The following is a 72,089-nucleotide window of genomic DNA, read 5'->3' on the forward strand; positions in this document are numbered from 1 at the left end:
CATTCCCCTCGCTAAGCTTCCTTCCGCTAAGGAGACGGCACAAATCATCATTGAGAATGTGTTCAGAATTCATGGCCTCCCGTTAGACGCCGTTTCAGACAGAGGCCCGCAATTCACGTCACAGTTTTGGAGGGAGTTCTGTCGTTTGATTGGTGTTTCCGTCAGTCTCTCTTCCGGTTTTCATCCCCAGTCTAACGGTCAAGCAGAAAGGGCCAATCAGACGATTGGTCGCATATTACGCAGCCTTTCTTTTCGAACCCCTGCGTCTTGGGCAGAACAGCTCCCCTGGGCAGAATACGCTCACAACTCGCTTCCTTCGTCTGCTACCGGGCTATCTCCGTTTCAGAGTAGTCTTGGGTACCAGCCTCCTCTGTTCTCATCCCAGCTCGCCGAGTCCAGCGTTCCCTCTGCTCAGGCTTTTGTCCAACGTTGTGAGCGCACCTGGAGGAGGGTCAGGTCTGCACTTTGCCGTTACAGGGCGCAGACTGTGAGAGCCACCAATAAACGTAGGATTAAGAGTCCTAGGTATTGTCGCGGTCAGAGAGTGTGGCTTTCCACTCGCAACCTTCCCCTTAGGACAGCTTCTCGCAAGTTGACTCCGCGGTTCATTGGTCCGTTCCGTGTCTCTCAGGTCGTCAATCCTGTCGCTGTGCGACTGCTTCTTCCGCGACATCTTCGTCGCGTCCACCCTGTCTTCCATGTCTCCTGTGTCAAGCCTTTTCTTCGAGCCCCCGTTTGTCTTCCCTCCCCCCCCGTCCTTGTCGTGGGCGCACCTATTTACAAGGTACGGAAGATCATGGACATGCGTTCTCGGGGACGTGGTCACCAGTACTTAGTGGATTGGGAGGGTTACGGTCCTGAGGAGAGGAATTGGGTTCCATCTCGGGACGTGCTGGACCGTTCGTTGATTGATGATTTCCTCCGTTGCCGCCAGGGTTCCTCCTCGAGTGCGCCAGGAGGCGCTCGGTGAGTGGGGGGGTACTGTCATGTTTTGTCATTGGTTATCATGTCTTGTCTCTGTGCTTCCCTTCTATTCGTTTCCCTCTGCTGGTCTTATTAGGTTCTTTCCCTCTTTCTATCCCTCTCTCTCCCCCTCCCTCTCTCCCTCTCTCGCTCTCTCTCTCTATCGTTCCGTTCCTGCTCCCAGCTGTTCCTCATTTTCCTAACTACCTCATTTACTCTTTTCACACCTGTCCCCTATTTTGCCCTCTGATTAGAGTCCCTATTTCTCCCTCTGTTTTCTGCTTCTGTCCTTGTCGGATCCTTGCTTGATGTTCGCTGTTCTGTGTCCTTGTTCCGCCCTGTCGTGTTTTACCTTCTTCAGATGCTGCGTGTGAGCAGGTGTCAATGTCAGCTACGGCCGGTGCCTTCCCGAAGTGACCTGCAGTCTGTGGTCGCGTCTCCAGTCATTCCTCTCTACTGACGAGTGGATTTCAGTTTTCCTGTTTTTGCATTTGCCTAGATAATATCCAGGATTATCGCTTTTGTTTAAAACTGGAATAAAGACTCTGTTTCCGTTAAGTCGCTTTTGGGTCCTCATTCACCTGCATAACAGTTAAAGTCTAAGTGTCACAATTTCTAACGAAGGTAGTTCCTCTCCCTGTTCAGGCGGCGCTCGGCGGTCGGCGTCGCTGGTCTACTAACCATCACCGATCCTTTTTTCCTTTTCTGTTTGTTTTGTATTTGGTTCTTCCACACCTGGTTTCATTTGCCTTAATTTCTGTGTGTATATATTTACCCTGTTGCCTGCCTAGGTTTGTGCTGGATTGTTTTATTTTGTGATGTTGCTCAGTGAGGTTGGGCCCGATTTTTTGTTTCACGCATTTAATAAGAGTGTGTTATTTAGGAGCTTGTTTGTTCCTCTTTGCGTGAGTAACGGGTGTCTGTTGTTGAGAGCGTTTGACTTTTGGATTGTGCCATACCTGTATTTGGTGGACTTGCCTATTAAAAGTACGCATCTCAGAAAAAGGAAAAAAAGAAGAAAAAAAAGTTCATTAAAAACGTTATTTTGATTAATTTCCACAAGATATAGTCGTGACAAAAATATAGGGTTGCTCCCCAAGCCGGTTGGTCATTTGTTTGGTTGCCAATACAGCTAACACAATCACTTCAAACTGAAGTTGGAAAGACAGCAAACTAGCTGTTTTACCTGTTTTCTATTGATAGTTCTTTGAATATATGCATAAAAACTATGTTGATTCATGATTGACTGGCTTAGAAAAGCTGCCTCTCAGTCTGTCTCATCTCAACTCCGTTCGCATCTCAACACGTTCATTACTATGGGACAGCTAGATATCGAATTTTAATATTGAAACAATGTTGCAAATGTCGGAGAGACAGACAGCAAGGTTTATACAAATCTCTAAATGTTAGTATGTATAGATAGATTTTTTTTAATCCCTTTTGTGATATCCAATTGTGATCTTGTCTCATCTCTGAAACTCAGGAGAGGGTTCAGGAGAGGTGAAGGTCGAGTCATGCGTCCTCCGAAACATGACCCACGAAACCAAGCTCCTTAACACCCGCCTGCTTTACCTGAAAGCAAGCCGCACCAATGTGTCGGAGGAAACATCGTCAGCCTGCAGGCGCCCGGCCACCACAAGGAGTCGCTAGAGCGCAATGAGCCAAGTAAACCCCCCCCCGGCCAAACCCTCCCCTAACCTGTGTGCCGCCCTATGGGACTCCCGGTCACGGCCGGTTGTGACGCAGCCTGGGATCGAACCCGGGTCTGTAGTGACGCCTCAAGCACTGCACTCAAGCAGTGCCTTAGATCGCTGCACCACTCGAGAGAAATGTTAGTCTAAAAGAAATGTGAGATAATGTTTAGATGCTTTTTATAGTGAAGATCAAATTGGTAAATTGCCTGGCTGGGCTGATGAGACAGTGGATTACACAGTCAGATGGAACAGAGTAAATAGCCATTTAACATCATAGATTTAGCCGGTGGTAACTTGCTGGAATGCAGTTTTAAGCTATCAGTATTCAACCCACCCTTTGTATAACTTAATGTACGGGACGAGCTACTAAGCCTACATTGATTATTAAGCAAGCACTGTTTTGGTACTTGTTATATATTCTAATCCACAGATATCACACACTCTTTTGAAATCATTAAGAGCATGCTGAAATTTTATCCTCAATCGAAGAATCAAAAATATTTTTATAAATCAGTGGGCAATCAGTGGGCATAATCATTTTGGGCATATTTTTGGTCATATTTTCTAAAGCGTCTTAAAAAAACATACATGATGCATTTGATTGTATTTCCCACACTACATTGAACATTTTAAGTCATTATTAGGCTTAATATGCCACATACTAATTCAATTATGGCCAATTCAAATGACAGAAAAGGTGGACAGGTGTGTGTAACGATGGGGAGCAGGTGTGCTCTCTGACACGTGGCTCCAGCCGCAGGACGACGCAGGCCAGGGGGACAGCCCCGAGAGTAAGGAGCGGGCCAGTTCAGTTGGCAGAGATGGAAATCTCGGATGATGTTGGGGTCCAGGATGTTGGCTCCCGGGACCCAACAGCGCCCCTCTGGGCTGTACCCCTCCCAGTCCACCAGGTACTGGAGCCAACCCCCACGACGTTGGGAGTCCAGAAGAGACCTGATGGAATAGATTATTAAGGTCTCTCCTGGACTCCCGACATTGTGGGGGTCGGCTCCAGTACCTGGTCGACTGGGAGGGGTGCGGCCCAGAGGAGTGCTGTTGGGTCCCGTCCGGACCGTCCCAGGCCCATCGATGTCCATGGGAGGTGGAGGGGTGTCACAGGGGACGACACCAGCCAGGGGACCAGGAACCACCAGTCTGAGTAGGGAAACATAAAGAGGGTGAGATCTGATAGTGGATATGTTACCTCATTGACCCTCTGGAGGACCTTAAGGGCCCCAGAAACCGGGGGTGGAGAGACAGATGTGATCACAAGGATGGAACACAGGAGCCTCACCAATATGTGTGAAATGCTTGATAATGTATGTGATATCAACAGAGAAGTGTATTTTCTGGGAGATTTAAATATTGACTGGCTATCATCAAGCTGCCCCAAAAAAATCTAACTGTAACCAATGCCAAGTATATTTTCTGCTCTGGGGTGTGTAATGAGGAGCAACCAGATGCTGCACTTGACACATTTATGAAACTACTTATTCCAGTTACTAATAAGCACACACCCATGAAGAAAATGACTTTAAATCTTAAATCCCCTTGGATTGATGAGGAATTGAAAAATTGAGAGAGGGATGAGGCAAAAGGTATGGCAATTAAGTCTGATTGCGCAACTGATTGGCAAACGTACTGCAAATTAAGAAATCATGTGGCTAAACTAAATAAAATATAAACTACACTATGAAACAAAGATACATTATAAAAAGAATGATAGTAAAAAGCGTTGGGGCACCTTAAATTAAACTCTGGGGAAAAAAGCCAACTTGGCTCCATCATTCATTGAATCAGATGGCTCATTCATCACAAAACCAACTGATATTGCCAACTACTTTAATGACTTTTTCATTGGCAAGATAAGCAAACTCAGGGATGACATGCCAGCAACACTACACATACAAGTATATCTGACCAAATTATGAAAGACAAGATTTGTACTTTTGAATTCCGTAAAGTCAGTGTGGGAGAGGTGAAAAAATGGTCTATTAACATTGACAAGCCACCGGGGTCTGACAATCTGAGGATAATAGGAGACGATATTGCAGCTCCTTTTTGCCACATCTTCAATTTAAGCCTACTAGAGAGCGTGTGCCCTCAAGCCTGGAGGGAAGCTAAAGTCATTCCGTTATCCAAGAATAGTAAAGTCCCCTTTGCTGGCTCAAATAGCCGACCAATCAGCCTGTTACCAACCCTTAGTAAACTTCTGGGGAAAATCGTGTTTGACCAAATTCAATGCTTTTTCACAGTATACAAATTGACAACAGAATTTCAGCATGCTTATAAGGAAGGACATTCAACAAGCACAGCACTTACACAAATGATTGATAATTGGCTGAGAGAAATTGATGATAAAATGATTGTGGGGGCTGTCTTGTTAGTCGTCAGTGCAGCTTTTGACATTATTGATCATAGTCTGCTGCTGGAAAAACTTGTGTTATAGCTTTACACCCCCTGCTATATTGTGGATAAAGAGTTACTTGTCTAACATAACACAGAGGGTGTTCTTCAATGGAAGCCTATCAAATATAATCCAGTCAGAATCAGGAATTCCCCAGGGTAGCTGTTTAGGCCACCTGCTTTTAATTTTTTAATTTTTACTAATGACATGACACTGACTGAGTAAAGCCACAGTTTCTATGTATGTGGATGACTCAACACTCTACATGTCAGTTGCTACAGCGACTGAAATGACTGCAACACTCAACAAAAGAGCTGCAGTTAGTTTCAGAGTGGGTGGCAAGGAATAAGTTAGCCCTAAATATTTCTAAAACTAAAAGCATTGTATTTCGAACAAAACACTCACTAAACCCTAAACATCAACTAATCTAGTAATAAATCATGTGGAAATTGAGCACGTTGAGATGACTAAACTGCTTGGAGTAACACTAGATTGTAAACTGTCATGGTCAAAACATATTGACGCAGTAGTAGCTAAGATGGTGAGAAGTCTGTCCATAATAAAGCGATGCTCTGTCTTCTTAATACTATTAACAAGGGAGGTCCTACAGGCCCTAGTTTTGTCGCACCTTGACTACTGTTCAGTTGTGTGGTCAGGTACCAGAAAAAAAGGACTCCGGAAAGTTGCAATTGGCTCAGAACAAGGCAGCACGGTTGGCCCTTGGATGTAGACAGAACTAATAATGTCAATCGCTCCTGGCTCAAAGTGGAGGAGAGATTGACTTCATCACTGCTTGTATTTATGAGAGGCATTGACATGTTGAATGCACCGAGCTGTCTGTCTAAACTACTGGCACACAGCTCAGACACCCATGCATACAAGACATGCCACAAGAGGTCTCTTCACAGTCCCCAAGTCCAGAACAGACTATGGGAGGCACACAGTATAACATAGAGCCATGACTACATGGAACTCTATTTCACATCAAGTAACTGACGCAAGCAACAAAATTTGATTTAAAAAACAGATAAAAACACCTTATGGAACAGCGGGGACTGAAGCAGCACAAACATTGACACACACACACACATGGATTTAGTACTGTAGATATGTGGTAGGGGCCTGGGGGCCCACAGTGTTATGTGAAATCTGTGAATGTATTGTAATGTTGAAAAATTGTATAAACTGCCTTAATTTTCCTGGACCCCAGGAAGAGTAGCCGCTGCATTGGCAGCAGCTAATGTGGATTCATAATAAATACAAATGCTGCGATGGCGGTCCGCTTGAGCCTTCTGGTGGCAGACGGCACATTGGAACTTCACCTGGGCAGGGTTCCAAACCTCATCTGTTTGTAAGAACTACTTGTCCACCCAGGGGCTTTGGTCTGGCTCAGAGTCCATGGAACCAGGGCCGATATCCCAGGATGCACTGGAAAGGGGCGACGACGTGAGTTCTGGGTATACCCAGGGAAGGAACCTCCCCAGCTCCTGGTTGGTCCTCTCCACCTGCCCGTGGGACTGAGGCCAGATCATATCACTTACACCTTACCTGCCACCCTAGACCCACTTCAGTTTGCATACCTCCCCAACAGGGCCACAGACGATGCAATTGCTATCACACTGCACACTTCCCTATCCCATCTGGACAATAGGAATACCTATGTAAGAATGCTGTTCATTGACTACAGCTCAACCTTCAACACCATAGTACCCTCCAAGCTCATCATTAAGCTTGAGGCCCTGGGTCTCAACACCACCCTGTGCAATTGGGTGCTGGACTTTCTGACCGGCCGCTCCCCCAGGTGGTGAAGGTAGGAAACACATCTCCACTTCGCTGATCCTAAACACTGGGGCCCCACAAGGGTGAATGCTCAGCCCCCTCCTGTACTCCCTGTTCACCCATGACTGCGTGGTCATGCACGCCTCCAACTCAAATCATCAAGTTTGTGGACGACACAACAGTATTGGGCTTGATTATCAACAACGACGAGACAGCCTACAGGGAGGAGGTTAGGTCACTCGGAGTGTGGTGTCAGGAAATCAACCTCTCACTCAACGTCAACAAAACAAAGGAGATGATCATGGACTTCAGGAAACAGCAGAGGGAGCACATTGATGTGACAGTGGAGAAGGTGAAACGTTAAGTTCCTCGGCATACACATCAGGGACAAACTGAAATGGTCCACCCCCGCAACAGCACCTCTTTAACCTCAAGAGGCTGAAGAAATTTGGCTTGTCAACCACCTGAGCCACTGCCTGTTCACACCGCACTGCCATCCAGAAGGCGGGGTCAGTACAGATGAATCAAAGCTGGGACTGAGAGACTAAAAAACAGCTTCTTTCTCGAGCCATCAAACTGTTAAACAGCATTCACTAACAGAGGCTGCTGCCTACATACAGACTCAAATCATTGGCCTCTTTAATACATGGATAACTAGTCACTTTAAGTAATGCCACATAATAATGTTTACATATCTTACATTACTCATCTCATATGTATATAGTGTATTTTATACCATCTATTGCATCTTGCCTATGCCGCTCGGCCATCGCTCATCCATATATTTATATGTACATATTCCTATTACATCCCTTTACATTTGTGTGTATAAGGTATTTGTTGTGGAACTGTTAGATTACTTATTAGATATTACTGCACTGTTGGAACTAGAAGAACAAGCATTTCGCTACACTCGCATTAACATCTGCTAACCATGTGTATGTGACCAATAAAATTTGATTTGATACCTGTATGTGAGGCTGGCCGTGGTCCCAAACTTCGGAGACGATGTCCTCCAGAAGGTCATAGTATCCGGAAGACCTGCTGGAACAGTGCATTAATGACCTGGTGAGCGGTAGGGAGACCAGAGAGAGGAATAAAATGGCAGGATTTGGTGAAACCTTCAGATGGAGGAAGTATCGAAATCTATGGACACATGGGACCAAGGCCGCTGAGGCAAGGGAAGGGGAAGGAGTTTCCCTGCTGAAGTGTGCTGGGGAGATTTGGTTTGGGCACACACGGAGCAGGAGTTGACATAACGGGCGATGTCCTGCGCAAAAGTGGGCCACCAGTATTTAGCAGAGATGGATTGAATGGTGCAGGTGATAACTGGATGTCTAGTGGCAAGGGATGTGGACTTCCAGGTCAAAAGCTGATCCTTTACCTCTGTGGGGACGCAGGTGCGCTCTGGAGGGCTGGTAGTAGGCACAGGTTCCCTCTCCAGAGCCAGGTGGATGTCCACGTCTGTGTCCCAAAGCACGGGGGCAATATTTCGGGAGGGCAGAATGATGGGCGCAGTCAGGACAGGAACCTCTCCCGAATCGTAGAGACGGGACAGGGAATCGGCTTTGATGGCCTTTGAACATAGGAGATATGACAGGGTGAAGTTAAATCTAGTGAAGAAAAGGGCCCACCTTGCTTGGCATGGGTTCAGCTGTCCATATGTACTCCAGGTTCCGATGGTCAGTGAGGATAAGAAATGGGTCTTTGGTCACCTCCAGCTAGTGTTTCCACTCCTCTAATGCCAACTTCACTGCCTGGAGCTTCCGATCGCCGAAGTCAAAGTTCCTCTCTGCAGAAAACAGTTTCTTAGAATGGTATGTACATGGATACAATTTCTGTGGGTTACCTTGGCACCTCCACCACGAAGGGCAGTATAAGATCTCGGTGGTTCAGCAATGGGGCGGAGGTGAAACACCCCTTTATTAGGCAGAAGGCCTCATCAGCTGCAGGACTCCACACCAACTTACGGGGACCACCCTTGAGAGGAGATGGAGCTGAAGTTTTTAATGAAGTGGCAGTTGAAGTTGGTAAACCCCAAAAAGCTTTGTCGTCCCTTATGGTGGTTGGGACTGGCCATGACCTGACTGCCTCGACTTTCCTCTCCTCCATCACCACTCCCTGTGGGCTGATCTGGTATCCCAGGAAGGAGACGGCGATCTGATGGAACTGGCACTTCTCCGCTTTGACTTACAGGCAGGCGGTTCTCCAGGAGGCATCACAGGACTATCCGGACGTGGACGATGCTATGCTCCAAGGTGGCCGAGTAGACCACGATGTCGTCGATATACATGACCACCTAGCGCCCGAGCATGTCCCGGAACACTTAATTCACAAATGACTGGAACACAGACGGCGCATTGGCTAATCCACAAGGCATCACCAAGTTCTTGTAGTGCCCAGATATCGTACTGAAGGCCATTTTCTATTCATTCCCCTCCTGCATGCGGATCAGATTGATCAGTTTAGTAAAGAAAACTGGCCCCGCAGAGCTCCTCTATGGCCTTGGATTCAAACCACCGACAAATGGTAGACACGGCTGCGTAGAAGCGCAGAGTCTGCAAGCAGGTCGATGGTACTGTCCCAGGGGTGATGAAGAGGGAGACAGGGGGCTCGGGTCTTGGAGAAAAACCCCTGGAGATCCTGGTAAGCCTCTGGGAGGTCGGGCTGGAGGGCTACCACAGGACTCTCAACTGACGTTGAACCACAGGGTAAGGGAAAGCAGGTCTTCCGACATCCTCGACCAGGAGATCCTCGACATTGGGACCACGGGAAGCCCAGGATGACTTTGTGTACTGGTGTGTTGATGATGAGGAAGGGAAGGCTTTCTTGGTGCTGGGGTCCCACTGTGAGGGTGAGTGGTGCTGTGATGTGCATGATTGTGCCGGATCCCAGCGGTCAATTATCCAAGGCTTGGACAGGAAAAGGAGAGGAGAGCGGGTGCGAGGTGATGTTCAGGGAGGAGGCGAGGGCCTCCTGGAGCTATAGCGACAACACATGAGAAACAGCCAGCAAAATGGAAACCAGGAAGGATTTGGTGGAAAGAAATGATACCTCTAAATACCTCTAACCCTAGGAAGCTCTTTGCCACCTTCTCCTCCCTCCTGAATCCTCCTCCCCCTCCCCCCCCCTCCTCCCTCTCTGCAGATGACTTCGTCAACCATTTTGAAAAGAAAAAAAAAAAAGAAGAAAAGAAGGTCGACGACATCCGATCCTTGTTTGCTAAGTCTAACGACACCGCTGGTTCTGCTCACACTGCCCTACCCTGTGCTCTGACCTCTTTCTCCCCTCTCTCTCCAGATGAAATCTCGCGTCTTGTAACGGCCGGCCGCCCAACAACCTGCCCGCTCGACCCTATCCCCTCCTCTCTTCTCCAGACCATTTCCGGAGACCTTCTCCCTTACCTCACCTCGCTCATCAACTTATCCCTGACCGCTGGCTACGTCCCTTCCGTCTTCAAGAGAGCGAGAGTTGCACCCCTTCTGAAAAAACCTACACTCGATCCCTCCGATGTCAACAACTACAGACCAGTATCCCTTCTTTCTTTTCTCTCCAAAACTCTTGAACGTGCCGTCCTTGGTCAGCTCTCCTGCTATCTCTCTCAGAATGACCTTCTTGATCCAAATCAGTCAGGTTTCAAGACTAGTCATTCAACTGAGACTGCTCTTCTCTGTATCACGGAGGCGCTCCGCACCGCTAAAGCTAACTCTCTCTCCTCTGCTCTCATCCTTCTAGACCTATCGGCTGCCTTCGATACTGTGAACCATCAGATCCTCCTCTCCACCCTCTCCGAGTTGGGCATCTCCGGCGCGGCCCACGCTTGGATTGCGTCCTACCTGACAGGTCGCTCCTACCAGGTGGCATGGCGAGAATCTGTCTCCTCACCACGCGCTCTCACCACTGTTGTCCCCCAGGGCTCTGTTCTAGGCCCTCTCCTATTCTCGCTATACACCAAGTCACTTGGCTCTGTCATAACCTCACATGGTCTCTCCTATCATTGCTATGCAGACGACACACAATTAATCTTCTCCTTTCCCCCTTCTGATGACCAGGTGGCGAATCGCATCTCTGCATGTCTGGCAGACATATCAGTGTGGATGACGGATCACCACCTCAAGCTGAACTTCGGCAAGACGGAGCTGCTCTTCCTCCCGGGGAAGGACTGCCCGTTCCATGATCGCGCCATCACGGTTGACAACTCCATTGTGTCCTCCTCCCAGAGCGCTAAGAACCTTGGCGTGATCCTGGACAACACCCTGTCGTTCTCAACTAACATCAAGGCGGTGGCCCGTTCCTGTAGGTTCATGCTCTACAACATCCGCAGAGTACGACCTTGCCTCACACAGGAAGCGGCGCAGGTCCTAATCCAGGCACTTGTCATCTCCCGTCTGGATTACTGCAACTCGCTGTTGGCTGGGCTCCCTGCCTGTGCCATTAAACCCCTACAACTCATCCAGAACGCCGCAGCCCGTCTAGTGTTCAACCTTCCCAAGTTCTCTCACGTCACCCCGCTCCTCCGCTCTCTCCACTGGCTTCCAGTTGAAGCTCGCATCCACTACAAGACCATGGTGCTTGCCTACGGAGCTGTGAGGGGAACGGCACCTCAGTACCTCCAGGCTCTGATCAGGCCCTACACCCAAATAAGGGCACTGCGTTCATCCACCTCTGGCCTGCTCGCCTCCCTACCACTGAGGAAGTACAGTTCCCGCTCAGCCCAGTCAAAACTGTTCGCTGCTCTGGCTCCCCAATGGTGGAACAAACTCCCTCACGACGCCAGGACAGCGGAGTCAATCACCACCTTCCGGAGACACCTGAAATGTTATGCAGGTGAATGAGGACCCAAAAGCGACTTGGCGAAAACAGAGTCTTTAATCCAGTAAAATAAAAATACAATCAAAAAACACAATTTCCACTCGTAATGACGAGAACCGACTGGAGACTCGCTCTTGAACTGCAGGTTGCCTCAGGAAGGCACTTGAACTCAGCAGACTCAGACACCTGCTCACCACGCAGCATCTGAGGAAAACACGACACGACAGGGCGATACACAAACACAGCACGGTGAATAATAGACAAGGATCCGACAGGGCAGGAACGGAAAACAAGGAGAGAAATAGGGACTCTAATCAGGGAAAAGGATCGGGAACAGGTGTGGGAAGACTAAATGATTGATTAGGGGAATAGGAACAGCTGGGAGCAGGAACGGAACGATAGAGAGAAGAGAGAGCGAGAGAGTGAGAGAGGGAGGGGGAGAGAGAGGGATAGAAAGAGGGAAAGAACCTAATAAGACCAGCAGAGGGAAACGAATAGAAGGGGAAGCACAGGGACAAGACATGATAATCAATGACAAAACATGACAGTACCCCCCCACTCACCGAGCGCCTCCTGGCGCACTCGAGGAGGAACACTGGCGGCAACGGAGGAAATCATAGATCACACGGTCCAGCACGTCCCGAGAAAGAACCCAACTCCTCTCCTCAGGACCGTAACGAAAAACGATAAAAAGGGAAACTAGGGTACTACTCTAAAAAAAAAAATGAGACACGGGTAGAGAACTGAAAACTTTAGAGCAAACAGGACCAAACAGGCCAGGAGAGTAACAACTAGGGACAGACTGAGACACAGCAAGGGCAGGAACAAGAACAGGAGAGATGCGATGGCAGGGAACAGACTGAGACCCAGCAAGACCAGGAGCAGAAGCAGAAAAATACGCACAAGGGTGGACCCCATCGTCAGTATCGGAGCGCTGGGACAGAATGGCTCCCACGCCCACCCCCGACGCGTCAACCTCAACAATAAACTGTTTAGTGACGTCAGGTGCAACAAGGATAGGAGCGGATGCAAAACGCTTTTTGAAGAGAACAGGACAACAATCATACGACCGGTGAGGAGGAAGGGAGTTGGTTCTGGACCGACTGAAGACCGTGCGCAGACCATGATACTCCTCCGGCACTCCTGTCAAATCACCAGGTTCCTCCTGAGAAGAGGGGACAGAACAAACAGGAGAAATAGCAGACATTAAACACTTCACATGACAAGAAACGTTCCAGGAAAGGATAGAATTACTAGACCAATCAAAAGAAGGATTATGACACACTAGCCAGGGATGACCCAAAACAACAGGTGTAAAAGGTGAACAAAAAATCAAAAAGGAAATGGTCTCACTATGGTTACCAGATACAGTGAGGGTTAAAGGTAGTGTTTCATATAATATACTGGGGAGAGGACTACCATCCAAGGCAAACATGACCGTGGGCTCCCCTAACTGTCTGAGAGGAATGTCATGTTCCCGCGCCCAGGCTTCGTCCATAAAACAGCCCTCTGCCCCAGAGTCTATTAATGCACTGCAGGAAGCTGCCGATCCGGTCCAGCGTAGATGGACCGGTAAAGTAGTACATGTACTTGACGGAGAGGACCGTCTAGTAGCGCTTATCAGTCGCCCTCCGCTTACTGATGAGCTCTGGCCTTTAACTGGACATGAAATGACAAAATGACCAGCGGAACCGCAATAGAGACAGAGGCGGTTGGTGATTCTCCGTTCCCTCTCCTTAGTCGAGATGCGAATACCCCCCAGCTGCATGGGCTCAACACCTGAGTCAGTGGGGAAAAACGGTAGTGTCGGAGAGAGGGGAGACACAGTTAACGCGAGCTCTCTTCTATGAGCTCGGTGACGAAGATCTACCCGTCGTTCAATGCGAATAGCGAGTTCAATCAAAGAATCCACGCTGGATGGAACCTCCCGAGAGAGAATCTCATCCTTAACCTTCGCGTGGAGTCCCTCCAGAAAACGAGCGAGCAACGCCTGCTCGTTCCAGTTACTGGAGGCAGCAAGAGTGCGAAACTCTATAGAGTAATCCGTTATGGATCGATTACCTTGACATAGGGAAGACAGGGACCAGGAAGCTTCTTTCCCAAAAACTGAGCGATCAAAAACCCTTATCATCTCCTCTTTAAAGTTCAGATAATTGTTAGTACACTCAGCGCTTGCCTCCCAGATAGCTGTGCCCCACTGCCGAGCCCGACCAGTAAGGAGTGATATGACGTAGGCAATCCGAGCTCTCTCTCTTGAGTATGTGTTGGGTTGGAGAGAGAACACGATATCACACTGGGTGAGAAAGGAGCGGCACTCAGTGGGCTGCCCAGAATAACAAGGTGGGTTATTAACCCTAGGTTCCGGAGGCTCGGAAGAACCGGAAGTAGCTGGTGACACGAGACGAAGACTCTGATACTGTCTTGAGAGGTCGGAGACCTGAGCGGCCAGGGTCTCAACGGCATGCCGAGCGGCAGACAATTCCTGCTCGTGTCTGCCGAGCATCGCTCCCTGGAACTCGAGAGTAGAGTAGAGAGAATCCATAGTCGCTGGGTCCATTCTTGGTCGGATCCTTCTGTTATGCAGGTGAATGAGGACCCAAAAGCGACTTGGCGAAAACAGAGTCTTTAATCCAGTAAAATAAAAATACAATCAAAAAACACAATTTCCACTCGTAATGACGAGAACCGACTGGAGACTCGCTCTTGAACTGCAGGTTGCCTCTGGAAGGCACTTGAACTCAGCAGACTCAGACACCTGCTCACCACGCAGCATCTGAGGAAAACACGACACGACAGGGCGATACACAAACACAGCACAGTGAATAATAGACAAGGATCCGACAGGGCAGGAACGGAAAACAAGGAGAGAAATAGGGACTCTAATCAGGGAAAAGGATCGGGAACAGGTGTGGGAAGACTAAATGATTGATTAGGGGAATAGGAACAGCTGGGAGCAGGAACGGAACGATAGAGAGAAGAGAGAGCGAGAGAGTGAGAGAGGGAGGGGGAGAGAGAGAGGGATAGAAAGAGGGAAAGAACCTAATAAGACCAGCAGAGGGAAACGAATAGAAGGGGAAGCACAGGGACAAGACATGATAATCAATGACAAAACATGACATGAAACCCCACCTCTTTAAGGAATACCTAGGATAGGATAAAGTAATCCTTCTCACCCCCCCCCCCCCCCTTAAAATATTTAGATGCACTATTGTAAAGTGGTTGTTCCACTGGATGTCATAAGGTGAATGCACCAATTTGTAAGTCGCTCTGGATAAGAGCGTCTGCTAAATGACTTAAATGTAAATGTAAATGATGATGAAATACCCACGCCTACCCCAGGAGACGGATGATCACGGGACCGCCCATCTCTCCCTGTGGACAGCGGGTTGGGAGGTACCGGACACCGCTGAAGCCCATTCTGGCCGCAATAGGAACATAGCCCCAGCTGTCTCCTGCGACGCCGCTCTGCCGCGGAGAGGTGTGTGGCCCCTACCTCCATGGGTTCAGGCTCTGCCTCAGGACGGCCAAAGGAGGAGGGCGAGGGGATGTCCAGACAGATGGCCATCGCGATGAGCACATCCAACGAAAGGTTGTCATCCTGACATGCCAACTCCATCTGGACCTCCTTGCTGAGTCCACTTTGGAATATGGTGCGGAGCGCCATCTCATTCCATCCGCTGGAGGCTGCCATGGAAGGTGAGAGCATATTCAGCAGCAGTCTGGCCACCCTGCTGGAGTACAATTAGTCGCTCACATCCCTCTCTGCCCTCCAATGGATGGTCGAAGAACCCCCTGAACAGAGCTATGAACTTCGTGGGAACCCAGCTCTTCCGCTCCTGTCTCCCAGACGGCTGTAGCCCACTCCAACGCCCACCCGGTCAGCAGGGAAATGACCGCGACAATCTTGGACCTCAGTGGTAGGGGCTCCCATCTGATGGGTGAAATAGAGGGAGCACTGGAGTAGGAAGCCACGGTATTTGGATAGAGTCCCATCATACTAGCATCGCTGACCTGGACGGATTGCTGGGTAGGCTGGGATGACTCGTGGTAGGAGGCCCTCCACTAGTTGGAGGTGAATCCTCTCGGGTGGTGTCGAGGTGGTGGAGGACGAAGAGGACGAAGAGGACCGCACCCAGTTGCACCAGCTGATCATGGTGTTGGCGGAGTAGGTGTCCCTGTTCGTCGACCGTCTGGGAGATATCCTTTTCTTCTGCTGCTTCCAGATGGTGTGGCAGTATTCTGTGACGTATACGTTTGGAGTCAGGAAGCAGGTGCAGAAGGTGAGTTTAATGATAAGAAAGGCAGATAAACAAACCAGGAGACCGTGACCTGTCCGTTCCAAATTAAATGTTGATTCCCCATACCTGCTTCTCATCTCCAGCGTTGGTTCTTACACTGCCTGACTACTGAGGGCTAAATAAAGGGAAAGTAATCAAGGTGATGATGAGGTTCAGGTTTGCATAATGATGAAGCCAGGACCGGTGGTTAGTAGACCGAGCGCTGGAGAGGGTGTAGGCGTGACAGGATGGCAGCATTTTATTAAATTGACCACACTGGTTAACTGACAGGCAACTCTGTCCCTTCCCTTTGTATCATAAAATGTAACAATTATTTCACCTATCTGCTGGACTAACACAGATTCAACCACAAAGACCAGTAGGTTTTCCAATGCTGCGCTGAGGGCAGCTATTGTTAAAAGTCACCTTGTCCAAGAGAGATTTACAAGGTTATCAAAACATCACGCCAGGGTAAGCCTACACAAAGCAAAGCCCTTATGTGCGTTTCTAAAATCCCCCATGGGAAAAATGAATGGTGGAAAAATTATAGGAACCATTTCCCTGTTTGACTGCTAGGTTTTATGGATATTATCACTCATACTGTGGTACTCTATAGTGTGTAGGCCAGTGACACAAAATCACAGTTTACTCAATTTTAAATTTAGGCTGTAACACAACAAAATGTGGAAAAAGTTGAGGGGTGTGAATACTTTCTGAAGGCACTGCATGTCTTTTGCTACAATGTAACAAGCTGTATATATTGGAGTGCATGCAGCCTTCCCAAATGTAGGCAACTGGTAACTGTCACAATAAAGGAAACACTTGACTAAATTAAGGATATAAATAATATGTCATGGTGTGGGGTGAATTTTCCTGGCATGGTTTAGGTCCACTTGCAGTATTTATGTCAAGGATCATTGAAGCTGTTCTGGCAGCTCGTGGTGGCCAAACACTCTTTAAGACACTATGTTGGTGTTTCAAAATATATACAGTACCAATCAAATGTTTGGACACACCTACTCATTCAAGGGTTTTTCTTTATTTTCACTATTTTCTATATTGTAGAATAATAGTGAAGACATCACAACTATGAAATAACACATGGAATCATGTAGTAACCAAAAAAGTGTTAAACAGAGGCCACTATAAAATGTGCAGTTTTGTCACACAACACAATGTCTAAGATGTCTCAAGTTTTGAGGGAGCGTGCAATTGGCATGCTGACTGCAGGAATGTCCACCAGAGCTGATCCCAGAGAATCTAATGTTCATTTCTCTAACATAAGCTGCCTCCAACGTTGTTTTAGAGAATCTGGCAGTACATCCAACCGGCCACACCAACACAGACCACATGTAACCACGCCAGCCCAGGACCTCCACATCCGGGTTCTTCACCCGCAGGATCATCTGAGACCAGCAACCAAGCAAGTATTTCTGTCTGTAATAAAACTCTTTTGTAGGGGAAAGACTCATTTTGAGTGGCTGGACTTGGCTCCCCACTCGGTGGGCCTATGACATAGATTAGGGCCAAATTAATTTATGTAATTTGACTGATTTCCTTATATTTCAAGTCAAATTGTATTTGTCACAGGCTCAGAATACAACAACCTTACTGTGAAATACTTACTCACAAGCCCTTAACCAGCAATGCAGTTTAAGAAATAGAGTTAAGAAAATATTTACTAAATAAACTAAAGTAAAAAATGTAATCAAAAAGTAACACAAGAAAACTACATAACAATAACGAGGCTATATACAGGGGCTACCGGTACCGAGTCAATGTGTGGGGGTACAGGTTAGTCGAGGTCATTTGTAAAGTGACTATCCGTAGATAATAAACAGAGAGTAGCAGCAGCGTAAAAACAAAGGGGTGTTGGGGGGGGGGTCATTGACTAATTGTTCAGCAGTCTGATGGCTTGGGGGTTGAAGCTGTTATAGGGAGCCTTTTGGACCTAGACTTGACACTCAGGTACCGCTTGCCGTGAGGTAGCAAAGAAAACATTCTATGACTTGGGTGACTGGAGTCTTTGACCATTTTTGGGGCCTTCCTTTGACACCACCTAGTATATAGGTCCTGGATGGCAGGAAGCTGGGCCCCAGTGATGTACTGGGCCGTAGACACTACCCTTTCAGATGCTGAGCAGTTGCCATACCAGGCGGTGATGCAACCAGTCAGGTTCGTGCAGCTGTAGAACTTTTTGAGGATCTTGGGGACCTATACCAAATCTTTTCAGTCTCCTGAGGGGGAAAAGGTGTTGTTGTGACTTAAAAACTGTCTTGGTGTGTTTGGAACTTGAAACTCGACCCGCTCCACTAACAGCCCTGTCGATGTTAATGGGGCCTGTTTGGCCCTCCTTTTCCTGTAGTCCACGAACAGCTCCTTTGTCTTGCTCACGTTGAGGGAGAGGTTGTTGCCCTGGCAACACACTGCCAGGTCTCTGACCTCCTCCCTATAGGCTGCCTCATCGTTGTCGGTGATCAGGCCTACCTATCACTGTTGTGTCGTCAGCAAACTTAATGATGGTGTTGGAGTCCTGCTTGACCATGCGGTCGTGGGTGGACAGGGAGTACAGGAGGGGACTAAGCACTCACCCCTGAGGGATTAGCGTGACATGTGTGTTGTTGCCTATCCTTACCACCTGAGGGCAGCTAGTCAGGAAGTCCAGGATCCAGTTGTAGAAGGAGGTGTTTAGTCCCAGGGTCCTTAGCTTAGTGATGAGCTTTGTGGGCACTACTGAAGTCAGAAGTTTACATACACTTAGGTTGGAGTCATTAAAACGCGTTTTTCAACCACACCACAAATTTCTTGTTAACAATCTATAGTTTTGGCAAGTCGGTTAGGACATCTACATTGTGCATGACACGAGTAATTTTTCCAACAATTGTTCACAGACAGATTATTTCACTTATGATTCACTGTATCACAATTCCAGTGGGTCAGAAGTTTACATACACTAAGTTGACTGTGCCTTTAAACTGCTTGGAAAATTCCAGAAAATTATGTAATGGCTTTAGAAGCTTCTGAAAGGCTAACTGACATAATTTGAGTCAATTGGGGGTTTACCTGTGGATGTATTTCAAGGACTACTTTCAAACTCAGTGCCTCTTTGCTTGACATCATGAGAAAATCAAAAGAAATCAGCCAAGACCTCTGAAAAAAATAAAATACATTGTAGACCTCCAAGTCTGCTTCATCATTAGGAGCAATTTCCAAACGCCTGAAGGTACCACAGTCATCTGTACAAACACCATGGGACCACGCAGCCATCATACCGCTCAGGAGATGCATTCTGTCTCCTAGAGATTAACGTACTTTGGTAGAGGGAGGCTTGCAAGCCGAAAACACCATCCCAACAGTGAAGCACGGGGGTGGCAGCATCATGTTGTGATGTTGTTAAACAACATTTTTTTTTTTAAGAAAGACAAAAGTTAAGACTGTAGATTCTCTCACTGGCTTCTTCAGTCTTCAAGCCACATGTGTCACCAGTCACTGATGCCATGGGGTTTGGGTGTGCCTTTTGCGCCACCAAGGAGGACAATGACCCCAAGCATACTTCCAAAGTAAGACAACAAAGTCAAGGTATTGGATTGGCCATCACAAAGACCTGATCTCAATCCTATAGAAACTGTTGGCAGACCTGAAAAGCGTGAATACTTATTTTCCACCATAATTTGCAAATAAATTCATAAAAAATCCTACAATGTGATTTTCTGGATTTTTTTTCTCATTTTGTCTGTCATAGTTAAAGTGTACCTATGATGAAAATTACAGGCCTCTCTCATCTTTTTAAGTGGGAGAACTTGCACAATTGGTGGCTGACAATTTTTTTTTGCCCCACTGTATGTATGTATATGTATGTATGTATGTATGTATGTATGTATGTATGTATGTATGTTTGTATGTATGTATGTATGTATGTATGTATGTATGTATGTATGTATGTATGTATGTATGTATGTATGTATGTATGTATGTATGTATGTATGTATGTATGTATGTATGTATGTATGTATGTATGTATGTATGTATGTATGTATGTATGTATGTATGTATGTATGTATGTATGTATGTATGTATGTATGTATGTATGTATGTATATAATATCCCATTGCTAAATATGAAAAGACATCTGCTCAGTGTTACTTTTCATTTGCTATTCTATTTTTGTTGGCAATGGTAAGTAATCACATACAATTTAATGTATGTTTAACTTACGGCCTAGATTCAATCAGATCAAGCACTAACCAACAATATCCAACACACCCATAGCTGATGTTTTGGAGGTGTCTGAGATACAACTGCGTTGGAGCTGTCAATTTGGTGAGCAGTTGCTCTTGATCATTTTCATGAAGCCACACCTGTCCCACACCGCCAAAACAACCTCTATGCAAATGTCAGCTAAAGTAGGTATGATTAAATAGAGCACAAAGATTGCTTAATTTGATTATTATTATGAGGCCTATAATACATTATAAATCGGCCTAGGCTACATAATGAATGTTAAGTGGCCTACTGAACAGGATCCCACCACGAAAGACCAGCTATGTTAGCCTGATGAGAAGGTGCCTTAAATTGTTGAGTTTGTCAATTGACCAATGATTGGAAATTATGAAAGCATGTCTTAATAATGAAATGAGCAGTAGGCAAGCTGTAAACCCATGTCCCTATCAATTTAAGAAGTTCTAAGAAAGAATGTGTTCCATGTGCCGGCCTAGGCTACACTAAACTGCCCCCTCTTTTATGTTATTATTCAGCCAAGGACTCGCTAGATGGCACCAGAGGATTGACGTTGCGCAATTTGAGCTGCGTGTAGCGGATAAGCACCAAGCAGAACCGTGTACCGCGCGAGCCTAATGGGAAATTTCAAGCAAACTAAATAAAGAGGAAGGTGTAATTAACATGTCGCAGTATTAATTGCATCTGCAAGTGAACGAATGAAGTAAATGTAGTTATATATATATATAGATGTATATATATATATTCATTCGTTCACTTGCAGATGCAATATAATTAGGCGTTGCTTCTGTAAGGGTCGAGATAGATCAGAGGCCGGTGCATTTTATGCAAAACATTGAAATGGCATTGTGGGCTCCTGCACACATTCCTTTGGAATATTTAGTTTTATTCAAATATAACATGTTACTGGTGTATGCAAAGATGCTCAGTAAACAAACCAAGGCTATGTAAACAATTTATAACAATTCAAAAAGAATGACACTCTGCAATAACAGTAAATGTTCATAGGCCTACAAATGTGTCATGTAGGCTAGGATATGCAATTTCCACAAGTTCCCAAAAGAAAGCCCCTATGGAAGAAGGCATGTTAGACCAAGCTCTGCAGTTCTCATATTGATATGTCTTCTTTCGTAGGGAGTCTTTGAGGCAGCCTGCAGCCAAATCCATCCAAATGTATCAATCAGGTGTTAATGGTAGATTGGCACTAACGAGTCATCTAACCATAAAGGTATTAGCAGCATCGCCGTACAGGCGAAGGAGGAAAGCTATGCTTCTTCGCCTTAAATAAACGCTCTTTGCTGTTGAACGCATATATTTGCTTTATCATGTCATTACCGTTAGTAGCCTAGGCCTACCTATCGATATCAAGACTAATGAAATTCCATTAGATCCGGTCACATTAACACTTTCAAACCATCGATAATATGCCTTCCACCCTTTCACATCAAAACGTTATTGGACTTGTGAAGCATCGAGTGTTTGTGTCGTTAGAAAGGCTGATAAGTAATGATTGGCTCAGATTATCATCATATGATCGCATGTAAACAAAATTGAAAAAATAAGGGACATCCACGTGTATTCAATGTTTATACATTATGCAATACAATATGGCATTTTGCTTTGAATTATTGGGCTCCCGAGTAGTGGTCTAAGACACTGCATCTCAGTGCAAGAGGCGTCACTGCAGTACCTGGTTCGAATCCAGGCTGCATTTACATCCGGCCGTGATTGGGAGTCCCATTGCGGGGCGCATAATTGGCCCAGCGTCGTCCGGATTTGGCCCGGGGTAGGCCGTCATTGTAAATAAGAATTTGTTCTTAAATGACTTGCCTAGTTAAATAAAGGTTAAAAATGTTGGGATTATATTATCCCCCAAAATGTTTCATCCGGTCAAGATAAACATGATGTTGTGATGTAACGTAAGTACTACGATCATACCAGATGCATTGTTATTTACTTTTTTCCCAAACAAGCACGTAGAGTAGTTCGTCGTCAGACCATTTGTGTCGAAAGAGAAGCAACGCCCCACTGGGCATACTGGTTGAATAAACGTTGTTTCCACGTCGTGGAACCAAGGTGGAATAGACGTTGAATTGACGACTGTGCTCAGTGGGGCTGCTCTCTGATCAACTTTCAAATATTACCATTGCACTATAATTAATCTACAATACTGACGATGGATCAGCTCCTATAGATATTATCAGCTTTGGATGCAAATATTGAAGCGACTTACTCTCAATGCTTAGGCCTACCCTATAATAATGCACTAAATCAAGATTTGGCGCATCATTCCGCACATGTTATTCCATATCGTGAAATATATTGAGGCAAGAAGTACAGACAATAGCCTAGAATTAGCCAAATATAATTCAATTGAATGAACATAAAATTGATTTCAATGTGATTTAAATATAGGCCCACGAAGCCTATAGCGTAGCCTATATTTTGCAGTCATCTCGGTTTTCATTTGAAGCACGCATCGTTATTCGTTTGTTTGTAACAAATGCAAAGACACAAGCAACATAGGCTAGCCTATTTGTAGTCGACTGCGTTCTGAACTTATCCGCAGTCCCAGACAGACCGACGAACCTCTTGATTAAGTGTTAAACGGAGATTGCGTATAAAGTGACGGCAAAAAAGCATCTAACGACTCCCTTAGAAGTTCTACGAGTGGTCTGAGGCCGTCAATAAATAACGAGCGTTATTTTGTGCAACTTGAGTAACGATGGTTTTGGGAAAAGCTCGCCTACTATACATCATAAGATTATTCTAAAGAGGATCTTAACGCTACGAAGGCTCGGAGAGCCATGCCCTTGTCTGGGTTGTGACCACAGAGTTAAATAGAGGTCTCTCAAATCTAGATTATATTTAGTTAATTCTAGGCTACTGCCTGTACATTTTGCCTCAATATATTTCATGATATCTAACAACGTGCGGAATGATTTGCCAAATCTTTTTAAGTTCATTATTATAGGGTAGGCCTAAGCATTTAAAATAAGCCGCCCCTATAGGGGCTGATCCATCATCAGTTGTGGAATAAGAACTTGTTTTAGCATGTACAGCGCCAATGAGGACTTTCACCATTTTGAAGTAGTCAACGTGATTCTATCCTGGTCATCAGGAGGAATAAAGCCAATGAATTATAGTAATGAGCTAACATTGGCAGTAAATCACAAACATGTTCAAACAACACACTACAGATGGCAGTATGCCCCCTTCCAGTTTGTTTGCCAGTTCATAAAAGTAGTAGAAGAAGAAAATGGACTACTTCAAAATGGAGGAGTCCTCAATGGGCTGCCAATAACGCTGCCCATGCGCTCACGGACGCCATAATAAGGACCGATACAATGATGCCATGTCTATCTAAGTCTATGGTTGTGATCAATAGAGGGCAGTTGTTGGCCCTATTCTTTTGAACCCATGTTCGAATGGATTCATTGACACTAATCGACAAGTCCACAGGGCTCAATGGTGTTGTGGTCCATTTGACCTGTGGAATGTAGGCCTACATTTAGCCTACAAAAGACCGCACGCTGTTGAGAGAGCAGAAACGAAATAGGCCTTTTGCCTATATTTTCCCTATAGCCGAGGCTCACCACCCATTTTTTCATATTAAATATTTTTTATCTAGTCAGTAAATATGAACGAATGCACAGAAATGGCATAGCTGTCGTGAAACGGTAACTTGCATTAATCTGGTTTTAGCATTTGGTTGGCATAATACAATGCGCCATGGCCATGAACTGATAAACATTTCAATCTTGTTATTGTTCTAAATTTCAAAATGGTATTAACCAATTCGATGCCTCTCTTCTTGCGAAACTCAAAATGAACCAAATTCGTCATCATGGCGTGATTTACCACGAAAAGACCTTTGATGAGAATACAATTTTAAAAAGATTGTGGGAAATAGCCAGAAAGACCATGTTCTATGCAGCTTTAAATAAAAATACATTAGATCTCGACATTGAAAAAAGCTTTTTAATATCAACCCCATTATTTAAAAATGTGCAAGTCTTTGTTCATGTGATATCAAGTGATGAAATATTACCTACACATCACCATCTGCGTGTTTAACCCCCAGGTTTATCCAGATGAATTAAAAGTGAATGTGACAAACGCGGGGGGGGACAATAAACAAAACCAAAACAAAACATCGAATTTGTACATCCCACAGTTTGATTATCAGAGAATTGTGTGATTGGTCGATTAATTCAAGCTACAGAAGAAATACGATCAATACCATTAACTTTTTTCTTTAAAAAAAACAAAAGTAAATGAGAAGAACACAAGTCCCTGGATATAATTTGCATAAAATGAAACAAAGCTACGGAGAACAAGCCATATGGTTATCATAAAACATGTATATACACGTAGCATTGACGGTATAGGCTATGGCAATCCCCCTGAAATAAAAAATACTATCTCTCCCCCTTTCTGACTAGCCTGTATTCCATAAGCCTTTTCGATGCCATTTATATATCTATTGTACTTTGTCATCTATAAAAGTCATTATAGAATAAATTACAATCTCAATAACAAAATTATAAAATTAACGTATTTGATCATTATTCCCATGTCGCAATGATACCAAAACAAAAGAAAGGTGGCAAGGATCAAATAAAATCCTCACCCTATGATAAATAATAAAATAATAATAATATATTATTCTTATTATTATTTTCATGATATGTGATGTCAGGTGACTTGTTTTTGACAAAGGGTCCACGTTGTTTTTAAAAGTTGATATAAAATGTAGAACACTTAAATATCTATTTCCTTTTGTAAAGGAATTATACATCTTTTAAATAAAATATATTTCAGCGAGCATATCGCCTTCTTTTGCCAATCTGTGGGCTGATGAATTATTTAGTTGCCAATCAATTAGACCATAATAATTACTTAAAGCATATATTTGATTCAAAAATATAATGTCAGGTGGACATTATTGAAAGCCAATGTCAGGACAACATGTGAAGTCAATTCTGCCAATCCAATTGAACTCACATCAATGAAATCCCTCTGAATTGAACATAAAATGCTTCTCAAACACATTACACTGCAAACAACAAGCATAATTTCAGCTACAAATAACTTTAAATAAAAATACAAGGTAGGCTATTGAAACCTAAAAATTGTGTCAAAACCATTTGGAATAAAAAAATAAACAGCTAAAACCTGTTTTTGTTTTGAAAACACCGAAAGAAAAAAAGTGCCCCAGTGAGAAGGAACTAAGCCGTGACTGTTTAGTTATACAATATTTACAAAATTGATCACAATGTTCTGTGAAACTTGGTGATATATCTTGCTCTAGAAAAGTGCCAGGTTTCCATCGCCACGTAGCCCTTCCGTGACCTGACTGCTAGCTGCTGGCCGCGTGGCGTGGAGCGGAGCTCAGTGTTGGCAGCCTTTTGTGTTTGATCCACACGTGCTGATATCATTGAGAGAACGAGAAGGGTGATGTGCTCCTGTGTGCTTCCAAACGAAATATTAAAACCATACGACTTATGTGGTATCAATTATTCAAGGAGCTCCTTCGAACTGCTCTTGACAACAACAACAATAATAATAATAATAGGGATATAACAGGTAACAGGCTAAAATAATAACGCTTTCGCACATAATCATTTGCCTAAACGCCTCAAAGCAATGTTGAATGTCAAAACTAACTGGAAAAAGATGACTGACGGATGATCAACCCTCACACATTGCTCAGCCGATGCTCAACCCCCAGCTGCTTGTCTGGGACAGAGAAATGGCGTTTAGGCTATGTTTTGTCGAATGCAGCTCTCATGACTTTTCTTGTCGGACCCACACGTCCAGAACAAAACCATGATGATTACGCAGCGCCATGTGTTGAATACACCACAAAAGGCGAGAATGTAAACCATTTTAGCTATGAATCCCGAGGCTAGTTTTTAACGATAATTTCCTTTACGCCAAATATTTGTCACAATAGGGCTACACCTTGAAACTGCGTTGAGTCACAGTGCTAGGCATATCCTCGAACATGTGTTCGCTTAGCTCTTGAAGAAAACAATTTCCACTCCATCGCTAATGATATTCGGGTTTTGAATGGTATTCAATGCAGATATTGTGTAAGTAGCCTACTCATGCCATAGGCTAGGCTATTATACATAAAACACCCACTATCGCTCATAGTCCAGTGAATTATATATCATTTTCAAGACAAACAAAATCAGGAAAAGTCTAATAGTGGTCCGTTATTGTTCATTGAACCGGTGTTTGGACTCCATGATGTGGCGGTGTGTCCCCATACACATCCTCGGTTCCAGGAAGCGGTCCACCGGGAGGAGTCATCCGTTTCTCTTTCTGTCTCCTGTTACAAAACCAAACCCTCACCACCTCTTTCTCCAGCTGTAGACCGTCCGCCAGGGAAGTAATTTCCGCCGCTGCGGGTTTAGGACACTTCAAGAAATGGGTCTCCAACGCCCCTTTTACGCTTACCTCGATAGAGGTCCGTTTTTTCCTTTTCCTCCCTTGTGCAGCGATTTTGTCCAAGCTGGTTGGGCTGCCCGAGGTGGAATCCGCTTCTTCCAACCACTTGTTCAACAAAGGCTTGAGTTTACACATGTTTTTGAAGCTGAGCTGCAGGGCCTCGAACCTGCAAATAGTGGTTTGGGAAAACACATTTCCATACAGCGTTCCCAAGGCGAGTCCGACGTCAGCTTGAGTGAAGCCCAGCTTGATCCTCCGCTGCTTAAACTGCTTGGCGAACTGCTCCAAGTCGTCGGAGGTCGGTGTATCCTCGTCCGAATGGTCGTGGTGACTCTGTTGCTGGTGCTGGGACGCCTGGTGGCCGTGGTCGCTGAGATGCGGGCTGTGGTGGTCTTCGTGTGCATCTCTTAGGTTGTGGTGGTGCATTCCCTGTCCGCTGCCTGGAATCAGGCCGTTGACGCCGAATCCGGGCTGTGAATAAATAAGGCTCTGGCCATTGGATGTTGCCATGCTGGGTATGTGGGCTGCGGTAGTTCTCCACGCTCGGGCGTCGTGGTGGTTCCCATGTGACTGGTGCACCAGGTGGGGCGGTCGCGGCTGGTGCTGGTGCTGCAGGTTATTGGAACTGTGCATCTCGTCTCTGGTGCCCTGCACCGCGGGTTTGATGTCCTGCTCGCCGAGCGGACTGGTTGACCACGGAGCTCCCTCTCCGTGCGACAGTGCCGTTATCCACTGGTGCGCGTGGCTGAGCGGGTGACTGTTGCTCTGCAATGAGTAGTCACTCTGCAACAGGGTCTGCGCGTCCCTGTACGCCGATGCTTGCTGCATGCTCCCGGGCTCCGAGTGCACAATGGATGCGCTGGAGGTGAGGATATTGTAATGATTAGACGCTGTGGTCGCCATGACTCTCGGAGCCGGACTGATCGCTCTTATTAAAGGAACCTTGCATTTGACAGTTACTGTTTTGCCACAGGCGTCTCCCAGGCACTCTGCCAAGTGGACACAGCGGCGCGCACCTGCACTCCGCCTCGTCCCGCTGTTCATTGGACAGAAATGGCTGATGGACGTGGTTGCTACTGGCAACAGCCCACCCATTGGACGTTAGAGAGTCTCAACAAACACTACCTATTTCTAGAGAACTGCGAGTTCTGCTGCGGCACCTCTGAAACGTGAGAGACCGAGTGCGGCATGGAAAACGGAGAGAGGGGATAGGCACTGGCCGAGATTTCAAATGGAACTGTAAGGAATTTACTCAAATTAATACGATAATGTTTTAAACCAATATATGAATATCGTGATTGCAGATCATTCGAGTGATGCATGCTTCAAATGCTTTTGTGAAATGTCCATTTGAGTACGGTTATAGATTTTCTCCTATTTATTTGGAGTAAATTGTGTTAGTATTTATTGTATTTACATAACTCTTTATTTTTAGACATGAAATGTTATTAATACTTATAATAACTGTGTGGGCATTTTCATATTTTGGTCGTTCAGTGATTGTGGCGAAAACTTTTTTTTCTTCAAGGATAAAGTTTTGTTTGAGGTAGTAGGCGGATAGTTGCAGGTACATGTGTTATGTATTTATTGTGTTACTAGGCTTATACTATGAGATAGGATATGGATTCATTGATATTGAATAGCCGAATGAGAGTAACTGAGACTTATTGCGAGGATCAGTGCTGGTTGCATGATGGAAATGATTGTAGTGCATAATTATTATTTTTTGGCCAAAAATACAGGGAATGAAAACATGTTTTACTATGAACCTGTATAGATACATGCTTTGTGCCATTGACAGTACTTTGCGTGTGCATGTGTTACGTGATCTGTTTGTATACAATGTCGGTGATGTAATGCCATTTCCCTCTGCATTACACGTGCTCTACAATACTGGGATGTAATTGTATGACAATACAAATATAAGGCTAAGCACAATAAACTTTTAGAATCAAACTAGTCTTGGCGCCATATGAAGGTGTAAACCTTAAAATATAAACGTTCAGTAATAGGTTACTTATGACTCAAATTGTTTACATCAGAAGCTAGACATAGTCTTGTATTAAACGCCATTTGTGATAATAGACTGTTTAATAGTTCGAGTATGCATTTAAAACCGGAGTGCATAATGTACAACTATGGGCACGCTGTTCATTGGCTATGATGTCATTGTTGTTTAGGACTGTGTGTGTGTGTGTGTGTGTGTGTGTGTGTGTGTGTGTGTGTGTGTGTGTGTGTGTGTGTGTGTGTGTGTGTGTGTGTGTGTGTGTGTGTGTGTGTGTGTGTGTGTGTGTGTGTGTGTGTGTGTGTGTGTGTGTGTGTGTGTGTGTGTGTGTGTGTGTGTGTGTGTGTGTGTGTGTGTGAAACGCTTCCACCTCAGACCTATGAAAATCGGGTCTGAAATAGTACGAGTTTTCAGATATTCGTTTGGGCACTATTTTATTTGGTTTAGGCTTAGTAGAAAAATTCGTTGATGTAATTTGTAAATACCAAGTTGAACATGTTTGCATTATGAAGACCTACACGAATATAAAACATCTACAAATAGAACAAAAAAGTTGGACCACCACAACAATGTCAAACAATGACGTTAAGAGATTATAAAAGTTGTGCGTGACAAGGCAGATACATAAAAGGCCTGTGGAACAGAGACAGGAACAGAACATTTTTTTGCAACAACATTTCAAATATTTCAATTAGCATCTGCTTAGGTGTTTCCAGCTGTAGGCCTAACTAACTAACTATAGCCAAAGTTTGCATACCATGATTAAATTGCGCCTACTCAACAAACGTTCCACAGTGGCTTAGAAGTGAACGTAACGCGTTAAGCACAGTGCTGAATTCGGTTATATAGGCAAGACTAGTGTTGTGTTGCCTAAGTATACTTTTCAAATCGAACCCATTAAAAGTATGATCTTTGGACAATTAGCTTTCAATATGCTACTTAATTGATTAAAATATAGGGAAAATAAGTAAGAAATACATTATATAATAGTACAAGGAAATCAATATTTTATGTCTGAATAACCTATACACATATTGTCTATACAGGGTTGGGGAGTATCTGATTACATGTAGCCTAATCATGTAATCTGATTACAAAAAACAAACTGTAATCAGTTATGTTAACAGCAAAAATATTGTAATCAGATTACAGATACTTTTAAAAAAGCTATTACTTACTGTGTTTTTTTAAAGGAGAAGGGATGTTTGCGAAAAAAATACCCGATGACACATTTCTGTTTTCCAATGACATTCAATTTATCTTCGAAAAAAGGCGCAAGTTTAAGTTTGTTCCACCTGAGCGAGCTCTGACCACAAGTCAGAGACTACGATGGTGACACACCAAATACTTTCGATGGGAAAGGGAAAGTAACTGTAAGTAATCCGATTGTTACTGCGTTTGGGTCATCCAAAAGTTATATTACTGGATTACAATTTTGGACCTGTAATGGATTACATTTAGAAAGTAACCTACCCAACCCTGTGTCTATAGGCCTAGTCATAGCCTCAATTTATGATTTGAGATTGTAGGCCTAGCAGGCCTAGTAGTCTACAACAGGGCTCTCCAAACCTGTTCCTGTAGAGCCACCGTCCTGTAGGTTTTCAATTCAACTCCAGATATAAATAACCTGATCCAGTTTATCAACCAGCTAATTACTAGTCAGTAATACAAAACAAAAAAACTTTTTTTCTCTCACTTAGGCCAATATACGGCTAAAATGTTTCTTAGAGTGGGAGTCGACTGGCTGATGTTTAGTCAGTGAAGCATCAAGGACAGAAGTGCATACAAGCGGCTTAGTGAGATCATGCCTCGATCCGTGGCGTGGTGCGCAGGTGTCAAACCCGCCACAGCTGCTGTCCTCTCTCTCTCCTCCTCTCTGTGCGGCTCAGGGATAGGATATGACATTGTCCAAAGAGAGACATTCTTGTCGAACCACTGCTGGTTGCCATAGAGAGGAGTAAATGAAACAACAGAGCTCACGTCACAGCTACTTTCGCCCCCTCTTCTTGAATATCTAAAGGCCTATTTAAAGGGGCCCTCTGGCGGGACAAAGGCTGGAGGGAGAAAAGGAGGGAGTGGGTGTTAGTGGGAACGTTGAAGGAGAAGGGATGAGAGGGAGGGAGGGAGGAGTGAGAGAGTTTCTGTGTATGCCTGGTAGAGTAGTTATGATAGGCCTACAAACGACATAAGGGGTTAAAACTGGCCCCACTTCTCCATTCTCAAACTTTTTTCAAGCACATTTTCCGTCACAAATATTAGGCCAAACTACCCGCTTGAGTCTTCTTTAATAGTAGCCTAACCTATCAGTCTAGTGTGCAGGCCAAATAGAATAGCCCTCTGAAATATCCCGAGTAAATATGTTCATATTTTGGCGCATGGAATTGACCGCCAGAACAAATAGGCCTACAACGTGTTCAAAAACAGTATGAATATTTTTTTTTGGGGGGGACTAAAATAGATTGAAATCTAATATGAATTCAATCGAATATTTAAAAAAGATAACGATCAAAAGGTACCCTATACAAGCTTAACAAACCGTCAATGCACATAATAAAGGCATATAGGCCTATTAAAATAGGTACCATTATTGGATAATCGAGACAATCTTTCATTTAGCGTGGAACAGTTTACTGGTAATCCATTTTCTGATTAGTTCAATACACAAAAAAAGGTTCTGGATAAAACCAAAAAGGGTTATTTATATCGCTTGCTTCATATATGGCACACCTGAAGGTTCTAGATTCTAAGGTTCTTCTTCACTGAACCAAACTTGGTTCCATATAGAACCCTTGGACTCCATATAGGGTTCTATATGGAACCAATTTCGGTTATATATAGAACCTTAAGGGATGCCATATATGAAGCAAGCATAGAACCCTTTCCGGTTTTATCCAGAACTTTTTTTTCATAAGAGTGTAGATTAACAATCCGGGTTGACTGAATGGCATTATCCACAGATTTGTGCATCCATCCATTATACCAATAGTTTGACCTGAGTATTCTCTTGACTTGTCGCAGCAAATAATCCTTATTAATATATGAATATAAACATAATCAAATAGACTGTGCATATCACACAGTGCAAATATGAAAGGATTAAAGTCCAAGCACAAAAGTTTCAAGGCATGGTTCAGTAATTAATTTGTTTTATATCATCATTGTGGCGTAACACTGAAACCATCCAAATCAAAAGAACATTTGTGGTAATTAGGGCTGTAATTCAAGGAATTACCACATCGCCACACAGGCTTAAATAGTCGTGTTGGGAGAAATGCAAAGCACATTATTTTAATGGTGTAATATGCAAACTATGGGTCGTTCAATTACATGGCTTAACAACGCATAAATGATGCGAGTCTTGTTATTTGGACTGCGGGGTCCGTGGTAATTCATTCGGAGGGGGCAGTGTTCTTTCCCATACAGTAGAATATATTCCTGTGCTCCAAGAGCTGCTGCCAAACATTTAAGGGAATAAAAATTAACGATGGAGAATCTGAGCGTTAAATTAACAGTAATTATATGACCCGCATGCTGTAAAGTTTCAATTTTTAACGGTCTAATTAGGTAACTGTCTCCCCATACATCAACTCGTATCCCTCTGCGAATTTTTCACAAGAACTCGTTTGTGTTCAAATGCTGTGGGGGAAAATAATTACATTTCATAAATTGTTCATGTAATCAAAAATCTAATGATGAGTTAGTTAAATATATGATGTTTTTAAAATCTTCAATTGTTCCATACACACTCCATTGATTCACGTTTAGAGAGTAGGCCTATTAACGTACACAACCGCTCTTTAAACCAGGAAGACCCATAATCTCACTTGATCTAGCCTACTATCTCACTCTTTCAGCAAGCAATATTACAAATGGTCATCCGGGAGAAAAAAACGTATGGGTAGGTATTCTTTTATATTTTTTTGTCACTGGAAAACCCTAATTTTATAATAATTAGGATGAAGACAGACCTGTTGGCCTCCCTCACTTTGCATTATGTAGATGTGATGTTACCATATTAACATCCAGGACATGCCTGTGACCACTTCCTGTCCCCTCCTCCAATTGTACTGAACTGGAGGAAATACAATGCTTATAATTCTCATGCCATAGGTTAGAAATGAATAGAAAGGATTTAGACTTAGACACAGTCATAATTTAACATGGAGGTAACAGGTAGTCTGATATGTAAAACCACTGAAACATGTCCTTGAAAACCTTAGCTATATTCAGACCAATATCCCACTGCATTAGACCGTGGCTACCTTTCAGTGGTCAGGTTATGTCACCATATAGAGAAGAATTAACTGCATATACTTACTAGATTTTTGCAAGGTAATTACATACCGGTACATTATTCAACAAGTAGTATAGGCTACTTGTGTAAGGATTGGTGTGTGTTAAGTTGACCCATTTTTCCCCCCTATAGCTCTTACATATAGTCCATGCTGTAATTGGTGTATGTATCAAAGGAAATTGGATTGACAGGTTGCGTGAGAATTAATAGTGTGTGTGTGTGTGTGTGTGTGTGTGTGTGTGTGTGTGTGTGTGTGTGTGTGTGTGTGTGTGTGTGTGTGTGTGTGTGTGTGTGTGTGTGTGTGTGTGTGTGTGTGTGTGTGTGTGTGTGTGTGTGGGATCGAGAGGGAGAGAGCGAAAGAAAGAAAGACAGAAAGAAAGGAGTGACGAAAAGAGAAAGAGCGGAGGGGGAGGGAGAGCATGGAGAGTATTAATTGTGTGTATTGTGAAGGGTTTGGCAAAGTATGGCTCTGGAGGTGCTGGGGAGCGAGCCCTCCACATGTCGGTGTGATCAGAGCCAAGCTCTCAGGCTCCTGTATTCCAATGCAATTAGGCCCCTCAAAGGCCTGCTTAAAGCTGCACCCCTCAGCAAGCAGAGCCCCAGTGGTTCGACTCTATTGTGGTGGGAGGTGTATTCTGTCCCTCTTTAAACCTGGATGAGACCACCCCAGTGAAGAGAAAAAGGGAGGATTATCCAATGTATACTTCTCTGGAAGTCCACTGGTGAGCTGATCTTTAGACTAACCACCCCCGAAAATAAGATGGGTTGGTCCTAGAGTTATGGATGTAGTTTTGATCTTGTTCATTTCAACTTTTAAAACTTAAAAAAACAACATGTTAGTAGGTATTGTTAGTTGGTAAATTGTTAGATCGTAGCTTAGTAGTTCAGAAGTTGTAGTTTCCTCCTACCATAACTGTCAAGTAAGTCAACAAGTGGTGTATATGCCTACATTCTCCTCCACATTGGCAGCGGTATTACAACTATCTCAACAGCATGCTGTTTTAAAATAAAGCGTGCCACGCTTCCAGTGAGATCTCTTGGCTCCATTTCATCATGTCTTATTCCCCAGAAAGCATTTAACGCAGATTTACAACCTAACACTTCTCCCGAAAATACACACACAAAAAAACCTGGCACATAAAACACATGCATCGCTCCTCAAAAGCATCAACAGATTAGGGAGGTAATCCACACGACCATGTCTTTGATTCTAGGGTTGGCAGACAGTAATGCCAAGCATAATGCCCTGAATTATTTCATACCCTCCCAGCACGCCAACCTGGCACAAAGCATTTCCTTGAAGAATTCTCCACACACATCTGGTATGATTCTCTCTTCCCTGTCAATGCATTATTACCCTGTTAGGTGATCCTATCAAAACGAAAAGGGAGAGATGGAATCAGAGGTTGTCCCTATAGGGTGTCTGAACTCCAGGGTGAGGAGCCTCCCTTCGGGTCCCTCCCTTCTTTCTCTGCATGGACACGTGTGTGTGAGACAGACCGAGTGTGTCTATGTATCTATGTATGTGTGAGAGAGTGATGGTATATCTTTGTACGTGTGTGTCTGCGTGTGTGCGTGCGTGCGTGCGTGTGTGCGAGATCTCGCGGTCCCATCGCTCATGTGCGGCTCGATTAGCCCCACGTGCCTCGTTCGTCAGACGTGGAGTCGGAGCAGATGGTTGGTGATGCTGTGTTACCATGCTGCTGCGCTATGTAACGCTATTCTAATTGAAACATCAATATAGCCGTGTCAATACGGCAGAGGTACTTCACAGCGGTACCATGGTAATCTGGGAGAAAGATCTTATGTTCACAAACAACATCTTGGGAAATAAACTTTTTGATCATGTTGTTTTGTTTTGATAAATGTTTTGATACTCTTGTTAAAATCAAACGGGCTAGGCCTACCGTCATGTTACTGTTATCAAGTGTGTAGATGGTTGTGTTAGTCCTCGCCTTATAAAACAATGTATCTCACTCTTCTATGCCCAATGTGTGATTGTATTGTCTTATACAAGTACCTATAAAACCGTGTCCCTCCATTACAAGTGGAAATTTGGGTCCTGAAAACATTGAGGACATGAGCCAACCAATTATTTGTTTCTTTGTCAGTGTGCATTTAAAAAAAAATGTGATAAAAGGCCGAGAGCGTTCAAATTGCTATTATCTGGATTATCATGTGGTTATTTGAGATCAGTGGAGGACAGGGAGAAATTAGACAGCTGATCTGTCATTTGTTGTTTGTCCAACCCAATGAGGAATGACACAGTCAGTTAATGAGAATGTAATTCATTTTCCTGAGCTGAATTCACACTTCCATGAAGTAAAAACAAAAACACAAATGTAGCTTTTATAAACCTTTACAACTTTGGCAGCAAGAGTCAAAACAGGAGGTGGTTATTGAAAATTGTGCAGAATTATTTATTTTCTAAACAAAAACGTTTTTGTGTAAGAGTGTGAGAATGTTTTTTTATTCAATAAACCTCATCCTCTTTATTAAGGCTAATGTAGAAAATGTCTTTCTCTCGCTCTCACATTTAGGCAAATGTAAACACACAGATCCCATAGTTCTCTTTACAGTCTCTGTTGGACCAGGTCTGAGAGATGATGTTTCAACTGTGCCCCTTGCCCTCACTGGCCGGTGCCCCTGCTCTGCCCCTGCCCACGGTCTGCCCTGCGTGCCGTTGCTCTGCTGGTTTGGAGAAGATCCGTAAGGGGCATCTCTCGGACGTCCACGGCGACATCATGCAATAGCTGTGTCCTTTTTTGAGGTGGTGAGGACCTGGTGACTCCGCCCACACTGTCAGGGAGTTTATGCATCATCCCAGGAGGCTCTACCCCCACCACTGGTCCTGACCCCAGGAAGTTCTGCAGGGCAATGTCTGCCCATCTTAACTGGAAGAGACAAACAAACTGCAAACTCAAACATGATGGCAGAAATAACACACACAAAACACAATGTGCTGTATTGGAGGATCATTAACCCAGCCCATGCAGACAACTAACAAATAGACAGAAGACAGCGAACGCAGAATAAATACTGTATTGTCTCTGGTAGTCAGTCACCTGTGGAGACTGATTCCCTGTAATGGACTTATAGAGAAACCAGTTGGTCTTCACTTTATCCCTGAGAGTGTTCCACATGAGCTTTAGGTGGGAGTGGAGGTCTGCTCCGTCAGTATCATCCAGATCCAGAACATTGAAGGACTGCACCGGATGATGAACCAGTTCGGAATTCTAAAAGAGAAAAAAATAGACACATCCCAAACATGAGACATGGTGGTAAATAAATGAAAGAAATTCAGAATCCAGGGAGATCTTACTGATATACTTCGATAGAATGAAGTGTTATTCAAACACTCACATAAACTCTAAGTGCACTGAAGCATTTCAGTTCCTTCTAACGTCATTTGTGAAAATAAAAGCCCAGAGGGGGTAAGAACAACTGCAAAACTATAAAAATCACAGAGAGCGAATAACCTAGAGAACTACAGTAAATGCCATCATACCTTGTTTTTGGAATAGTAGAAAATATGAGTCCAATATACAGTGGTGTAAAGAACTTAATAATTAAGTAAAAATACTTTAAAGTAAGTAAAGTACTTTTTGGGGGGTGTCTGTACTTTACAGTGTATATTTTTGACAACTTTTACTTCACTACATTCCTAAAGAAAATGATGTGCTTTTTACTCCATACATTTACCTTGACACCCAAAAGTACTCGTTACATTTTGGACAGAAAAATGGTCCAATTCACACACTTATCAAGAGAACATTCCTGGTCATCCTTACTGCCTCTGATCTGGTGGACTCACTAAACACATGTTTCGTTTGTAAATGATTTCAGAGTGTTAGAGTGTGCAACTGGCTGTAAATCTGTAAATAAATAAATAACTAGAAAATGGTGCAGTCTGCTTTGCTTAATATAAGGAATTTAAAATGATTTATACTTGTACCTTTGATACTTAAGCATATTTGAGCAATTACATTTACTTTGATACTTAAGTATATTTAAAACCAAATACTCTTAGACTTTTACTCAAGTAGTATGTTAATGGGTGACTTTCACTTGAGTCATTTTCTATTACGGAATCTTTTACTTTTACTCAAGTATGACAATTAGGTACTTTTCCACCACTGCCAAAATAGTCTAAATAGACTGTGTGAGCACAGGGGGGAAATCGGACTGAACATAAAATCATAGGGATGTTTGAACTCTAAAGTCAAGCACATCACTCCCATCTGAAATATTAGTTTAAAGATCATCTCTTCTGATTTAAAAATGAATATCTGTCGGCAAAGGTTGGTGAATGTGATATTTGGGTAAAACAAATATGTTGTCAAGGTGGAGGATTTGAACCGGAAAGTTCATAGTGGGTCTGTAGTCGGGAGGCACTGAATCTGCGGATTCCGCTGCTTCACATTTAGCCAAATATGTTCATTCAACTAGAAATGGTTATTTTTACCTAAACAAAACACTGTGGAGCTACTTACACACAGTGCTTTAAACATGCAATGTTTTCACCATACATATTTGAAATACATACATTGTGCATTTATACAATCATTATTATTCACCATGTTCTCACCTGGAATTTCAACTCACAACCTCATGGTTCATGGAATGCTGTGAACCAAGAGGTGGGGAGTTCAAATCCCAGGTGAGGACATGTTGAATACTAGTTACTGAATAAATGAACATGCACAATGCAATTGTTGTATGTAAGTTGAAAACATTGTACGTTAAAAGCACTGTGTGTGCCTCCCGAGTGGCGCAGTGGTCTAAGGCACTGACTTGCAGTGCTTGCTGTATCACTAGAGGTCCAGGCTCTGTCGCAGCCGACCGCAACTGGGAGACCCATGTAGCGGCACACAATTGTCCGGGTTAGGGGAGGGTTTGGCTGGCAGGAATGTCCTTGTTCCATTGCGCTCTAGCGATTCCTGTAACAGGCCGGGGTGCAGTGCATGCTGACATGGTCAACAGGTGTACGGTTTTTCCTCCGACACATTGGTGCTTCTGGGTTAAGCGGGCAGCTTGGCTGGGTTGTGTTTTTGGAGGATGCACGGCTCTCGACCTTCGCCTCTCCTGAGTCTGTGAGGGAATTGCAGTTATGGGACAAGACTGTAACTACCAATATTAATACCATGAAATTGGGGTGAATAAAGGGTAAACAAGATAGGTAAAAAAGCACTGTGTGTAACTAACTGTACTGAACTAAATTATAAATGCAACATGTAAAGTGAAAGCTGAAATAGAAGATCCCAGAAATGATCCAAATGCACAAAAATCTTATTTCTCTAAAATGTTGTTCACAATTTTGCTTACATCCCTGTTTAGTGCAAACAAAATGCCACAGAAGTCTCAAGTTTTGAGGAGGCATGTCGACTACAGGAATGTCCACCAGAGCTGTTGCCAGATAATTTAATGTCAATTTCTCTACCATAAGCCACTTCCAACATCGTTTTAAAGAATTTAGCAGTATGTCCAGCTGGCCTCACAACCTCAGACCACGCGCAACCACGCCAGCTCAGGACTTCCACATCCGGCTTCTTCACCTGCAGGATTGTCTGAGACCAGTCACCCGGACAGCTGATGAAATTGTGGGTTTGCAGAACCGATGAATTTCTGGCATGCTGGAGAAGGGTGTTTTTCACAGATGAATCCCAGTTTCAACTGTCCGGGCAGATGGCAGACAGCGTAGCACGTATGGCGTCGTGTCAGCAAGCAGTTTGTTGATGTCAACATTGTGAAGAGAGTGCCCCATGGTGGCAGTGGGGTTATGGTATGGGCAGGCATAATCTATGGACTACAAACACAATTGCATTTGATCAATGGCAATTTGAATGCACAGAGACACTGTGACGAGATCCTGAGGCCCATTGTCTTGCCATTCATCCGCCACCATCACCTAATGTCTCAGCATCTGCATCTCAAGGATCTGTACACAATTCCTGGAAGCTGAAAACGTCCCAGTTCTTCCATGGCCTGCATACTCACCAGACATGTCAGCCATTGAGCACGTTGGGGATGCTCTGGAACGACCTGTACGACAGCGTGTTCCAGTTCCCACCAATATCCAGCAACTTCACACAGCCATTGAAGAGGAGTGGGACAACATTCCACAGGCCACAATCAACAGCCTGATCAACTTCATGCTAAGGAGATGTGTCGCACTGAATTAGGTAAATGGTGGTAACACCAGATACGGACTTGTTTTCTGATCCGTGCCCCTACCTTTTTTAAAGGTATCTGTGACCAACAGATGCATACAGTATCTGTATTCCCAGTCATGTGAAATCCATGGATTAGGGCCTAATTCATTTATTTCCTTTATGTAAACTGTAATTTAGTAAAATCTTTGAAATTGATGCATTTTGCATTAATATTTTTGTTCAGTTTAGTTCCACAGGAATTTTTTTTGGTAAAATTCCACACAAACAAACATCTAGTTGAATGAACATTAGAGACAAATGGAGTAAACACATACTTTTATGTTGGCAGACATTTTGCCAAAGTTTTCTCATGTTGGAGCTAAGTTTGGGCCAACCAAAACTTACTGCTCACTTACATTCATGTAACTGAATAATATTTAGTTGAAACACCTAGATTCTACCTTTGACTGGGTTCTCAAGATAAGTAAGGCTCCAAAAAAACCTCTCTACATACTTTCTTTCACTCTCCCTTCAAATCCCCCCCCCCCTTCCATTAGAGGAAGCTGACAGAGATGTTTCTTAGAACCGTCCCTCCCCCACTGTCACCATGGGACAGTAGAGGTCCCCTCCCTAACGGATCAAACAAAGGACATCATTTGTAGGCCAAGTCCTTTTCTGAGCCCCCTCTCCTCAGCTCCGCATACCAATCCAATACAGCCCAAGGAGAAAACGTCAGCGCTAGCGTTTGGGCCGGGGGTTAGAAGGTCTGTTTACTCTCCGTCAAGCATCGATTTATCCTTTTCTCCAATTTATTTCTCCTCCACGCCTCTGCGATCCACTCAGTTCTGCCTCTAGGGGGGAACAACCCCAGGAAATACATTGTCTTCCCAAGTGAACAGGCCCACAACGTAGCCAAACACTGACACAGCTCATCTAGAACACAGATAGACAACATGGGCCATCTACACTGACTGACTATCTACGACGTACACTACCATTCAAAAGTTTGGGGTCACATAGAAATGTCCTTGTTTATTTGTCCACTAAAATAACATCAAATTGATCAGAAATACAGTGTAGACATTGTTAATGTTGTAAATGACTATTGTAGCTGGAAACTCCACATTTTTAAAAATGGAATATCTACATAGGAGTACAGAGGCCCATTATCAGCAACCATCACTCCTGTGTTCCAATGGCATATTGTGATAGCTAATCCAAGTTTATAATTTAAAAAAAGGCTAATTGATCATTAGAAAACCCTTTTGCAATCATGTTGGCACAGCTGAAAAATGTTGTTCTGATTAAAGAAGCAATGAAACTGGCCTTCTTTAGACTAGTTGAGTATCTGGAGCATCAAGTTCGATTATAGGCTCAAAATAGCTTTCTTCTGAAAGTCGTCAGTCTATTCTTGTTCTGAGAAATGAAGGCTAGTCCATGCGAGAAATTGCCTAGAAACTAAAGATCTCGTACAACACTGTGTACTACTCCTATCACAGAACAGCGCAAACTGACTTTAACCAGAAAAGAAAGAGGAATGGGAGGCCCCGGTGCAAGAGGACAAGTACATTAGATTGTCTAGTTTGAGAAACAGACGCCTCACAAGCCCTCGACTGGCAGCTTCATTAAATAGTAGCTGAAAAACACTAATCTCAACATCAACTGTGAACAGTTGACTTAAACCTAAGGTTGTCTGTCTCCCACTGTGACGACCTCCCTACAGAAAGGCATGAAAGCGGTAAAGACACCTGGTAAAGCGCTGGGCGGTTAACCGAAAAGTTGCTGGTTTTGAATCCCTCAAGGGCCCTCGAGCAAGGCAGTTAACCCCCAACAACAACTGCTCCCTGGGCGCCGATGACGTCGATTAAGGCACTTCCCTGCACCTCTCTGATTCAGAGGGGTTGAGTTGAATGCATTCAATTGTACAACTGACTAGGTATCCCCTTTCAAGTACATTGCCTTTGAATAATAAACAGTGCAATCAACTGGCCTAATACTATAATGTATACTTAGTAAATTATGGTAATCATGAACCACCAACATACAAAACAACATTCAAAGTGAGGTCACACACACACACACACACACACACACACACACACACACACACACACACACACACACACACACACACACACACACACACACACACACACACACACACACACACACACACACACACACACACACACACACACACACACACACCTGAAGTTGATCAATGCAGATTTGTCCAGGGGAAATTGAAATCCATAGGAAATTAGGTGACGCCAGTGATTTATTGTAATAGTAAATCAATGTGTGTGATGTGTGTGTGTATAGTTAACATACTTGTAGAATAGGGTGCACAAGTGTATGTGTGTGTGTGTGTGTGTGTATGTGCGAGAGGGATTGTGTGTATGTGCCAATGTGTGCAAATGTGTGTGTGTGTGCCCGTGGTGCAGTATACCTTGCGTTGGCGCGGGACGGGGATGTCATCAGTGCCCACCTTCCTGTCTCTCTCTAGCTCAAAGGCCCTCTGGATCAGGTCCTGAGGTGGGTACCTGTCCCGAACATACAACCCCGCCCGAGGGACATGGTGGTATGCCCCCATGGACAAAAAACTCTGCAGGGGCTCTTCTAAGAGAGGGAGGGGAAAAGAACATCATTATGTTATATGTGTGCTTATATTTGTGTGTGTGAGTGTGTGAGTGAGAGAGATAGTATGTTTGTGTGCGTGCCTATAAAATAAACACACAAACATACATGCAAGAACGTAAGACTATAGGGTACAGGGTATGAGACTGATTGTCTGTATGCATATGAACGCGACAGACGCTAAAGATTGTGTGAATTCAGTTAAAGATTCGGCCCTTGCTGTTCTCAGGTCCACCGTTTTATCCTGGCTTGTTTTGTCCAGATTTAATTGTTTTTTTTATTGGGAAAAAAAGAAGACAACAAGGCGTTCCGACACAGCGGAGGCAGCGTCTAATGGAGAGAGTGTAACTGTGAATGGAGACATTCATCTGGAGACGTGGCCCATGAATCGCTCTGCACAATGCCCAGCGCCAGGATGCTCAGATCACCATTGCTCACACACACACACACACACACACACACACACACACACACACACACACACACACACACACACACACACACACACACACACACACACACACACACACACACACACACACACACACACACACACACACACACACACACACACACACACACACACACACACACACACACACACACACACACACACACACACACACACAAACGCGCACACACAAGCGTGCACACAGGCAGACAGACACACGCCTGACGCAGTGCACACACGGATGCTCAGATCACCACTGTTCGGGGGAGGAGGGTAATCACACCTCCACAGAGACAGAGAGAGCAGGGAGAGGAGAGGGGGAGGAGGAGAAGACAGACAGAGACAGGAGGAGGAGGAGGAGAGGAGCTGGAGGGAAGGAGAAGAGGAAGGCAGACTAGAAGAGGAGGAGGAGGGGGAGAAGGAGAGAAGAGGCTTGAGAGACAGGGGAGGATTAGATAAGAAGAGAGGGGAGAGTGGTGAAATTGATGTTTCCTACCATTTGATTTGGGTGAGAGAACCCAGGAGGCACATCAGATAGAGAGCCAGTGCCTATACGAATACACACACACACACACTCACACACCCAACCAAGAATAACATAACGGACTGAAGCCTTACAGACACACACAAAAAAAACATATAGTAACCTATTTTATAAACAGGCAAAGAAGAACAAACATATTTAAACAGCTTACAAATGCAGTAAACCAATAAACAGTAAAGCATGCCCCCCCCCTACTATAAAGAAGCATCAGGGACAAACAACTCAATTAAACACACCGTCCCTGTTCAATTACTGCCACATAATCACAGCAATTGACTTTCACTTACAGCACACAACATGCACACGAGTGAAACACACCAGAAACACACAGACAGCACAATCACAAAGACACCTAGCTGGTTTCATCCTACACATTGATGTGCGCAACAAAATACCTGTTGTCTTGATGCAGCAGCATACTGTGCAGAGGGAAAACACACACAAAGTATGGCTATATTGAGTGGCACTGACTAATAGTTAACTATACCTAATGATGGCTGTAATGATGACCTACTGTAGCATCTTCAACACCAGAAATCTCATCAAGATGGAAACCCCACAAATTCACTGCAAAATTGCAATTCTATGATATCGTTGGTGATGGGAATTGACCATATCTCTCTCTCCCTCCCTCCCTCCCTCCCTCCCTCCCTCCCTCCCTCCCTCCCTCCCTCCCTCCCTCCCTCCCTCCCTCCCTCCCTCCCTCCCTCCCTCCACTGGTTCATCTGAGATTGGATATCTGAGTATCTGTGCCTTTGTGTGTGTGTTCATAAAAGTATGTTTTCAGTCTGCATGTGTTTTTGCGCAGGCAGATCGCTCAAGAGTCTATTCATGTCCTGGGAACGTCAGAAAATACCTTCAGAATCAGCCACTAGGGGCATTAGTGAGGGCTATTATCATCAAAGAGGCTTGGGTTTTGCTAGGGTATTGTGAATGAGGGTAGCGGATAGGCACAATCCCATGACTGGATTGGAAGGTTGCATGTTTGATCCCATTGCGGGACACTCGTTTTTAATTTTTTTGATTTAACCTTATCCCAACCCTTAACCCTTACCTTAACCATTCGGAATGACTGCCTAAACGTAACATTTTAACCCTATCAAAAACCTTAACCTTCTAAATTTGACGTTTTGAGAAACGTGGATAAAAGTCTAATTCTGCAGTGAGACGGAGAGCTCGTTGTGTTTGCGTTCCCAGTTCAAAGTGTGTCTTCACACGGAGAGCAGATGGACTAACAGCGTGAACTACAACTAGATCCAGGAATGAAGAGCTGGATAGAGAGAGTGAGGAGGGAAGGAGGGAGGAAGGGAGAGAGGAGGAACCAAAGAGGAGGTGGGCTATGAAACGGCTTACGTGTCTCTGTCACAGCACCAGCTCCTACCTCTTAAACACGGCCCCTGGCCTGCCCGGCCTGGTGTGTGTGCCTGTACAGTATGTGTGTGTGTGTGTGTGTGTGTGTGTGTGTGTGTGTGTGTGTGTGTGTGTGTGTGTGTGTGTGTGTGTGTGTGTGTGTGTGTGTGTGTGTGTGTGTGTGTGTGTGTGTGTGTGTGTGTGTGTGTGTGTGTGAGGGCACAGGGGAGCTGACACACACTGAGGAGGGGGGCACCAGGGTTCTGCCGGGGTCACTCAGTAATTACACATCAGACTTCCCCTGGTCACCACCTGCCGCCGCTGCCAAGAGAAATGACTGCAGTTATCACAGAGGGGAGGAAGGAGGGGAGAGGTTGAAGAGACGAATAAGCGGGACAGAGACATACTGTAGAACTGACTTCACTACAGTTGCTGTACAGCAGTGGGGAAATGGGAGTGGACTCACAGTTTTGGTACGAGGAGAGGGAGACTTTCCTGATGGGTGATATAGAGAGGAGACAGACGGACGGAAGAAAGAAAGAACGAACAGAAAAATGGACAGACGGACGAACAGACAGAGTGACGCGCACACATACACAAACACAGATGCCTCGTACCGTGCAGGCTCCTGTGTGGGTTGTAGGTGCCGTAGAGGAGAAGTGTGACACTGAGGATGGCCCCCGCTGCCTCCTCTGAGCTAACCCTGACACAGCGGCCCACTGTCCCCTTGTTGTCTGTCACCTGGGGGGCCCGGGACACAGCACTGTTACACACACACACACCCTGACTGTATACAGTCAAACTAATAGCAACTCTTTACACACAGTTAATACAGAATTTATACAGAATGTATACTGAACACAAATATAACATGCAACAATGTCAAAGATTTTACTGAGTTACAGTTCATTGAAGGAAATCAGCTAATTGAAATAAATAAATTAGCCTCTAATCTATGGATTTTACATGACTGGGCACGGGCACAGCCATGGGTGGGCCTGGGAGGACATAGGCCCACCCACTGGGGAGCCAGGCCAAGCCAATTATATTTCGTTTCTCATCACAAATGGGCTTTATTACAGACAGAAATACTCCTCAAAACTTCACATTTTAGAGTGGCCTTTTATTGTCAAGGTGCACCTGTTTAATGATCATGCTGTTTAATCAGTTTCTTGATATGTCACACCTGTCAGGTGGATGGATTATCTTGGCAAAGGAGAAAAACTCACTTACATGGATGTCAACAAATTTGTGCGCAACAGAAATAAGGTTTGTGTGCATCTGGACAAATGTGGGGATATTTATTCCGGCTCATGAATCATGGGACCAACACTTTACATGTTGTGTTTATATTTTAGTTTACTTTAGTTTAAGTCAGAAGTTTAGATACATCTTAGCCAAATACATTTCAACTCAGTTTTTCACAATTCCTGACATTTAATCCTAGTAAAGATTCCGCGTCGAAGGTCAGTTAGGATCACCACTTTATTTTGAGAACGTAAAATGTCAGAATAATAGTAGAGAGAATGATTTATTTAATATTTTATTTCTTTCATCACATTCCCAGTGGGTCAGAAGTTTACATACACTCAATTAGTATTTGGTTGCATCGCCATTAAATTGTTTAAATTGGGTCAAAAGTTTCGGGTAGCCTTCCACAAGCTTCCCACAATAAGTTGGGTGAATTCTGGTCCATTCCTCCTGACAGAGCTGGTGTAACTGAGTCAGTTTTGTTGGCCTCATTGCTCGCACACGCTTTTTCAGTTCTGCCCACAAATTTTCTATAGGACTGAGGTCAGGGCTTTGTCATGGCCTCTCCAATACCTTGACTTTGTTGTCCTTTAAGCCATTTTGCCACCACTTTGGAAGTATGCTTGGGGGTCAATGTTCCTTTGGAAGACCCATTTGCGACCAAGCTTTAATTTCCTGACTGATGTCTTGAGCTATTGCTTCAATATATAACCATCTAATTTCCCTCCCTCATGATGCTATCTATTTTGTGAAGTGCACCAGTCCCTCCTGCAGCAAAGCACCCCCACAGCATGATGCTGCCACCCCCGTGCTTCACGGTTGGGATGGTGTTCTTCGGCTTGCAAGCCTCCCCCTTTTTCCTCCAAACATAATGATGGCCAAACAGTTCTATTTTTGTTTCTTCAGACCAGAGGACATTTCTCCAAAAAGTACAATCTTTGTCCCCATGTGCAGTTGCAAACCATAGTCTGTTTTTTTAATGGCGGTTTTGGAGCAGTGGCTTCTTCCATGCTGAGTGGCCTTTCAGGTCATGTCGATATAGGACTCATTTTACTGTGGACATAGATACTTTTGCACCTGCTTCCTCCAGCATCTTCACAAGGTCCTTTGCTGTTGTTCTAGGATTGATTTGCACTTTTCGCACCAAAGTACATTAATCTCAAGTAGACAGAACGCACCTCCTTCCTGAGCGGTATGACGGCTGCATGGTCCCATGGTGTTTATACTTGCATACTGTTGTTTGTAAAGATGAACATGGTACCTTCAGGCGTTTGGAAATTGCTCCCAAGGATGAACCAGACTTATGGAGGTCTACAATTTATTACATTTTTTTCTGAGGTCTTCAGAGGGCTGATTTCTTTTGATTTTCCTATGATGTCAAGCAAAGAGGCACTGAGTTTGAAGGTAGACCTTGAAATACATCCACAGGTACACCTCCAAATTATTAAATTATGTCAATTGGCCTATCAGAAGCTTCTAAAGCCATGACATCATTTTCTGGAATTTTCCAAGCTGTTTAAAAGGCACAGTCAACTTAGTGTATGTAAACTTCTGACCCACTGGGATTGCGATACAGTGAATTATAAGTGAAATAATCTGCCTGTAAACAATTGTTGGAAAAATTACTTTGATCGTGAACAAAGTAGATGTTCTAACCGACTTGCCAAAAGGATAGTTTGTTAACAAGACATTTATGGAGTGGTTGAAAAACTAGTTTTAATGTTTTAACTTCCTACTTCAACTGTATATACAGCATTTCTTTACAGTATTTTGTTTGATGTCTTTACAGAATTTATATAATCTAAATCTTAATAGACCTTGTTATCTACACCGTAACACTCTGTCAATGTGTGTATAGAATACACGTGTAATGTCAGGTACTGGGCTCTAGGGCAACAATAAGTCAAACACTCAAACAGTCCAACACAGTATAGCCCAGTCCATTTGTGTGGCATTGGCCACACTGGCCGTGTGTTTGAATGTTGACAGCGTGTGTGTGCTTGTTGAGTGAGTATGTGAGGGGAACAGAGACCATTCCCAGCAGCCCCCAGCTGAGCACAGCATTGATTTGTTGTTGGTAAACAAACAGTGTGATGCCACAGGTGGGTCGATAGCCGGCCGTCCATGGCTGAGAGGAGAGAGAGGAGACCATGCTCTAATGTAGAGCTGGTTCGCAATCTGACACCAATAGTCTCACAGGTGAAATGGAATCCCGAATTCCAATCAGGCCAATTACATTTCAATTTGAATTACATTAAATTCTATTCAATTAACTTTAATTTCATTGACAGGGCACTTCATGTGTGACTTTATGCGAAACATACTATAACATCACAATCATAGATCGTGCGTATATGGAACTATGATTTGATGATTTATAGGCGATGATCAAGTATATCTGATTGGTTTGTTTATCTGTCTGTGTCTAATGAGAGATTCTTCGTTGGATTTACTTTAAATACCAATTGTCATAATCCCCTGTTGTCCGGACAAATGTAATGGGACTACTATTTCTACTTAATATATAGATTTTTTTTATGTGAAATTGCACTTTGAGTTGTATATGTAAGAGATTAAAAAAACAGAAAGACGGAAAGGGAGAGGCAATAGAAGTGACTGATAATTTGAGACAATACAGAGTGAGAAACAGATGGGCTACATCATAAGAAACAAAGGCACCTAGGGCCAGATTTCCGCCTTTCTTACACATGTCTTTTCTACACACAGAATCTTGATTCTCATGGTCTGAGAGTTCTTTAGTTGCCTTTTGGCAAACTCCAAGCTGGTTGCCTTGTGCCTTTTACCGAGGAGTGGCTTCCGTCTGGCCACTCTATCATAAAGTTCTGATTGGTGTAACGCTGCAGAGATGTTTGTCCTTCTGGAAGGTTGTCCCATCTCGACCGACGAACTCTGGAGCTCTGTAAGCGTGGCCATCGGGTTCTTGGTCATCTTCCTTACCAAGGCCCTTCTCCCACTATTGCTCAGTTTGGCCTGGCAGTCAGCTCTAGGAAGAGTTTTGGTGGTTCCAAACTTCTTCAATTTAAGAATGATTGAGGGCTCTGTGTTCTTGGGACCTTCAATGCTGCAGAAATGTTTTGGTACCCTTCCCCACATCTGTGCCTCGACACAATCCTGTCTCTACGGACAATTCCGTAAAGCTCTACGGACAATTCCTTCGTCCTCATGGCTTTTTCCCTCATGGTCAGCTGTGGGACCTTATATAGAATTTACCACAGGTGTGGGACCTTCAATTGAATTTACCACAGGTGGACTCCAATCAAGTTGTAGAAACATCTCAAGGATGATCAATGGAAACAGGATGCACCTGAGCTCAATTTCGTGTCTCATAGCAAAGGGTCTGATTACTTATGTAAATAATGTATTTCTGATTATTATTTTTAATAAACAGGCAAAAATATATAAAAACCTGTTTTTGCTTTGTCATTACGGGGTATTGTTTGTAGCTTGATGAGGAAAACATTAAATTTGATCCATTTTAGAATGAGGCTGTAAAGTAACAAAATGTGGAAAAAGTGAAGGGGTCTGAATCTTAAGCCATCCCTTTAAATACGATGTTTTATCGACAGACTCGAATATATCGAGAGAACGGGTTCAGAATATTAGTGAAAGAAATCTAAATATATGCATATTTGGTGAGGAAAGTATATGTGAATCATGAAAATCATTTTAAAAAACAGGTTTGACGTGGTTTGACGAGCCTTAATGCACGAAGGAACGAAACAGTGGCTTGATTCATTTTGAATATTGCCACATTCAGTTCTTTAACCCATGGTAATGTTGGAAGATTAGTGTACATAGAATTAAAATAGGGAGAAATGTGTGCAATAGTAGGCAATACCCTCGTCTACTGCCTGCATCAACCATGGAACAGTGTAATAACACAGCCAAGTATTGTGCCATGCATCGGGTTCCAACTGTTGTGGCGTGGTCTGCGCTTCACTCCAAAACTATTACATTTGCTTACATGTCTTTCTTTATATCATCAACTGCTACTAATGATCCTCAGCAACAAGCACATGGCCGTGAAGGCTTGTGCAGTGGAAACAAATGCCATTAAACGAAACAATGTAATTAAATGGAATGATAATGTAGGCTATACCAGCTAAAGGGAACTAGCAGTGATTTGTCAGTTTAATATGCGTTCTTATTAGGCCTACTGAAGGTCGATACTGATAGTGGCTAATACTGTGTTTAACATGATAACTGCAGGATGGCACAGCATTTCAGAAACTTTACCGTGCATATGACTGATTTCACATTTGAAATCAGTCTTCCTGATTTCAGATTTCAGTTCTTCCTTGCTGAGCGGCCTTTCAGAATATGTCGATATAGGACTTGTTTTACTGTGGATATAGATACTTCTGTACCTGTTTCCCCCAGCATCTTCACAAGGTCCTTTGCTGTTGTTCTGGGATTGATTTGCACTTTTGCACCGAAGTACGTTCATCTCTAGGAGACAGAACGTGTCTCCTTCCTGAACGGTATGACGGTTGCATGGTCCCATGGTGTTTATACTTGCGTACTATTGCTTGTACAGATGAACGTGGTACCTTCAGGCGTTTGGAAATTGCTCCCAAGGATGAACCAGATTTGTGGAGGGCTACAATTATTTTTCTGAGGTCTTGACTGATTTCTTTTGATTTTCCCATGATGTCAAGCAAAGAGGCACTTGAAATAGATCCACAGGTACATCTCCAATTGACTGAAATGATGTCAATTAGCCTATCAGAAGCTTCTAAAGCCATGACATCATTTTCTGGAATTTTCCAAGCTGTTTAAAGGGACAGTCAACTTAGTATATGTAAACTTCTGACCCACTGGAAAATAATCTGTCTGTTAACAATTGTTGGAAAAATTATTTGTGTCATGCACAAAGTAGATGTCCTAACCAACTTGCCAAAACTATAGTTTGTTAACAAGAAATTTGTGGAGTGGTTGAAAAACAAGTTTTAATGACTCCAACCTAAGTGTATGTAAACTTCCAACTTCCAACTGCAAATACAGAGAACGTGTGTGATTGAGTAAAAGAGAGAGAGGGAGAGAGGGGGAGGAGAGAGAGAGAGAGTGCTTTGGAAGATGCCAGCAGAAGTCTTGCTGGGCTTACATATGTAAAGCAACGGGGGCCCAGCAGTGTGTGAGACTGGAGGTTCTGGCTGAACCTGAGCTTCTCTTTGCTCCCTCTACTGCATCAATCATCCAAAACAGGGCCACGGTGGCCGCTCAGCAAGCTGGGAGCACCACGCACGCATGCATGTACGCACGCACACACAAACACACACACAAACACATACACACACCTGCATGTACGCACGCACACACAAACACACACACAAACACACACACAAACACACACACACACATGTATGTACGCACACACGCACACACGCACAAACACACACATAAACACACACACACATGTACGCATGCATACACACACAAACACACACACACAGACAAACACACACACACACACACACACAGACACACACACCCACACCCACAAACACACACACTCACAAAATAACAACAACACACATAGACATGCCACAAATGGATACACACAAATACACACGCAAGTGCGAGCACATATACACAAACACTCAGTGGTACCCTATGCCCACAGGGTTCCCTCGGCCCCAACCATCTGCGATGCGGTGCCAACACACACAGTGGGCGATATTCACATGGAGGGCCGCTCCCCCCTAAAAAGAAATAGAAATGCCCACAAAGGGGCGGTTGGATCGCTTGATCTCCCCAAACTCATTATACATGGAAATGCATGCAAATGCATGCACCTTTAGAAATCCACCTTGGGCCAGAGTGAGTGTTTATGTGCTTGCGAAAATGAATGTGTATTTGAATGTATTTTGCAGTACATGTATCTACTTTCTAACTGTTTGTATGCCATGTGTGTTTACGTGGGAGTTCTCTGAGTTCTTTTGGGGGCATAGAAGGAGGGAATTCAGATGTGCCACCTGGGATTGTATTAGTATATTCAGTGCCTTAGGAAAGTATTCAGAACCCTTGACTTTTTCCACATTTTGTTATGTTACAGCCTTATTATAAAAATTGATAAAATTGATTGTTTTCCTCATCAATCTACACACAATAACCCATAATGACAAAGCAATAACTGTTTTAGACAGTTTTGCACAATTATAAAAATAAAAACAGAAATACCTTCAGACCCTTTGCTATGAGAATCGAAACTGAGCTCAGATGCATCCTGTTTCCATTCATCATCCTTGAGATGTTTCTACAACTTGATTGGAGTCCACCTGTGGTAAATTAAATTGATTGGACATGATTTGAAAAGGCACACACCTGTCTATACAAGGTCCCACTGTTGACAGAGCATGTCAGAGCAAAAACCAAGCCATGAGGTCAAAGGAATTGTCCGTAGAGCTCTGAGACAGGATTGTCTCGAGGCACAAATCTGGGGAAGGGTACCAACAAATGTCTGCAGCATTGAAGGTCCTAAGAACACAGTGGCCTCCATCATTCTTAAATGCAAGAAGTTTGGAACCACCAAAACTCTTCCTACAGCTGGCTGAACCGGCCAAACTGACCATTCGGGGGAGAAGGGCCTTGGTCAGGGAGGTGGCCAAGAACCCGATGGTCACTCTGACAGAGCTCTAAAGTTCCTCTGTGGTACTCTCTGCAGCACTCCGCCAATCGAACACTATTTTCTGGTCTGATGAAACCAAGATTGAACTCTTTGGCCTGAATACCAAGAGTCACATCTGGAGTAAATTTGGCACCATCCCTACGGTGCAACATGGTGGTGGCAGCATCATGCTGTGGGGATGTTTTTGAGTGGCAGGGACTGGGAGATGAAAACCTGCTCCAGAGCGCACAGGACCTCAGACTGGGGCCAAGGTTCACCTTCCAACAGGACAACGACCCTAAGCACACAGCCAAGACAATGCAGGAGTGACTTCGGAACAAGTCTCTGAATGTCTTTTGAGTGGCCAGCCAGAGCCCGGACATGAACCCGATAAAACATCTCTGGAGAGACCTGAAAATAGAATGGCAGAAACTCCCCAAATACAGGTGTGCCAGGCTTGTAGCATTATACCCAACAAGACTCGATGCTGTAATCGCTGCAAAGGTGCTTCAACAAAGTGCTGAGTAAAGTGTCTGAAAACGTATGTAAATGTGATATTTCAGTTTGACATTTTTTATAAACGAGCAAAAATGTCTAAAAACCTGTTTTTGCTTTGTCATTACGGGGTATTGTGTGTAGATTGATGAGGGAAATCATCAATCTACAAAAAACAAGGCTGTAAACGTAACAAAATGTGGAAAAAGTCCAGGGGTCTGAATACTTTCCGAAGGCACAGTACATCATCCGTCAGTCATGCCCGCCACACTGCTCTAGGCTAAACACACTATTTCTCCTGCAGTTAGTTCTCTATCCAGCTCTATCCAGTCTACTGGGAATAGGGATCTCTCCTCTAAAACCTCTGAAGCCGAGCCATAGTGCAATGATGCCATGCTACCATGCCATCCGTGTGGGCACCAGGGGCAGTGGTGTGCTGAATGGGCAGAGAGGGGGCAGTTGTGAACCAGAGGAGGTTGAGCAGTGGTGTGTGTGTGTGTGTGTGTGTGTGTGTGTGTGTGTGTGTGTGTGTGTGTGTGTGTGTGTGTGTGTGTGTGTGTGTGTGTGTGTGTGTGTGTGTGTGTGTGTGTGTGTGTGTGTGTGTGTGTGTGTGTGTGTGTGTCTGTGTGTCTGTGTGTCTGTGTGTGTGTTTGTCTCCATGGGTACTACTCTTTAATGTCGTAGAAACCAACAATAAACAAAGCAATTGGGTCTAAATTGTCATACTGTACTTTTCATTACCTCAGTTTCACACTGCAGAAGGGCAACAGTGTTCTATTGAGCAGGGATATATTCATGTACACTAATATTCCCACTCCAGTGTAAACAAGCCAGCCAGCTTCCTCTGGGCTATTACAGAGGCGGGTTAGAGACTGGGCAGGTTGAGAGAGAGAGAGAGAGAGAGAGAGAGAGAGAGAGAGAGAGAGAGAGAGAGAGAGAGAGAGAGAGAGAGAGAGAGAGAGAGAGAGAGAGAGAGAGAGAGAGAGAGAGAGAGAGAGAGAGAGAGAGAGAGAGAGGAGATACATTATAGAGTATATACAGAGTGGAGACAGAAAAAGCGAGAGCTCAAAGAGAGAGTGAGGAGAGAGAGCGTGAGCTCAGAGAGATAGAGAGCGAGAGGGAGAGTCTACCTTGTCTTACAGCGTTTACTGCCCTGCGGTGATATCCTTCAGTGTGCTGGAAGGTCACGGCGCAGAGCCTTCCTTTTTCTCTTTCAATTCCATCTGGCTCTTTCACCACCTTTGACAATTGTCATCATGACAAATCAATAAAGACTATCTCCAGTCCTGCCAGAAACACCCCTCCAGCCTCCTCCACCCCTTCACTGTCCTTGAGTAAAACACTGATACAGGAGATAGCTGTGTTAAGTCCTCTCTAAGTCTGTGTGGTAAGGCATCCCTCTCTCTGTGGCCAAGTGTGTAGTGCAAGGTGTGCATTGCATTCATATTTGTGTTCATGTTTACTGTAAATGTGTGTGCATTGTTTGTGTGCTGAGTTAAGGTAAGTTGTTGCGTGTTGTGTGTGTGTGTGTGTATGCATACAAACAGTATGCGTTGTCTGTCGGCTGATTTACAGTAAGCTGCTGTACGTTAAGGGTTGTGTTGTGTGCTGTGTGTGCTGATTAGCACTGTGTTAAGCTGTGCCGAGCATCGACAGCTCCCAGTGTTAATGCGTGTTGAGCACACTGTAGCCCGTGTGTCACTCTGCTGTGTTCTCTGTGTCTCCACAGCGTTGGGTCTGAGTAATTGGTCACAAAGGGGACAGTAAATCTGCAGGAGGATGTGAGTGTGTGCGTGTCTGTCTCTGTGTGTGTGTAGGGAGGGGGGAGGTCCCCTTCCTCTTGCCAGCTTTTAAAAGATCTCTAAACCTCCAACTGTTTACAAGACCTGATTCCCATTTGACCTACACACACACACACACACACACACACACACACACACACACACACACACACACACACACACACACACACACACACACACACACACACACACACACACACACACACACACACACACACACACACACACACACACACACAAACATGAACGCACGCACGCAAACACACACTTAATGACCTCACCCATTTTGTCTCATCGTTGTCTGCATCGCACGACAGTCCGTCTGAAGTCTAATGGGTCTTTCAGTGGAATGGACCAGGGATTCTTAATTTCCTTTCCATTTAGTCCCTTCCTCAATATCAAACATCACTCAGTAAATCCATCAACGTATCGCCAAGAGGAAAATATAGAAGGCTATTGTCGGATGAGACTGGGATGAACTGAGTCTAGTCTCCAAAAGTGTTCATTTAGCTAGATTCAAATTTCTATGAGCTCTGTCGAAGTGATGAATGTAACCCTTTCCAAGTTAAATGTCCACTGGTGAATTTGCTGTGTGAGGTGAATTTAAAGTTCTTTTGTGGGTGTAAACATGGTAAAGGACTGTGGCTGACCTTGAGTGTCCAGACGCCGTGAGGGTGTTCCCCCCAGGACTGGATGCTCATCAGGGTCCAGTTCCTCAGGCCGGCAGCCGAGTCATCGTTGCTCCGCGTGGCCAGGAGCAGAGACATGGTGCCTGCCGGGGATGCTAGGGCTATGGAGAGGTCACCACGACACACACTGCTGAGACTCACCTTCACCTGGCGTTGTGTGTGTGTGTGAGTATGAGAGAAAAGGATACAGACAGAGAGAGAGGTGGAGGAGTATTAGTTTTAGTATTAGATGAATGTCTTAAACAGATGAAGTGCACACCCACCCGCCCCCCCCATTCATCTCACACAGCACATCTGGTGTGACAATGTCACATCTGAGAGTGAGATGCTGCCGAGCTTAAAAAGACTGACAGCCTGCTCCTGTTTACAGCACATTCCCATGGCAACACATCCATCAATCACACTTGCAGCGATGCCCTGACCAACGCTTTCTGCCAGGAGAAAGCAGCCAGAAACAAAGCCCTTTTCAATTTGCATACTGACAGACACGCACGCACGCACACACATTCACATACACACACACACTTCACTATTTCACACCCGGTTAGAGGGCGTGGTGTCTTGGTAATGACATTTGGACCTGTCTCTCTGACCTGCACATGCTCCAGTGTGTTGACCTCAGTGTCCGTCCCCAAGCAGCCTGCTGATTGGATGTTCACACTGACCTCTCCTCCAGAGGGCAGGATCCTTCAGAGAAACAATCACCATCACAACCATCCACACAGCTGTCAATCAAATGTCGACAACACAACAAACCTGCTGCCAGAGACATCACCCGGCTGTTTTTAAATCATTTTGTTTTCTTTATTATTAAATTATTTTAAAATTTGTGTTGTCCCAAAGTACAGAAAACATCATCAAGTATAGACATCTTGTTGTCCCATATATCAATTCTTAGCCTTCCTGCCCCTCCTCTGCACCAATATGTTTTTTAAATGGATGCTGTAGCATTGTGACAGCACCTGATGGGGTCAAGAGTGACTTCCTGTGTGCACTTCCTGTGAGGGGCGACAGCCTGGAACTGTAAGGCCTGCTGCACCATCAGCCCTGCATCCAGAACCCCAAACCCATACCTGAGACCAGGGCAAACACATTGTTAGACAAGGACCATCTGTATCATCTGGTATATCACTTATATATTGCTTTTGTGTGTCCATGTGTACAGACACCAGTCAGTCTTTGTCTGAGTAGATTTGATTCCAATGTGCTTTAATTGATGCAGCGTTATGTGGTGTATGTGGTGTGTGAATGTGCATGTTAAGGTGACTGTGAAAGCTTTTGTAGATGTGTGTGTTCTAAGTGCATTAGGAAATGCTCGTGGGTGTGGGTGCACCTGCTCTAATGGTTCCATACGAGGAGGCAACAAGTCATTCCCAGGAGGATGATGTTGTCCTCTGACACAATCACTTCCTATTCTGTCCGGGGAGAGAGAGGGCTGCTGTTGGCGCTCCTGGGATTGTGCTCGACGATTGATTCAGAACGATGTGCCGTTCATGGACGGTAATCAAGCCCCATTATTCAGTCTTTACCGTTACGATCAGACGGTCGCTACACAATGGCTTCCCCTTACACAGCGCTGCCTTATTCCCACCCACCTCTATCCCTCTGCCTCTCCTCCATTCCTCTTTACCTCTGTCCTCCGCCCATCTATCACTCTCTCCTACGCCCCTCTATCCTTCTCTCCCAGACTGCCTTCACACCAAACCCTCTCCCTCTGTCTCTCCCCCGCTTGCTTCTCCATTCCTCTTTCCCTCTATCCTCCAACTCTCCATCCCTCTCTCCCAGAGACGAAGGCTATAATAATCACGGTTGTTAGGCCGAATGCTGCCCATAACGCTCCCACAACATTCCCAGTGGTAACCTCAGAGGGTGACAAAGAGCTCGTAGTGTAATTAACATCGCTCCATCATTAATCTGCAATAAGTGAAAGTCATTAGTCTGGATGATGGGCCTCTCTCTACCTCTCTCTCTCTCTACTCTCTCTCTCTCTCTACCTCTCTCTCTCTACCTCTCTCTACCTCTCTCTCTACCTCTCTCTCTCTCTACCTCTCTCTCTCTACCTCTCTCTCTCTACCTCTACCCCTCTCTGTCTCTCTCTACCTCTCTCTCTCTACCTCTCTCTCTCTCTCTCTCTCTCTCTCTCTCTACCTCTCTACCTCTCTCTCTCTCTTTCTTTCTCCATGTTTCTCACTTCTCTCCTGCTCGGTGAAGTCAGGGAGAAGGAGAAGGAGCTGATTTATAAGTCAATCCGCTCTCTCTCACACTCTCTCTCCACCACCATTTCCGTCACTGCAAGAGACAACAGAGAATGAGGACTGGCAGGGGGTCCGGAGGACTTACTGACTTTTAACATGCGTAGCTGGTGGGCAAGGCGCTGTACCCCTCAGTTTCAACTTTAGACACATCAGGAGCTTAGTGGAAGTGAAGGGGCATCAGTGGCAGGGGGAAGTAGGGTCTGAGAGCATGGCAGGGCACAGGTGGAGGGTGCTCTATAAGCTCCCTGTGCCAAAAATGTCAGGGGACCTCTCCCTCTCTCTATGAGGAGGTCTCATTAGTGAGACAAAAAGTCAAAGTCTCTGAAAGGCACCTTCTATTGATCATTTACATTTTCCAAGATATTTCTCCTCGTATAAAGGGATGTGCGCTCTGTCAGTTCATTGAGAGATTGGCCCAGTGACGGACGGTCATTTTGCTGCCCAGTCTCCCCCCTCTCGCACTCTCTCAATTCAATAAATGCTTTATTGGCATGAATGGATGGGTTGCCACTGTTGCCAAAGCAATCGATATGAAGTATTTAATAAATTAACAATTATTCTCTTTCTCTTTACCCCCACATCTCTCTCAGCTCTGTTTATCTATCAGGGGGGGGGGCAGAGTTCCCCTTCTGTGTCTCCAAACAGCAACAACAGGATTTAATGGACAGATTCTAATCCCACACTATCACCAGCACTGAGTCACCAACCACGACTCACCATTAGCCATGTAGAGATGCTACTGTTATAAGGTGTACGCTAAGAATCGGCAAGCAAGTACAGGGAGTGAATTCAATAAATCACGGGTACATAGAACAAAACAAGAAACACGAGCAGCGTACAGACATGAAACAGAGTCAGTAACGCAAGGGGGAGAACAAAAAAAGCGAGTGACAGATATAGGGGAAGTAATCAGGAAGGGGATGGAGTCCAGGTGAGTCTCATGAAGCGCAGGTGCGCGTAATGATGGTGGCAGGTGTGAATAATAATGAATAAACTGGCGATGTTGAGCGCCGGAGAGGGGGAGCGGGTAGAGACGTGACACTGTAGTCGTCTGGGACAAGATCATTTGGGTTCACTTGAATACTGTGGGCAATATTTATAAGATAGTTTAAGTTGAACTGTTTAAAAGTACTATCAGGTTTAATCTTTGATGTATGACAAGTCAAATTCAAGATTGAAAAAACCCCCCCATTGATATCAAAGATCAATTGTGCTATTGTAGGCCTGTCTTCCATCCATCGTGTCCTAACACCACAGTGTGTGACTGTGTGAGCCGTGCTCTGCTCCTCCTCATAAAACAGAAAGTGTTAGCGACCGGGGCTTGTCACCTCTCTCCTGTTTAGTGATTAAATATACCTTCCTCCCCCTTGCCCTGAACCTGGCGCTGTGCAGCTATTAAATCCCAAGCTTCAATAGATCGATCAGGGTTGGCCCCAACTCCACAACCATAAAACTGAGCAGACATATATCTGATAGAAAAAAAGCAGTAGGAAACAGGTTTACCCACTATAGGACATGATGAAAACGACATAGTTTATGTCCTGCCACGCCAATAAAATGCTACAGCTTGAACTGAGCTGAGTCTATTTCCAGAGAAACTCCCCACTCTGCCATCAGATGAGATCCCTCGACTAACAGGTGGGACAAAGTACATGGCATCGGAAGAATCACCTGACTATAACATAAAATGTGTTTTTCTTACCCTACATTTTCACTTATGCCAAACTTTATATACAGTCCATATATTTTCACCTTTCTCGAAATAAATGATTAATCAGCAACAACAGCGAAAAACATTGTTCCTATTGTGTAACCGTTTGCAATTATTTCACAAGTATTTTACGAAAGGGTATGAATGCAAAACAAAGATCCCAAGAGCTAACATTAAACTAAACTTCAAAATCAACAGATATACCATATGCAGGCAAACTAGATATCCCTAGCCTCCAATAACAAAACAAGCATGTGACCCTGTGATTCTAATCGCGCTGTGTTCTAATCAACCATCTGGTTGAGCCAAGCTGAGCCAAGCTGACGAATGAGTGACAGGCCATCTTCTGTCCACCCAGCACGGGGAATGTAAAATCCGGACCCCCTCCAGAACCTCTCCAGACCAATCTGCAGCCTCAGATTCTCTGCATCTCCTTTCACTCACCAGTGGAAACTTCTGCCCTCTCACAACTCTTCTGTTCTTTTATCTATTAGGACTCAGGCTCCTCCCCTCACAGTCTCTCCATGGCCCCTCTTTGCAACTGTCGAGGGAACCCTTTCATTTTTTGTTTGTTCCCCAGACAGTCCTACCCAGGACAGAACCAGTCTCTGTTGACATTCACACCATCTGGTCGTGGCGGGGGGAGGTAAGTCCACATGCAGAACGTGAACTCGTCACGCACTTTGAGGTCTGACCCTTACTTTCTTCCTGCAGTCCGTGTCTAAGAAACATCGATACGGAAGCCTAATATAACTCCATCTATCATAACATGTAAAAACACAGAACTAATGACTGGTCGGGGACACAGTCCTCTTGGTCTCTTCCCCCTCTCTCTGCAGCGGGACATGCCACTAAATCTCCAATAGAAGTGTCTCTAAAGAATCACTCAAGCTGGACTAAGCAGCTGCCTTTGAGTTAGGTCATTTTCCCAGGAGCGCGGGAGAGTGGGGCATTGGCAGGGCCTCAGAAAAAGGACACCCATCTGTTCTCCCAGTGAAAAGGTTGGTGACACCTTCTGTGGTACCAACAACCTCTAATTAAGTGGCCAGGAACGCGCCAGCGGCAGACTATGTGATTGGGTGGGTTCGCCCCCCTGCTTATCGCCGCGGTGACACGGCGGGCCCCCACTCCTCACCCCACCTCCTCACCCTCCTCTCGCCCCCTCTCCTCCACACATCTGTCTATGTATGGCAGGTAACAATGACAAAACACCGGCAGTATTATAGGCTTGAACCGACTGCCGCACAGACTCTTTCAGATGTGGTTTACGAGATCATTTTAAAATATTTTTTTTATCCGTATGTATCATGATTAACAGCAGTGGAGGTCCGGACAAATCCCACGGTGATCAAACATCTCCCTGAGCCGTGGTACACACACATACGTTGATTTGATTAACATTGGACTTAAATGAAATAACAAATGGACTTACTCAAATTCCACCGATTTCCATCTCACTTACAGCCAACTACCTCTCTCCAGAAATGTTCCTAATTAGACTTATTAAGTAATTAAGACAAGAGGTCTTAATTAAATCGGTGCCACTGGGACTTACACAGCGCAAGGCCTTGCCATAAAACACTTTCCTCCTTTTGTTGGTTTAAATGTTAATTGTAAGACACACAATGCAATGTATTGGAATGAAATATTGATGGTTTTCACAGGCTTTGTTCACATAGGTCCATTGCAGTATTTGAGACAAGAAAAGCTTTAAAAACACTAATCAAGCCAGCATTTGACACTCCCTTTAGGTTTCCTTTAAATGGCTTTTGGAGAATTATTAGACAAGTGTCCATCTGACAGTCAATTGCAGAGGCAACAATAAGTAGTGCCAAAACCCTCCTCCTGAAATGTCAAGTCAATTACCGTTGCAAGAGTTAAACGTTTAATGAAATATCTGTCAGGAGAAAATGAGGCGTTTGTCACAGGCCTTGGTACGGTCACTTCAGAGAGAGGGAGAGAGAGAGAGAGAGAGAGAGGGAGAGAGAGAGAGAGAGAGAGAAAGAAAGAGAGAGAGAGAGAGAGAGAGAGAGAGAGAGAGAGAGAGAGAGAGAGAGAGAGAGAGAGAGAGAGAGAGAGAGAGAGAGAGAGAGAGAGAGAGAGAGAGAGAGAGAGGCCATCCATCACTGGGCCTATCACTCAAAGAAGCGGGCGTGTAAACATCCCTTTATACAAGGAGACTTCTCTAGGAACATTTTAAGGATCAATAGCAGGTGGCCTCATTCTTAGCATCCAACATATTTTGATTTGTCGCCTGAGTGTTATTCAAACACAAATTCAAAGTGGGTTTGAAGATGAAATTCTGGGGGACGCTGTTGTTGGCCCCTGGTCCCTCTGAAGGATAGTGCCCTTGTGAGTGAGCATAGTGCTAAAAGCTTGGCAGAATATTCCATTCAAAGTCCCAAGTGTTTTTCTTATATTTTTTTTGCTGAGCAAAGTAACGAGTTTTTGATACCATAGATTAGAACCCATCTGCCATCTATAGTGTTGTACATGAGCATCAAACATAGTTGAATCTCTCCTTTTTAGTTTGTTAAAGCATCTGATAACCACAGTCATTGGTCTGATATGGAGTTGTGTGGGTTTTGTTTTTACCATGGGGCATTTGGGGTTCATTAGTCCATATAGAGATTCATATACTCTTGTTAGCAACTCTCTCCATCAGACACTTTTTGGGAATTGAAACACTCGGGACAAAGTTATTGGGTGAATTTTTCTCCCTTGGTTATTACTGGTGCAACTCTAGGGCAGCCATATATCCGCAGATTCCTTTCGACTAATTGTGTGGTATCGCAAATGAACTCTGGATTGGGGAAAAAAACAGGCAACCTTATTTGGAAATTTCTTGTATTTTTCTCTCCCCCCTAGCAAAACATCAACATTGCATGAATTATACATTAGTGGGGGTGGAGGGCACGGGGACCCTCTCGCCCGCGGTGCTGTGGGAGTGGGGTAGGGGTGCAGACAGCCGTCCGCACGCCCGCTGCACACCCCCGCTGAGAGAGAGCCCCCCCCCCCCCCACACAGGAAGTACAGCGCTCCACTTCCCCTGTCCCTCTGGGCACAGCTGTGTGTCACACACAAATCAAAACCAAATCAAAGTCTTTTGGTCGTGTACACAGTTTAGCAGATGTTATAGCAGGTGCAGCAAAATGCTTATGTTGCTAGCTTTTAACAATGCAGTAAAATGTCAAACAAGTACACAAATAATAAAACAGTTGAACATTTTAAATAATAATGTATGTAAAATAATAATGTAAGAATGCATCCAATCAACAACCCAAATAGCACTGTAACAGTAATCCAAATGCAATCTTCAGTATATGTATATACTTTACACCGGATGAATTTACACAAGATATACTAAGAATGATATGTACAGCTGTTACGATCATTATAAGGAGTGGACCAAGATGCAGCATGGTATGTTTCCATCCTTTATTTTGGAATAGAAAACTTTAAACAACAAAACGAACAAACAAAACATGACGCTAATATAATGCTCACAGGCATACATAGACAAGATCCCACAAAGCACAACGGGAAAATGGCTACCTAAATATGATCCCCAATCAGAGACAATGATAAACATCTGCCTCTGATTAGGAACCATACTAGGCCAACATAGAAATATAATTCACCAAGATAACCCACCCTTAAATCACACCCCGACCTAACCAACATAGAGAATAAAAGCTCTCTATGGTCAGGGTGTGACAGTATACTCCCCCAAAAGTGCAGTAACCTGGCCACCAAACCTGACTCAAAAGGGGAGGGTCTGGGTGGGCATCTACCGTCGGGGGCGGCTCTGGTGCGGGGCGAAGTACCCACTCTGCTCGTGGACATGTCATCGGAGGAACCGGACCGTGGCTCGTTGCCGGAAGAACCGGACCGTGTGTCAACGCGAGAGGAACCGGACCGTGAATCATCGCCGGATGCTCCGGACCGTGGATTGTCGATGGAGGAACCGGACCGTAGATCGTCGCCGGGGACTCCGGAACGTAGATTGTCGCCGAAGGCTCCGGACTGGGATACCCTCGTAGGAGGCTCCGGATTGAGAACCCCCACTGGACTGTGGAGGCGCACTGGAGGCCTGATGTGTGGGACCGGTACAGGTGGCACCAGGCTTATGACACACACCTCAGGGCGAGTGCGGGGAGGAGGCACAGGACATACTGGACTGTGGAGGCGCACTGGAGACACAGGACGTATGGCAGGCGCAGGATACACTGGGCCGTGGAGTCTCACTGGAGGTCTGGAGTCTAGAGCTGGCGCAACGCGCCCTGGCTGGATGCTCTCTTTAGCCCAGCAAGTGCGGGGCGTTGGCACAGGACGCACTGGGCTGTGAAGGCGCACTGGCGACACAGTGCATAGAGCCGGCACAGGATATCCTGGACCGAGGAGGCGCACTGGAGACCAGGAGCGCTGAGTCAGCACAACCTGTCCTGGCTGGATGCTCACTCTTGCAAAGCAAGTGTGAGGAGCTGGCACAGAATGCACCGGGCTGTGGATGCGCACTGTAAACACATTGCGTATCTCCGCACAACATGGTGCCTGACTGGTCCCATGCTCCTCAAAGTGACTGTCTTGCTCCAGACACCAAAACATCCACTCTACCTCATCACTCCCCTCAACTATCTCACAATACTGCTCGCGCAGTTTATCCCAATATTCCTCTTAGCTCTCAGACTCGCCCCTCGGCTTCGCCCACCAACCAACCCGTGTGCTGCCTCTCGGGCTTCCGTCTTGGTCGTGAATTTCGGAGTCGCCATTGATCCTCCTGTGTCTGCTTCCATGGAAGGCTTTTGTCTCCTGCCATTATCTCCTCCCAAGTCCAGGATGTCTACTCCTCCTGGCCATGCTGCTTGGACCGTTTGTGGTGGGATCTTCTGTCACGATCGTTATAAGGACCAAGATGCAGCGTGTTATCTTTCCATCCTTTATTTTGGAATAGAAAACAACAAAATTAACAAACGAAACATGAAGCTGCTGTAATGCTCACAGGCAACTATACAAATAGACAAGATCCCACAAAGCAAAGTGGGAAATGGCTACCTAAATATGATCCCCAATCAGAGACAACGATAAACAGCTGCCTCTGATTGGGAACCATACTAGGCCAACAGAAATATAATTCACCTAGATAACTCACCCTTAAATCATACCCCGATCTAACCAACATAGAGAATAAAAGCTCAGGGCGTGACAACACCAGTAGATATATTAGTGAGCTATGTCTATAGTGAGCTATAGTATATAAATAAATATGCAATGTGTATAAACAGTGTAACTAAAATGCTATGTACAGTAGTAGAAATAGAACGAGCTAAATCAAGATGAAAGTATTTAAATACACACAGTATGTACAGCAGTAGTTATATTCGATGAGTAAACATTATTAAAGTGACCAGTGTTCAATGACTCTATGTACATAAGGGCAGCAGACTCTAAGGTGCAGGGTTGTGTACCGGGTGGTAGCCGGCTAGTGACAGTGTCTAACGTACAGGGCAGGGTACTGGGTGGGGCCGGCTAGTGATGTTAAATAATTTTGGTCCCAGCTTTGATGCACCTGTACTGTCTCCACCTGCTAGATGGTAGCAGGGTGAGCAGGCCGTGAATCGGGTGGCTGAGATCCTTGATTATCTTCTTGACCTTCCTGTGACACCGGGTGCTGTAGATGACCTGGAGGGCAGACAGTGTGCCCCCGATGATGCGTTGGGCTGACCGCAACCCCCCTCCCGCAGTCGGTGGGTGATACAGCCCGACAGAATGCTCTCGATGGTGCATCTGTAGATGTTTGTGAGGGTCTTAGGGGTCACGCCAAATTTCTTCAACCTCCTGAGGTTGAAGAGGTGCTGTTGCACCTTCTTCACCAGGGTGTCGGTGAGGAGAGACAATTCCAGATCCCCATTTTTACCCTCTCCACTGTGGCCCTGTTGATGTGACACACGCACTCACACACACACACACACACACACACACACACACACACACACACACACACACACACACACACACACACACACACACACACACACACACACACACACACACACACACACACACACACACACACACACACACACACACACACACACACACACACACACACACACACACACACACACACACACACACACACACACACTGATTCAGAGGGGTTGGGCTAAATGCTGAAGACACATTTTGGTTGAGTGCAACTGACTAGGTATCCCCTTTCCCTCTCCCTTTCACATTCTCATTCACATTCACACACCATGTATATTGAATATGATCAAACATATTGAATATATTTACACACATACACCCTGAGGTTTTATCTCACACACTCACACAATCCATCACATCGACACAGCTACCGCTACCCACCGACACAAAACGGACATATTCTTTTCTCTCTATGTCCAACAATATATACTTTGGATACACAAGCAAGAACATATATTTTCTCAGGTGCGAAGCTATATTTAGTCACAGCCAATGTGAAGAAAGAAGACTAACTGATGAAGTTGACTGTAATAAGGGTAGAAATTGGATCGTCTCTGTGTTTATCCAACACCGTCTAATTCAATATAAACAACCAATCAGCAATCAGGGTTAGAGGTCAATGTCACATCACCACACTGGTCCCCATTCTCATCCTCCTGCTGCTCATTAAGCCTCCTAATCAACAGGAAAGCCAGTATATCACACATATACATGCACACCCATGCGCGTGCGCGTGCGCACACACACACACACACACACACACACACACACACACACACACACACACACACACACACACACACACACACACACACACACACACACACACACACACACACACACACACACACACACACACACACACACACACACACACAGACTTCTCCTTCCTGTCTCCCTCACAAATATACTTTTTAATTCATAGGACATTCTATTATTTTGGATTCACTCATATATTATCACATGAAACTATTAAAAGTGGGATTGTTGCTCTGTGAATAAACCATATATTTAATTACCTTGCCCCTCTGTCGTAAAACACATACAGTTCAGAGGCTCAGAGAATTTGGCTTAGAGAAGGTGTACAGAACGAAAGAAGAAAAAGGTCTCCATAATTTATACATCTATCAGGCTGGCCGTGAGAGTTAAGCAGGGCACAGCCACCTCTGCCCTGAGACCATGGATTCTCCATATTCATCTGGGTTTTATAGACCACACGGAGTTGTGGCGGTATCTATAAATCGTAGACTGTAGAGAGTGTAGCAGTGTGCGTGACCTTGTCTGTGTGGTGTCCTATAGGTGGGTTGCTTGCCTGTGTGTGTGTGTGTGTGTGTGTGTGTGTGTGTGTGTGTGTGTGTGTGTGTGTGTGTGTGTGTGTGTGTGTGTGTGTGTGTGTGTGTGTGTGTGTGTGTGTGTGTGTGTGTGTGTGTGTGTGTGTGTGTGTGTGTGTGTGACGCGGTGACCAGTGGCCCTGATAATCTTTATGATAAATCATCCCAGTGCAGCCTGCCTCTACAGCCATGATGACTGACAGCTCTAAATACCTGGGAGGGTAGCAGGGTGGTTTAGCAGGGAGGGTAGCAGGGTGGGACCCCAGTTTCCCTGTGTAAAAGAGCAGCAACATCCAAAGCCCGCAGTCTCAAATTGTCATTCTAGCTCAGTCTCAAGGCACCATTCTGGCTCGATCACACGTCACCGTTCTGGCATTGGTTCAAACCTCACATTGGCTCCCATTCAGGCTTCGTACTGGCTGGGTTTCAAGGCCCACACTGGGCTGTGCTTCAGCCTCCATTGTGGTTCTATGTGGCTCTGTTTCAGGCAGGGCCCCTTCAGTTTCAGCACCCTGGGTTGCTGGCCTCATGCCCATGCGTAACAGTGGGAGATCTCAGCAGAGCCCTTTGTTTGGGGAGGCATTTCGCCTTTTTTCTCCCACTCCGCCTGTAATCTAAACACCTAAAGCATCTCACGCTCAACAAATCGGCCCAGCAGACGATGGAGCGGCACAAGACAAATGGCTGGAGGTGGTTCAAACCTCCGGGACTGATGGCATCTGACCGGGTCTGACCTCCCAAAGGTTAAAGACATGTTCACTTACAAAGCAATCAATTATCGGGGCTGCGTGGTCCCTTTTAACAAATGCTCCCCTCCCTCGCAATGACAGCCACACTTTTAAAACAGCAAAGCTTATTAATGAGTATCGTTACTGTGGAGACCCCCCCCCCCCACCCCCTATCTACAGTACACTGTGTGTTACAGTTTCACAATTACAACACAACTCTTAAACAAGCTACTTTTTTGCCTTCTCTCTCCTGTGTGTCTGTATCTGCCTTTCGCTTGTTCTACACTCTCTGTTTTCCTCCCTGGGCTCTGTCTCTCCATCGGTATCTTTCTCTGTTTTCCTCCCTGGGCTCTGTCTCTCCATCGGTATCTTTCTCTGTTTTCCTCCCTCTGGGCTTTCTCTGTTTTCCTCCCTGGGCTCTGTCTCTCGATCGGTATCTTTCTCTGTTTTCCTCCCTGGGCTCTGTCTCTCCATCGGTATCTTTCTCTGTTTTCCTCCCTGGGCTCTGTCTCTCCATCGGTATCTTTCTCTGTTTTCCTCCCTGGGCTCTGTCTCTCCATCGGTATCTTTCTCTGTTTTCCTCCCTGGGCTCTGTCTCTCCATCGGTATCTTTCTCTGTTTTCCTCCCTGGGCTCTGTCTCTCCATCGGTATCTTTCTCTGTTTTCCTCCCTGGGCTCTGTCTCTCCATCGGTATCTTTCTCTGTTTTCCTCCCTGGGCTCTGTCTCTCCATCGGTATCTTTCTCTGTTTTCCTCCCTGGGCTCTGTCTCTCCATCGGTATCTTTCTCTGTTTTCCTCCCTGGGCTCTGTCTCTCCATCGGTATCTTTCTCTGTTTTCCTCCCTGGGCTCTGTCTCTCCATCGGTATCTTTCTCTGTTTTCCTGTCTGTCTCTCCATCGGTCCTGTTTTCTGGGCTCTGTCTCTCCATCGGTATCTTTCTCTGTTTTCCTCCCTGGGCTCTGTCTCTCCATCGGTATCTTTCTCTGTTTTCCTCCCTGGGCTCTGTCTCTCCATCGGTATCTTTCTCTGTTTTCCTCCCTGGGCTCTGTCTCTCCATCGGTATCTTTCTCTGTTTTCCTCCCTGGGCTCTGTCTCTCCATCGGTATCTTTCTCTGTTTTCCTCCCTGGGCTCTGTCTCTCCATCGGTATCTTTCTCTGTTTTCCTCCCTGGGCTCTGTCTCTCCATCGGTATCTTTCTCTGTTTTCCTCCCTGGGCTCTGTCTCTCCATCGGTATCTTTCTCTGTTTTCCTCCCTGGGCTCTGTCTCTCCATCGGTATCTTTCTCTGTTTTCCTCCCTGGGCTCTGTCTCTCCATCGGTATCTTTCTCTGTTTTCCTCCCTGGGCTCTGTCTCTCCATCGGTTTTCCTCCCTGGGCTCTGTCTCTCCATCTTTCTCTGTTTTCCTCCCTGGGCTCTGTCTCTCCATCGGTATCTTTCTCTGTTTTCCTCCCTGGGCTCTGTCTCTCCATCGGTATCTTTCTCTGTTTTCCTCCCTGGGCTCTGTCTCTCCATCGGTATCTTTCTCTGTTTTCCTCCCTGGGCTCTGTCTCTCCATCGGTATCTTTCTCTGTTTTCCTCCCTGGGCTCTGTCTCCTCCCTGGGCTCCATCGGTATCTTTCTCTGTTTTCCTCCCTGGGCTCTGTCTCTCCATCGGTATCTTTCTCTGTTTTCCTCCCTGGGCTCTGTCTCTCCATCGGTATCTTTCTCTGTTTTCCTCCCTGGGCTCTGTCTCTCCATCGGTATCTTTCTCTGTTTTCCTCCCTGGGCTCTGTCTCTCCATCGGTATCTTTCTCTGTTTTCCTCCCTGGGCTCTGTCTCTCCATCGGTATCTTTCTCTGTTTTCCTCCCTGGGCTCTGTCTCTCCATCGGTATCTTTCTCTGTTTTCCTCCCTGGGCTCTGTCTCTCCATCGGTATCTTTCTCTGTTTTCCTCCCTGGGCTCTGTCTCTCCATCGGTATCTTTCTCTGTTTTCCTCCCTGGGCTCTGTCTCTCCATCGGTATCTTTCTCTGTTTTCCTCCCTGGGCTCTGTCTCTCCATCGGTATCTTTCTCTGTTTTCCTCCCTGGGCTCTGTCTCTCCATCGGTATCTTTCTCTTTCTCTGTTTCTCTCTCTCCTCCGCATTTCTGTCTGTGTCTGTGTTTTTTCTTTCCCTCTGTTTTCATCACGGGCTCTCTCTCTCCATGTCTCTCGTATCTTTCTCTTTCCCTCTGTTTTCATCACGGGCTCTCTCTCTCCATGTCTCTCGTATCTTTCTCTTTCCCTCTGTTTTCATCACGGGCTCTCTCTCTCCATGTCTCTCGTATCTTTCTCTTTCCCACTGTTTTCATCACGGGCTCTCTCTCTCCATGTCTCTCGTATCTTTCTCTCCCTCCCTGTTCTCTCTCCCTGATCTTCCTCTCTCTTTCTGTCTGTAGTCTCTCCTGGTTTGTGTCGCAGGTTTGTCCTGCTTGCTGAGCTTGGCGGGCCCCTCAGCTGTTCGGCTGTGTTAGTAATTACCATTTCATTAAGAATGACAGTTTCGGGGGTTGAGGCACCATTTCATCGGGGTCTCGTGGGAAAGGCGCCTGCCAAATTTTGTGCGTGAACGGCAATTATCTCTCTATGTCTGCAATTCACTATTTTGTACTCGGTTGCTTGACGACAGCGATGAAATTCGAAGCAAAAATTTGTCTAGGATGGATAGGCATACAGCAGAGGCCATTCCTGGTTAGCACCAATAGATTAGAGGTATTAGACTAGAGATGGAAGAGCTGACTGAAGAATGGCAGAGGGTGCATCACATTGAGCAAACAGAAAGGGCGTGCACCCACAGCAGTAGGTATGAATAATCTCTGGTCACACAGCTAGAACTGCATTAAGCTTGAATGCAGTAGCGCAGTAAGGGATGCTTGTCTTTGTATGTGTGTGTTTTTAGCATGCGAATATGGGTGATAAGTTTCCGTTTACATCCTCTGTGTGTGTCAGTGTGTAAGTGTGTGTGTTTTGTGCGTATGTGTGTGTTTGTTTGCGTACCCACGTACACGTGTGTGTGTGTGTGTGTGTGTGTGTGTGTGTGTGTGTGTGTGTGTGTGTGTGTGTGTGTGTGTGTGTGTGTGTGTGTGTGTGTGTGTGTGTGTGTGTGTGTGTGTGCGCACGTGTGCCACTCGCTGAGAACCAGGGAGGAAAGAGCTGAGTGTGAGTTATAGCGACAGGACTCGGAGCTTGTCTGCTGGAAACCGGTTCAGCTCTTCTACTTCTACTCTGAATGATGGCACACTTCCTTCTTACACATTCCACACAATTGCGCTCCACTAACACGGGACCAGGGAAGGAGAGGCAGGTTCCGGGGCCATATGGAGAGGGATGCAGGGCCCAGTGAATAAATGGGATATCCCCAGCTCATCCCTAGATCCAGTCAGGGCGATGAAACAGCAGCACTAACGAAACACCGACTGCATGCACCACAAGATGGATAGCTATATGTGTGTATATCTGCCGGTAAGCCAGAGGAGCTGTAGGGAGCCTGCTTATTGACGTGACCCTGGAACCTCCAACCCTACCCTCAGCTCCATCCTCCATCCCCAGCCCCACCGGTAAGCAGCAGGGAAGGCAGACAAGTGCAGCCCTGCTCTGCTAATGCATTCACCAGCCAGCCCTCATCCAAGCAGGCAAAGCACTTAATTACTTAAATTGATCATTATTAGCTTCAATTAGAGAGGGACACTGGGGGGAAAACAAGGTCCTGATTCCTGCAGACAGATCACAAGCAGAGGTGAAGGCAGAGGTGGCTCAACTAGCCTCTAACACACACACCCTAAGCCCTAAGCCCTAAGCAGGGGTGGAAGATTGGCAGGATACTAGATATGCATCCTCGTGGAGCTGCAGTAGGGAGTAGGGATAGGAGAAGGACCCCCCTCTCCCTTCCCTCTACGGTGCCTGTGTTTGTGTTTCTAGGGCGCTGGGTGACCTTTGACCTCGGGCTAATGAGAGCGATAACGAGGATTAAAAGGGGGCGACTGGAAGGTGTCTGCGAGGGGGTTTTAAACAATTACACTCGGCTGCCAACATGCCTTTTCCTCATGACTCAGGAAATTACAGTCTCTCTCTCCTTTTTCTGGCCAACACAAAAGAAAAAGGCTTATAGAAAATAATACATTATCCTGGGCCACATTAACTTCGATGTAAATCGCTGGGCAATTATGTTTTAATAGGCCTTTAAGAGAATGAGTAATTGGGGGTGACGCTGGCGAGGTTGATCATGGTTACCCATCTCTCTCCCTCTGTGCCCGGCAGAACAGGCCCTGGGCATTGTGTATCGGTCGATTGGAAGTGTGCGTATGTGTGTGCGTCCATGCAGGTGTCTATTAATATGGGGTTGGAACCCAAATTATTTTCCAATAGATCCGTTTTGAATAGAACCCCAATTTTTCCCCCCGTTCCGTTACAGTGTTCCCACCAGCATTATAAAGTTATATATATATTATAAAGTTCTGAATAGAACCCCTATTTTCCCCCCGTTCCGTTACAGTGTTCCCACCAGCATTATAAAGTTCTGAATAGAACCCCTATTCTCCCCCCGTTCCTTTACAGTGTTCCCACCAGCATTATAAAGTTCTGAATAGAACCCCTATTCTCCCCCGTTCCATTACAGTGTTCCCACCAGCATTATAAAGTTCTGAATAGAACCCCTATTCCTCCCCCGTTCCATTACAGTGTTCCCACCAGCATTATAAAGTTCTGAATAGAACCCCTATTCCTCCCCCGTTCCATTACAGTGTTCCCACCAGCATTATAAAGTTCTGAATTCCTCCCCGTTCCATTACAGTGTTCCCACCAGCATTATAAAGTTCTGAATAGAACCCCTATTTTCCCCCCATTCCGTTACAGTGTTCCCACCAGCATTATTAAGTTCTGAACCAGTTTGAACCATAAGAAAAGAAATGGTTCATGCAGTTCCTCTTCAGATTATTATTTTTTAACAAGCGGAATCAACATCGTTTTTACATTTAGCTCATTCATCTACTCCACCAATTAGCACAGATAGAGCAGCTTGATATGGAACGGGTAAGCTATTGTTTATATGTTTGATTGGTCAAATAGGTGCTGGAGCAGGCCTCCCGGGTGGCGCAGTGGTTCAGGGCACTGTACTGCGCCAGCTGTGCCACCAGAGA

The 72,089-nt window shown here is 45.0% G+C and overlaps 1 protein-coding gene across 1 annotated transcript; it reads right to left on the reverse strand.

Annotated features, from left to right (window-relative positions):
• Positions 1-24,154: 24,154 nt before the first annotated feature.
• pou3f2b (POU class 3 homeobox 2b) lies at positions 24,155-27,605 on the reverse strand. The gene has a single exon (XM_046315701.1). The coding sequence runs from the start codon at positions 27,528-27,530 to the stop codon at positions 26,400-26,402; it is 1,131 nt and encodes a 376-aa protein (XP_046171657.1). The 5' UTR covers positions 27,531-27,605; the 3' UTR covers positions 24,155-26,399.
• Between the last annotated feature and the right edge of the window lie 44,484 nt (positions 27,606-72,089).

The sequence above is a fragment of the Oncorhynchus gorbuscha genome, linkage group LG19, assembly GCF_021184085.1.
Source record: "Oncorhynchus gorbuscha isolate QuinsamMale2020 ecotype Even-year linkage group LG19, OgorEven_v1.0, whole genome shotgun sequence".
NCBI classification, from domain to species: domain Eukaryota; kingdom Metazoa; phylum Chordata; class Actinopteri; order Salmoniformes; family Salmonidae; genus Oncorhynchus; species Oncorhynchus gorbuscha.

Excerpts from the sequence above, each read along its gene's own strand:
- pou3f2b (XM_046315701.1), bottom strand. The coding sequence starts at position 27,530 with ATGGCGACCACAGCGTCTAATCATTACAATATCCTCACCTCCAGCGCA.